The sequence below is a fragment of the Sorex araneus genome, chromosome 2, assembly GCF_027595985.1.
Source record: "Sorex araneus isolate mSorAra2 chromosome 2, mSorAra2.pri, whole genome shotgun sequence".
Taxonomy (NCBI): Eukaryota; Metazoa; Chordata; class Mammalia; order Eulipotyphla; family Soricidae; genus Sorex; species Sorex araneus.
The window spans coordinates 150,468,687-150,540,775 of NC_073303.1; the positions used below are offsets into that span (position 1 = coordinate 150,468,687).

At 38.8% G+C, this 72,089-nt stretch overlaps 1 protein-coding gene and 1 pseudogene across 1 annotated transcript; one reads left to right on the forward strand and one right to left on the reverse strand.

Annotated features, from left to right (window-relative positions):
* The first annotated feature begins 28,082 nt into the window (after nucleotides 1-28,082).
* LOC101545310 (fructose-bisphosphate aldolase B-like) lies at nucleotides 28,083-29,469 on the forward strand. The gene has a single exon (XM_055127841.1). The coding sequence runs from the start codon at nucleotides 28,122-28,124 to the stop codon at nucleotides 29,112-29,114; it is 993 nt and encodes a 330-aa protein (XP_054983816.1). The 5' UTR covers nucleotides 28,083-28,121; the 3' UTR covers nucleotides 29,115-29,469.
* A 6,044-nt stretch (nucleotides 29,470-35,513) lies between these two features.
* Nucleotides 35,514-53,160, reverse strand: LOC101549717 (60S ribosomal protein L38-like; annotated as a pseudogene).
* Between the last annotated feature and the right edge of the window lie 18,929 nt (nucleotides 53,161-72,089).

Sequence of the window (72,089 nt, forward strand, 5' to 3'; positions counted from 1 at the left end):
AAGCTAAAGGTATCTTTAAAGATGAAATACCACTGAGCAAGGAAGTAGAAGCAAATAAAAACAAATAAGACTACATTAAACTAAGAAGGATCTGCTGCACCTCAAAAGAAATTGTGACCAAGATACAATGACAGCAAAAGAATGGGAAAAATTATTTACTGAATACCCATCTGATAAGGGGTTAATATCAAGATATAGAAGGCACTGGTAGAACTTTACAAGAAAAATATCTCCGACTCCATAAAAAAATTGGGGGAGAAGAAATGAACAGAAATTTCCTCAAAGAAGACCTACAAATGACCAAAAACACATGAAAAATTGCTCTACACTGCTAATCATCAGAGATGCAAATAAAAACAACAATGAATGATGCTTGGAGGGCTCGCTTGGGATGGGAGATGTGTGGTGAAAGTAGACTATAGACCACACATGTTGGCCACTTACTACCTGCATTGCAAACCATAACACCCAAAAGGAGAGAGAAAGACAGAGAGAGAGAGAGAGAGAGAGAGAGTAAACGAGAATGTGCCTGCCACAGAAGCAGGTGGAGGGGATGGGGTAGGGGGGTGGCGGGAGGGATACTGGGAACATTGGTGGTGGAAAATATGCACTGGTGGAGGGATGGGTACTTGATCATTTTATGACTGAAACAAAATCACAGAAGTTTCTAAGTCTGTAACTGTACATCATGGTAATTCACTAAAAAATTGTTTAAAAATGAAAAATGAGATATATAATCTTACACCATAGAGACTGGCACACATCAAAAAGAATAAGAAAAGCCAGTGCTGGTGCAGATGAGGAGAGAAATTTACTCTCATTTATTGTTGGTGAGAATGCCAACTGGTTCAGTCTTTTGGAAAACTATGGGCATTCCTCAAAAAAACTAGAAATTGACCTTCCATATGATCCAGAAATACCACTTCTGGGAATATAATTTTATCCCAAGACGCAAAAAACACACAGTAGAAATGCCATCTGCACTTCTTTATTTTTTCCAGCACTGTTTAAAATAGCCAGAATCTGGAAACAAACTGAATGCCTGAGAATAGCACAGTGGTTAAAGAAACTATAGCATATCTACAAAATGGAATACCATACAGCCATTAGAAAGAAGTTAATGAATTCACTTACAAATGAACGAACATGGAAAGTAACACGTTGAGTGAAATAAGTCAGAATGACTGCACTTATTTGTGGAATATATTTTTTTAAACGTAGTATGAGACAAACACCCATGGACAGTAGAAATGAGGGTCAGGAAGAATGGTAGATGGTTGGCAGCTTCCCTCAATTGCTGGAGGAGAGGGCAGTTGGAATAGGGAAGGCACCACTATGACAATGATGATTAGAAGGGATCACTCTGAATGGCAGATGTGTGCTGAAAGTGGGTAAAGAACCAAACATGATGGCTTCTCAGTATTTGCATTGCAAACCATAATGTCCACAACAAGAGAGAGAAAAAGAGAGAGAGAGAAAGGAGACAAGAAAAGCGCCCTCCATAGAGGCAGGTTGGGGGGAGGGGCGGTGATAGGAGGGATACAGGAGATTTTGGTGGTGGGAAATGTGCACTGGTAAAGGGATGGGTGTTGGAACATTGTATGACTGAAACCCAATCACAAAAGCTTTGTAACTGTATTTCACGGTGATTCAATCAAAAAAGAAAATAAATAAATTTTCAAGGAAACTAAAAATGATACTACCAGAAGAATAACACTTTTTTTCAAGAATTAAAATTAAACATAGATTTTATTATTTTCTATGGGGTATACTGGTGCCCAGAGGTCTGTAATAAGCAGGTTTTTTAAATGTTCATAAGATACTTACTTCTGGAATATTCACCTTTGTATATCTCCCTTCTCTAGAACCTCACCAGAACCTATGACTATGGTGGTATATGACTCCTACTGAAAGAGGAAGCTTCAGTTTCTCCTTGTCAGCTGTGCAGAACGGTTCCATTTTAGGTGTCCCCTTATACATTTTAAACATTCTTTTAAAAATACATTTTAAAAATTCCTAAGCTCTCTCAAAGATGAAGAAGTTCACAGTTATCCAGGGCTACTGAATCTGGGCTCACAGAAGACAGCAATAACTGGGGAAATATATAACCTGAAAGTTCTTAAATTAGCAAACAGTTCCCACCTGCCTAAGTGAGAATGCAAGATGTTAAACTTTGCAACACAAATGGGTCCTAAATAATACAATATCTTTAGGAAATGAATGGAAATTCTCTGATATTTTCATAGAAACACAAAAACCCAGTTTTTCTATAAAACACAAAATGAATATCCTTAGTTTAATCGTGTACTAAACTCCTTCCTAGCTAGAGAATTTTCTACTCTTCTACTTTTCAATAAACTTTTCTGAGTACGAGCATCTTAATTTCCAAGTCTGAGTACAAGCATCTTAATTATTCTATATTTTTATTCTTGGATATCTTGAAGAATCTGGGAACTGTGGACCAGAGACCCAGGGCCATGGCTCCTGCATTGCTTTGATGGTGCTGCATTGTATGCAAACAAAAGATTTTGTAGGAATAGTTAAGATCTCTGATCAATTCATTTGAAATTAATCAAAGGGAAATTATTCTGAATGCAATTAAGTATCCCTAATTAATCATGTAAAGTAATTAGAAGTGAAAAGAATGCTTTTATGATAGGTAACCATCAATTTAAACCTGGTGGCATGTAACCCAATCAAAAAATGGGGTGATGAAATGAACAGAAACTTTCCCAAGGAAGAAATCCGAATGGCTGAGAGGCACATGAGAAAATGCTCTACATCACTAATCATCAGAGAGATGCAGATCAAAACAACAATGAGATACCACCTCACACCACAGAGACTGGCCCACATCCCCAAAAAAACCAAAAGCAACCGGCCTTGGCACGGATGAGGGGGGAAAGAGACTCTCCTTCACTGCTGGTGGGAATGCCAACTGGTTTAGCCCTTTTGGAAAACAATACGGACGATTCTCAAAAAATTAGAAATTGAGCTCCCATTTGATCCAGCAATACCACTCCTGGGAATATATCCCAGAGAGGCAAAAAGCTATAGTAGAAATGACATCTGCATTTGTATGTTCATTGCAGCACTATTTACAATAGCCAAAATCTGGAAAAAAAAAAAAACAGAGAGCCCCAAAACAGATGACTGGTTAAAAAAAAATTTGGTACATCTACACAATGGAATACTATGCAGCTGTTAGAAAAGATGAAGTCATGAAATTTGCATATAAGTGGATCAACATGGAAAGTATCATGTTGAGTGAAATGAGTCAGAAAGGAAGGGACAGATATAGAAAGATTGCACTTATATGTGGAATATAAATTATCACAATGGGTCACTAACACCCAAAAGTAGTAGATATAAGAACAAGGAGGTCTGACCCACATTTTGGAAACTGGCCTCACATGCTGGACGAAAAGGCAGCAGAGATAGAGAAGGGAACACCTAGTAGAGAATGTTGGGAGGACCCACTTGGGTTGAAAGCTGCATACCAAAAGTAGACTATAGACCAAACATGACGGCCGCTCAATACCTCTATTGCAAACTACAACATCCAACAGAAGAGAGAATAAGAGGGAATGCCCTGCCGCAGAGGCAGGGTGGGGTGGTGGGGGTTGGGATGAGGGTGGTGGGAGGGATACTGGGAACATTGGTGGAGGAGAATGGGCACTGGTGGAGGGATGTAAACCAAATGCAAACATAAAAGTTCATAAGTTTGTAACTGTACCTCATGGTGATTCACTAATTAAAATTTTAAAAAAACTAAAAGTAAATAAATAAATAAATAAACCTGGTGGCATGAATTGATTTGATGTGAAGCCACATGGTTGGCACCTAAAAGTGGATTCTATAAATGCAAAGCAACTCTAATCACAAGGAATTGCATTCTGTTAATGGCAAGGTGAGTTCAGAAGAGTACTGACAAGGTACAAACAAGACCACAACATCAGGCAACTTCGTCATGTCAGTAACATATGGCCATGAACAGAGAATCTAGTTTTATGGGTTTTCTAGTAATTTTCACAGAATTTATGAAGCAGCTTGGTGATCTTTTAGGTCTATAATAATTTGGTGGCCAGAAAAAAAAAGCATCCAAGATCACTTTGAATCACTTTGAATACGAAATTCTTTTATTTTCACTGTAAGGAACACAATATACAAAAGCACACATAGTGCATACTAATGATGACAATTTTAGTGTTAGAAACAGTCTTCTTTGAGTAATTTTTGCTTCCAACAGTGGCCAATACAATAATTTTAAGGTTTGAAATGGGTATTTCCTGACAACCTGCAACATGCCCCGCAGCTGTGTTCTAGGCAGACTACTTGGCAAAATAATCTGAGTCTTCAGCTCACTTGCTGAGTTAAAGAGGAAAAATATTGGCTGTTAATATTATAAATAGCTTTCTCTGTCACAGAGAACAATTTTCATTTCTTAAAATATATTAATTCCTTTTAAAACTATACCTTCTAAGCCTCTTGAATTTTTAATACTTAATAGAAATGGAGGAAATGCAAAAACTGTTTCAAAACTGTTTTCTTTTTTGGTTAAATCAATGTATAGGAGTTGTAGAATCTTTCCCAAATAATATATGTTTTAGAAAACTAGGAGCCAGAAAATGAGTTTTGTCCTCTGTGTCCTGGATATATGACCTTGGAAATGACCTTCTATATAAAGATTGAACAAGGAACTGGAAATATAGTACAATGGGTCTGGCTCTTGCCTTCCATGAGACTGAGACAGGTTTGATCCCAATACCTTGTGCATCACCCAAGCTCCACCAGGAGCAGTACCTGAACACAGAGCCAAAAAAACATAAGCCTTGAGCACTATCTGGTGTGTCCCCAATAAACAAATATTGAATAAATCCCAAATCATCATCATCATCATCATCCAGTTGGTTGTCGAATTTCTCGAACGGTCTCAGTAACGTCTCCATTCGTCCTAGCCCAGAGATTTTATTTTTTTATTTTTTTTTAAATTTTAAATTTTTTATTGAGTCACCATGTGGAAAGTTACAAAGTTTTCAGGTTTAAATCTCAGTTATACAATGCTCGAATACCCATCCCTTCACCAGTGCACATATTCCACCACCAAGAATCACAGTATAGCTCCACCCCGCACCCCCACACCCCTAACCCCCCACACCCCTAGCCCCCCCTTAGCCCCCCCCCCGCCTGTGTAACTAATAAATTTCACTTTACTTTCACTTTGATTGCATTCAATATTTCAACAAAACTCACTATTATTGTTTGGAGAGTCTCTCCCCTAAAGTCAAACCTGCTGAAAAGGAAGCATTAGATAATTTGTTTTCCATTGCTGAGGATGAAGAGGTATAAAGTCGAGTGACCACACTTAGCGGCCTCTCGGTTTTGGGTTTCCGTATTTTAGTATTTTAGTAACTAAGTCCAGAGAGATATCTGCCAGAAGTTGCATCATTGCCAACTTGTACTTCTCAGTTACATCATATTCCACATGTGAGTGCAATCTTTATATGTCTGTCTCTTTCTTTCTGACTCATTTCACTCAACATGATACTTTCCATGTTGATCCATTTATATGCAAATTTCATGACTTCATGTTTTCTGACGGCTACATAGTATTCCATTGTGTAGATGAACCAGAGTTTCTTTAACCAGTCATCTGTTTTGCTAGCCCAGAGATTTTAGAAGCCTCTCTTTACTCGTCATTCCCAACGATGCCGCATTGGAGGCTCTTTCAGAATCAGGGGCATGAGGACCAGCATTGTTACTGGTTTTGGCATATGAGTACACCATGGGGAGTTTTCCAGGCTCTCCCATGTGGGCAGGAAACTCTTGGTAGCTTGCCAGGTTCTCCCAGAGGGAGAACTAGGCTATAAGATGTCGTGCAGCTGCAAATTGATGATAGGTATTTTAAAAATTCTAAAATGCTACATATATTTAAAAGTAGCATAATGAAGCAGGAGGGATTGTATAGAGGGTAGGTGCTTGTCTTACATAAAGCCAACCTGGGTTTGATTCCTGGCGCCACATATTTCTAGGATCCTAGGCACCTCCAGGAGTGCGGAGTTAGGAGTAAGCTCTGAACACCGCTGGATGTGGTCCCAAAACAAACACCCCCTACCCACCCCCAACACTCAAATATGTAACACATTTTTTGTCATTTTCACAGCTTTCTCTGAAACAGTATATTTCAGACACAAATATTCAGAATGGAAGCCTTTTAGAAATGATGAAGGATTGGGCACAAATGATCTTTAGGTTGCCTTGTTAAGTATATTTTATTAGAATTTTGATACTAAAAAAACCAAATTACACTAATTAGCCTCTTAAATATAATTTAACCTCATAAATTGTAGTGCTTATATACTCTGCAAAATTTATGTATAGGGACACATTTAAATTGTTTAGTAAATTAAAGCAATTATTAAGTTAATTGTTATTGGCCTAAGAGTCTAGAGTTAATAGCGCAATTAAAGTTATTTGTGTGAGAATGAATCTTAGGAGAGAGGTATCTCCTTTTTCTTTCTTTTTGTTTTTTTAACTTCTTTTGACCAAAAGTTAATAAGAATCCAAAATTATTAGTATTCAGGCAGACATGGGGCCAGTGATTTTTGAGATGATTTCAGGCAGAGCTGTCATTCAAGCTCCTCACAGCTCTTTGGATATGAAAAGGTCATGAGAAGATAATTTTATCCTTGGGCTAATATCCTTGAGAAAGCTTATTGACAACTTTGTATTTGTTTTTAAAAAGTAGTGTAGCATGGGACTGGAGCAATAGCACAATAGGTAGGGCATTCGCCTTGAACTCGGCCAACCCTGCTTTGATTTCCAGCATCCCGTATGGTCCCCTGAGCAGCGCCATGAGTGATTCCTGAGTGCAAAGCCAGGAGTAACTCCTGAGTGTCTCCAGGTGTGACCCAAAAACACTGTAGCACTGTCCCTTTTTTTTTTTTTGCTCAAGTGGGCACCAGTAACATCTCCATTGTGAGACTTGTTGTTACTGTTTTTGGCATATCAAATACATCATGGGTTGCTTGCCAGACTCTGCTGAGCAGGCAGGATACTCTAGGTAGTTTGCTGGGCTCTCCGAGAGGGATGAATGAATCAAACCCGGGTCAGCTATGTGCAAGGCAAACGCCGTATCAGCTGTGCCATCGCTCCAGTCTGACCGCCCCCCCCCCCAAAAAAAAAGAAGTGTAGCATATATTTTAAATAATTTCTTTGTTACGTTATATACAATATTTTGTTCTAACTATTCTGCAAAGTGCAGTTTTAGCTACATGCTACTGGTTAGAAACCCAGAATGAGAATTCTCTGAACTCTTCTGGTACCTTGCCTTTGTTTTCCCAGTTTAATGAAAGCCATCTCTCCACTACCAATGACTCCTCTTAGTCTAAGGTGGGAAGTCTTGGTAGTTTTACTTAAATAATACAAAACCCTTCCCTTTGCAAGAGAAAAATATTTAGATCAGCTGTACAACTTCTACTGCAATATCTGCCTTGCTCTATTTTTAATAAAAGTCCTTACAACTAAAATATCCTTTAAACTAGGTCTATTTGACCAGACCAGAACAATTCAGTACCACTTCACCAAGAATAATATAAACATAAGAAGTAAATCAGGCTACTACTGACATTTCCCACAAAACAGACTTGGGAACAAGAGGAAAATGTACATCATCACTCTTTAAGTTCCTAGAATGACCTTGCCTTAATCCATTCACTCTCCATAGTATTTTGAAAGCCATGGTAGTGCCAGATGGCTGTCCTGATTAATAAGATGATGCAAAAATCCAATGTGTCAAGTTTAGGGCTATTTAACATTATTTAAATTAGCTATTTATAGCTTGACAACCCTTTCCAGGCGGGATTTGCAATGGGAAAAAACATTGGGAATCAAGACTCAGAGGCATACTTTCAGAATTCTATTAAAATTGACTTATTAGTTTATCTATACACCCTTGATCAAATCACTTCAGCAGTTTTAAAAAAATGTTTATCAGACTGGAAATATAGTGCAGTGATTAAAGTATTTGTCTTGGGGCCCGAGTGATAGCACAGCGGGTAGGGCGTTTGCCTTGCACGTGGCCGACCCGGGTTCGATCCCCGGCATCCCATATGGTCCCCCAAGCACCGCCAGGAGTAATTCCTGAGTGCAAAGCCAGGAGTAACCCCTGAGCATCGCTGGGTGTGACCCCCCCCAAAAAAAAGCAAAAAAAAAAAAAATAAAGTATTTGTCTTGCACACAGTCAACCCTAGTTTGATACCTGGCACTTCAATTATTACCCTGAACACCAATTGGTGTGACTCTCCCTAAAAAAAGAATATCATCACTAAATAATTAAATTGCTTAATAAAATAGAACAAGGTTATCACAAAATAATATTATCATTGCATTTTAATTTTATATTATTGCTTTATAACTGACTTCCAAGATAGTATCACTGTTATTATTAATCAATATCTATTGTGTAGATTTGGCAAGGTGTTAAGAACAGACACCCAGAGATTGTTCCTTCCTCTCCATGCCTATTGTTGATGTTGTTTTGATTCTGTGATAGATTGTTCCTTACTGTTCTACCTTATTGATAATGTTTTGAGTCTGGTGTATGGAAGATCCTGTGGAATGATGTTCAAGAAACCCCAAAATCAGTTTTAATAGCATTTTTCCATAAGCTGACCAGGGGAAAAAAAAAACAGCAACATTACTGCAGGCACCAGGTACTGATGCAATAATATTATATGAATTAATACACAAAGACCACATCCTAATGATATATTTTCTCTGACCCACTAATAGAATGAGATAGAGATCTGCTACTTTATTTATTCAACAAATTTAACTGCTATGCTAGCACACTGGTAAATCTTAAAAGAGATGCAACAGAAATTAACCTGTATATAGCTTACCAATGTAAACTTATTCATTGTCCTCTAGAAGCATATACGATTTTATGAAGATATAAAAAAGTGCTAATTGACTGTTTACAATAGCCAGAATCTGGAAAAAACCCGAATGCCCTAGAACAGATGACTGGTTGAGGAAACTTTGGTACATATATACAATGGAATACTATGCAGCTGTTAGAAAAAAGGGGGTCATGAATTTTGTATTTAAGTGGATCGGCATGAAAAGTTTCATGCTGAGTGAAATGAGTCAGAAAGAGAAAGACAGACATAAAAAGATTGCACTCATCTATGGTATATAGAATAATAGAGTGGGAGATTAACACCCAAGAATTGTAGAAATAAGTACCAGGAGGTTGACTCCATGGCTTGGAGGCTTGCCTCACATTCTGGGGAAAGGGCAACTCAGAGAAGGGATCACCAACTATAATGTAGTCGAAGGCCATGTGGGGGAAGGGAGTTGTGGGCTGAATGAGGGCTAGAGATTGAGAACAGTGGCCACTCAACACCTTTATTGCAAACCACAACAGCTAATTAGAGAGAGAGAACAGAAGGGAATGCCCTGCCACAGTGGCAGGGTGGGGTGGGGGGAGATGGGATTGGGGAGGGTGGGAGGGATGCTGGGTTTACTGGTGGTGGAGAATGGGCACTGGTGAAGGGATGGGTTCCCGAACTTTGTATGAGGGAAGCATAAGCACAAAAGTGTATAAATCTGTAACTGTACCCTCATGGTGATTCACTAATTAAAAATAAATAAATTTTTTAAAAAAGTGCTAATTGAAAGTAAAAAGTAGAATATTGAAGCAGTGTCACATAATAAAAAGAGTATAACAGGGTATACCGGGTAGGTGTTATCCCTGAGTACAGAGCCAGGAATAAGTCTAGTAGACATAACCATTTTGCCCCCCCCCACAAAAAAAAAGCAGCATAAAATTATAGAAATTATAAAATTTTATTAATATGGTGTGTGATGTATGTAAAACTAGGAAACTAAGCACTTGTGGTATATAACAGAGAAGAAAGTCACAAATATTATGCAAATGAAAACAAGAAGGGCGGCCTGTGGGAGTGGCTTCCAGAGCAATGACTAATTGCAGATTGGCAAGGACCCAAAGACCATCAGGGGAAGGTGGGCCCTAGGCTGGCGGTGGCACCAAACTAGGGCCACAAGCTGCAAGGACGGAGTACCTAAAATCACAGGTCAAAGGACCAGTGGGTGTGGCTTCCCAAGCAGCTGCTGCAAGATAATCTCTGCCATAAACTACAAATTAGACTCTTTTATGGAACTTTAACTAGGGCAGCCTGACCATCACAATCACAATAGGCCAAAAGTCCATTAACCCTTCTCCAACTAACATTACACCAAAACCACAAAAGCATTGTGAGCCCAAGAATCCAAACTACAAAGGTCACAATGATAAAGCAACAGAGAAACCCACCAGGCTTTGTGAGTGAAGATGCTAGCCCCGATGACCCAACCAATAATAATGACCTGTAAAACCTCTCTGATAAGGAATTTAGAATGGAGCTGTAAGACTGCATAAGGAGCTCAAAGAAACAATGGAATGCACCACCAATAAATGCAAGTGGGTTTGAAAAAAAAAATGAGGAAAATGCAAAGAGAAATGACCAATCTGAAAAATCTGGTAGCTGAAATGAAAAACTCACTGGAAGGCCTGGGCAGCAGAATAACAGCTGATAACATCTCCAGACAGCAGAAGATGGAAAAGAGCCTCAAAACAAACCAATGAATGACAAGAGAACATTTGGATGAGTTCAAAAACATAAGAATCACTGAAGGACAGAAAGAAAACCCTGATAGAGAAGCAACTGCCAAAGCCATCATTGCTGAGAAGTTCCCAGAGCTGAAAGATGCATGCACCCAGATCCAGGAGGCCCAAGGGGTACCAGCTAAAAGAAATTCAAATAAAAATACTCCAAGACACATCCTAATCAGAAAGACGTCCACAATAGAGATAGAATACTGAAAGCAATAAGATCAAAGAAGGAAATTGCTTCTAAAAGAGCATCAATAAGATTTACAGAAGGTTTATCTGACAAAACCCTCCAGGCCCAAAGACAGTGTGAGCATATACAGAAAAAAATCCATGAAATAATTGCCTCACCAAGAATGTTTTACCCAGCTAGACTCCATTCATACTTGAAGGAACAATACACAGCTTCACAGACAAACAGCAACTCGGAAACTTCATAAACTCAAAACCATGGTCATAAGAAAAACTAAGCAAACTCCTGCAGAAATATGGAAAAAAAACATAACAGTAATCTCTCTCAATGTCAATGGGATAATGTCAATGTCACATCAAATAAAACACGTAGAATGGGAGGATGGATCCAAAAATTAAACCCAACATTCTGCTGCCTGCAACAAACATATCTGAACAGTCAGGGTAAACACAGACTCACAATCAAAGACTGGTAAACAATTTTACAAGGAAACAACATCCCCTCCCCAGGCCCCACCCCCATTCTAAAAAGCCAGGATGCCATGCTAGTCTCAAACTACAACGACTTCAGACTAAAGAAAGTTATAAGAGACAATGGAGGTTATTTCTTAATGATCTAGGGATCCATACTTCAAGAAAGAACTCTCACTTTTAAGTGTATATGCATTTTAGGAATCAGTAAAATAGTTAAAACAATTGCTTAAAACAAAATACTTAAAACTTGAAGAAAGACATGGATAGCAACACAATAATAGTTGGACATTTCAGGACTCAGATTTTTCTTCTCTCTATAGATCAACCAGACTACAGCTAACAAGAATATCCTTTACTTGAGAGAAGAAAAGGAAGAGAGGGAGTTAGTAGATATATAGATATAGATAGATAGAAAGATAGATAGTTAGGTCTTTTCATCTCCCAAAAGTTGAATACTCATTTTTCTCTGGTGCAGAGGGACATTCTCCAAGACAGAAACATGCTGGGTCACAAAACAGGTCTCTAAAATTCAGAGGATAAAACTAGTATCAACTATATCTTAGAACTGATGCACTGCAAATCAAAGTGAAGCACACACAGAAACAGAATCAAATCAAGCACCTGGAAGTTAAACAGCTCACTACTGAACAAACAGTGGCTTTGAGAGGAAATCGAAAGGTTCCTGGAAACAAATGAGAATGAAGATGAGCTACCAGAACTAGTGCAGAACTAGTGGGATGCAGCAAAAGCAGTGTTAAGAGGAAAGTTTATAGCTCTGCAAGCATCATCAGGAAGGAAGAAAGAGCCCACATAAGTAATTTAACCTTAAAGATCTTGGAAAATGACCAATAAAAGAAGCCAAAACTAGGCAAGAGGAAGGAAGTTATAAAACTAGGAGCAGAAATTAACTGGAAGACCCCCCGCAAAACAAAAGTTAACAAAACCAAGAGCTGTTTTTTGAAAAAATAAACAAGATCAATAAACCACTAGCATGACTTACAAAGAAAGGGAGTAGAGAAGCCTCGTAATCAGAACAGACTTATCACTACTGAGGAAATTGAAATGGTAGTCAAAATTCTCCCCCCAAACAAAAGCCCTATTTGGAGAATTAACATTGTCCAAATGGCAATACTTCCCAAAGCATTATATAGGTTCACTGTGGTCCCTATAAGAATACCCACGGCATTTTTGAAAGAAATTGATCAAACACTCCTGAAATTCTTATGGAACAATGAATGAATAGCTAAACGTGGGAAATGTACACTGGTGGAGGTATGGGTATTGGGACATTGAATGACTGAAACCAAATCATGAAAACTTTGTGACTGTGTATCTCAAAGTGACTCAAATTTAAAAAAAAGAATGGGCTAGAGAACTAGTACAGTTGAAAAATTGCTTGCCTTAAACATGATTCAATTCCTAGCACTGAATATGGCCCACCGGGAAATCCTCATCTTTCATCTCAGCAAAGATCTGGGACTAAACCCTGAGCACTGCAAAGTGTTGCCCTAAGACAGAACTAACGTAGCACTGCAGCACTGTTGTCCCTTGTTCATTGATTTGCTCAAGCGGGCACCAGTAACAGGCACCAATAATGTCTCCATTGTGAGACTTCTTGTTACTGTTTTTAGCATATCAAATACTCTACGGGTAGCTTGCCAAACTCTGCTGTGTGGGCAGAATACTCTCGGTATCTTGCCAGGCTCTTCGAGAAGGACGGAGAATTGAACCCAGGTCAGCCACATGCAAGGCAAATGCCCTACATGTGATATCGCTCCAGTCCAGAAATTTTTTTGACAGAAATGATAATAATTAAATAAAACAACGGAAAAAATAAAACTTTCATCATCCCAGGTAAATGTTTGATAATACCAACTGTTGGCAAGAGTATTGAGGAAAGGACAGTTTTATAATACACAGGAGAAACTAGAACAGTCATCTAGAAAAACAATGTGACAGTTTCTAATAAAGAATAATAATACTCAAGCCCTGTAAACATTAATTCAGCTTTTAAGTATTTACCTTATCTATGGTTTTGGTAAAAGTTCCCTATCATTAAGTAACACTGATATTTTTTGTAACATCAGGATTTACCAAGTTATTCATCTTATTTTAGACATTAAATAAAAGTAACACGGATTTAATTATTTTTATCAATAAACAAGTAAAACATGAAATATTTATTCAATGTCTACATAAATGAAAGTTACCTAGAGTTTTTCGCATCTAATAAAATAAATTGTAATACTTTATATATTACGTTTTTACATGCCCTAATAAAACATAAAATGACTCATGTGTGGATAAACACCTATGTTAAGAAAGCTTTAGGGGGACCTGGAGTGATAGTACAGCAGGTAGGGCGTTTGCCTTGCACTCGGCCGACCCAGGTTCAAATCCCAGCATCCCTATGGTCCCCTGAGCACCGCCAGGAGTAATTCCTGAGTGCAGAGCCAGGAGTAAACCCTGTGCATTGCCGGCTGTGACCCAAAAGGAAAAAAAAAAAAGCTTTAAAGTAATGGGAGCCGGAAGAAGGGTACAGGGATCAGATACTTGCACTGCAAGTGGCTAACCCCAGTTCAATCCTCAACTCTAGATATGGTCTCCCCCAACAACACTATCAGGAATAGCTTCTGAGCACTGTGGGTCAGACCCAAAAGACAAACAACACCTCAACTGAAAGAATGTAAACCAAATTATTTATAGAGGTTGTCTCTAAGGAGGCAAAGAAGAAAGTAGACTTGTTAAAGAGAAACTTTTGTTTATGACTAATTATCTCGTTCTTATATGTTAAAAAATGATGAATAATATTTTTATGGTGACAGGTATACATATCATTGTTGATTCACTTGATTCTTCTTTCAACTCATTTGTCAGTTTGGTTTTAGTTACTGCAGATAGTTGTCAGATTCATATACATTCATAACGGTTTTAGCTCTTTGATGTCATAACTTTTTTAGCATTATGAAATGTTCTTTTGCCTTCAGTATTGTTCTTTATGTTGAATTTTATTTTATTCAATACTGACATAACCTTTTTAGTTCTCTTGATGTTTGTGAAGTATATATAAATAAGATTTTTGTATATTTTTAAACTAAAATGTATCTCTTACAAAAATAATATTATGTTTTTTCTTTTTATATAGTTTAGTAATCTCCATTTTCTAGCAGGAAGTTTAGTCCACTTATTTTTAGTTATAGATATGGTTAAATTTATATTTCTCATTTTGATTTTTTCCCCTATATAACTGCTTACTTTCTTGGTTTCTCTTAAACTTTGATCTTAATCCCTCAAACTAGAAAATACTGTGTTAATCCAAGTCTTAAAGATGTAGAAACAAAAATTAAATAAGCAAATATTTTATTAAGAGAAATCTTTGATAGAAATGAAGTTGAGAGAATAATATAGCTATCAGATAATAAAGGAATTTTAACCTAAATTAATGGTAAATAGTAGAGTGGCTAGTTTGTTCATTTTGAATCTTTCAAGTAAAGGTCTCCATAAGAGAAATCCTGTGTTTCTCAGAAATAGGCCTGAGTAGAATATTCTGATCTCTCAGTCGTAAATTAGGAAGGACTCCTGGGGAAAACGACCTTGGAGTAAACATAGCATTGGATTTCCGAATGCAGAAACTAGAGCTCTTCATCACTTATGCCTTGAAATTGGACATATGCAAGGTGAGTTTTCATGACTGCTTCATCATCGCTGCATTCTAGAAACGTTTTCATTGGTCTACATTAGTGTGCCCCCAAATAAGCATCATTTAGGCACTGTAATAATCGATGAGGCCCTCGTATCCTGAGGGAGTAAAGGGAAAACCCCTTTTAGGTCAAAGATATGGTTTTAGTGATAGTAAGTGGGTAGGGAGTTTGCCTTGTACGTGATTGTTCCGGGTTTGATCACTTGCATCCTGTATGGTCCCCCGAGCACCACCAGGATTAATTCCTAAATGCAGAGCCAGGGGTAAACCCTGAGCATCACCAGGTGTGACATAAAAAAAAAAAGAAATAAAGAAAGAAAATATATTTCCAGAGGTGCTAAGTGGCGTAGTAGGCTAAGCGTTATCGGGAGCCTCTGATGTACAAGGAGAAATTCCTCAAGACAGAGAGAAAAGGCATTACTTATACTATAATGCTATATTACTATTATTAAATTTTATTAATTTAATAGATTTATCCTTTCCTTTTGTTGTTATCACAGAATTTGGGATCACAGACTTTTTGTAGTGTTGGAGTTCACACACTGGATTGCAATGTTCACAGACTTGGATGCTGTACCCAGGAGTTGTATAATTGTTGCAGCTCCTTAATCACAGCTGTAGTGATGGAAAGTGTGCTGGTACATGTTTGCTGATGTCCTTTCTTTTGAAATTCATTTTTTAAATGCTCTTTATTCTTTGTTTTTCAAAAAATATAATCAGTTTTTGAAAACAAAATAAAATTTTGAAAATTCATTTTTGAAATTTTATTTTATTTTTATAGCACAGAGGGTAGGGCATTTGCCTTGCATGCGGCCAACCTGGGTTCAATTCCTCCTCCCCCTTCAGAGAGCCTGGCAAGCTACTGAGAGTATCTCGCCTGCACAGCAGAGCCTGGCAAGCTACCCATGGCATATTCAATATGCCAAAACAATAACAAGTCTCACAATGGAGACATTACTGGTGCCTGCTCGAGCAAATCGATGAACAACGGATGACAGTGACAGTGACAGTTCACAATAATTCATTACATTTAATATTCAAACACCAGTCCTACCACCATTGCATTTTCCCACTCATTTCAAATGTTTCTACCTTAGATCCCAAAACATGACCCCCAAAGCATAACCAAAACCATGAATTTCTGTATTGCTTACTATGAATAATCTGCTAAAAATGGTCCAATAAAGTTTCCTATGAGGAAAGTGTGTGAAGATTGTTGTATTTTGTCCTGGAGCCATTAAGCCCTTGTGCAAAAGATTACTAACATGTTTGTTAAACTGAACCAAATGTTGTGTGCTACACTTGGTAGAACAGTGGTGTAGAGTATGAGAGGTTGCTCCAGGAATTCTAAAATTTAGAATACAATTATACAGCAGATTCACTCTTAGGTGAGGCCTATATTGCTCTCCTCCAGGAACTTTATTTCTGAGTCTCTGGATCTTGGCTATTGATGAGATTATATGGCACCAGGGGCAGTTTGTGGGTGTGACTGCCAAGCTACTGGTAAACTTGGGAGATGGAGGGAGGAGGCCCATTTCTGCTCTGAGTGAGCGTGGCAATTTCAGTCACAGGTCCCACATGCCTGGTTTTTTCTGAAGAGTTTTTCCTGGGTTGAGGCTCATCAGAGCCCATGAAGAGCGGCCATGAGCACGGAGGCAATTGACCCTATTTTTGAAACTTAAACTTAATAAAAACAAAGTAAAACCACACTGTTTTCAAAGTTATTTTTCTTTTGTATACTGATTTCCATTGCTTGATATCATTCTGGGGCCTAGGTACATGACAGTAGTGAAGCACTGGCCTTGCATGCTATAGGCCTTGAGTCCCAACGCTGACACCATTCCACACAGCTGAGCACACCTACCAGCACTACAGCTGTGATTCACAGAGCCACGGCATTATACAACCCCTGGGTACTTCAACCAAGATTGTGAAAATTGTGAACTCCAGCACAGCAAAAAGTCTGTGATCACAGGTACTGTGAAAACAATGACAGAAGGAAAGGATAAATGCATTAAATAAATGCAATGTAATAATAGTAATACAACACTGTGGTATAGGTAATGCCTTTTCTCTCTATGGCTGAGAAAATTCTCTTTGTGGTTTTTGGAAAAATCACTCCACTATTCCATGTATCAATCCATTTTCTTCTTGTTTGCGTCTAACTTTCTGTATTTGTTATTTCTTTGATTATTTTCAGAAAACCATCACATATTATTTATTTGGCATTGTCTTCAACTTTAATTTCTCTCTTTTCCTCATGAGAAACATACTCATGTACATTCAGTCTTTTTCTTTCATATCTTTTTTTCCTTATCGTGTGTTTTATTGTGTCATTCCTTCAGATCTATTTTCCATTTTATTAATTTTAAATGTTCATGTGGGTCAGTTGTAATTCATTCTTTTTAGTTAATGTGACCATTAGAAATTATCATGTCGGGGCCGGAGCGATAGCACAGCGGGTAGGGCGTTTGCCTTGCATGCAGCCGACCCGGGTTCAATCCCCGGCATCCCATATGGTCCGCCAAGCACCGCCAGGAGTAATTCCTGAGTGCAAAGCCAGGAGTAACCCCTGAGCATTGCTGGGTGTGACCCAAAAAGCAAAAAAAAAAAAATTATCATGTCAAGAGGCCAGAGCGATAATACAGCAGGTCAGGTGCATGACTTGGGTTCAGTTCATGGTGCTCCATGCGATCCCCCAAACCCCTCCAGCAGAGATCTCTGGGTGCAGAGCTGGGAATCAGTCCTGAGCACAGCTGGGTATGACCCAAAAAAGCAAAAAAAACAAAATAACAAATTATCATTTCTAGTCAGGGTACAAAGTGGCCCAGTGGCTAAAGTGTCAGTCTTGCCAGTGTGATTGGGTTCAGGCCACCGTGCTGCCCAGATGCACCAAGTACAAACTTGCCAGCAGGCATGTTTGTGCCTAGCAGCCCTACAAGCTATGAACTCCAGTGTCACAAGCAATTTCAGACTATACCACAGCCATGTATGTACAAGCATCACAACTACTGTGCACAGTGAACAGCACACCTGAAATAAATGTGTGTGCCAGACTCCCAGTGAACACAGGTGCAAACACCCAAACTGAAGGAGTGTGATCCCAGGTAAGCACCAGGACTAAGTTATGAGCACCACAAGCTAAAGTACAGCTGGTGTGCACCCCAAACGAATGTGTGAGTACCACAATCAAGTGTGTTCGTGACTACCAGTCACAGACACATCAACCAATTAGAGACCACAAACATCAACAGGGTCACAGACTACATCATGAGAATCAAGAGTAAGATTTTGAGGAAAAAAAATGTTTTTTAAATCATCATTCTACAACTCTATGACATATTTTCAAGCTTGACGAACTTTTTTGTTTTGATCGTTTAGTATTTCACAGTAAGGTAAAAGTTACTCAGATTATCTAAATGTCTTTGTAACCAGAGGCAAATCACCTGTTTTCATAAAACTAAATAAATTGAATAATACTGAACTTAATTACATTAATTGTTAAGTTTCAAGAACATTAACATTTGTTAATCTTGTCAAATACTTGAAATGCTGATTATTATCACTTCTACTTTGTGATTATTATCACTTCTACATTGTCCTCACTATTTAGTTGTAATATGCCTTACTTGTTGATTTTCTTGCAGAAGTGCCTATATATTATCCAGTGTTGTACAATTTTACATCATATTTAGGGCCGTGTAGATGATGCAAAGGACTAAAACACACAGATTTTATGAAAGAATCTTAGAGTTTTATCACCCAGCATCCCATGATTCCCCAAACACCAGGGCCCAAACCATGCCACAACAAGCAATATCTTAAATATCCAACTGTATTTCATTTTTATCAATTAACAAAAGTATATTACTTTAAGTATTTTCAACAAAGTTTGGGGTAATTATTCTAAACGACTACTAAAATTGTGATTCAAAATAGCATCTACTCAATCTAGAAAAAAAAGCAATTTCACCTTTACAGTGCAATATAAATATTTATATATTATAAACTAAATGTTAAAGATGAAGTATTAGCATTGTGATGTTTCCAAATCTGTAATGAAGTCTTCTTTTTAGAATTGCCTTAATTCCATAGCTGGAAGCCTGTTTCATGAGTGGAGGGGAGAAAGCAGATGGGATAGAGAAGGGATCACTAAAAAAATGATGGCTGGAGGAAGCAGTCGGGATGGAAGATGTGTGCCGAAAGTAGATAATGGACCAAACATGATGACCTCTCAGTGTCTGTGTTGCAAGCCATAATGCCCAAAAGTAGAGAGAGAGTATGGGGAATATTGTCTGCCATGGAGGCAGGGGAAGGGTGGGAAAGGGGAGGGGATATACCAGGGATATTGGTCGTGGGGAATGTGCACTGGTGGAGGGATGGGTGTTTGATCTTTGTGTGATTGTAATCCAAACATGAAAGCTTGTAACTATCTCATAGTGATTCAATAAAGTATTTTTAATAAATGCCTTAATTTACATATAACACATTTCAATAAAAAGACATTCAACTTACAAATATTAAGCTGCATATTAATATATGTTTAAAGAACACAGAAAAACAAATTTATCCAGAACCTCAAATTATCATGTAACATGTCATATTTAAAGATATGAATGCGGTTTTATGAATATCTATAAAGATTCAGTTTTAGATTCTAATTAATGATTTGAAGATATATGTATATATATACATATATATATCATCTATATATCTATATATATATAGATATAAAGAGAGGGGACCAAAGAGATAAAATGTGAATTGAGGCACTTGCATTGCTTGCAGCCAATGTTGGTTCAATCCCTGGCACTACATATGGTCCTCTGAGCACTTCTAAGAGGCATCCCTGAACACAGAGATAAGAATAAGCCCCAAATACTACAAATGTGCCCCCAAAACAAAGACATAAAGTACACATAGATCCTCTAATGGTGTTAAAATGTAATTGAGTTTTATTTTATGTAAACCTAGTTTCAATAGTATATGTATTTTTAATACAAAATCACTACTAGATTGGTATCTTGACATGTTAAGTGTAGTAATTCTTATTGTAGCTCATCAATATATTTTCATGTAGATTAAAATTATGTTTTGAAGTGAAACAAATTTTAAAGTTAACATTTTTTTCACTTATTTCCACCTAAAAGTTTTAGAAACAATGACTTTTGTTTCTGTCTGAGGGAAATTTCTCAAACTTACAAGAGTCATTGATGGATCATGAGGAGAAGAATAATAGACTTCAGAGATCTATGCCTGAAGTCTACCATTAAGTCTGAAATATTTTAGAATAATTTAACTCAAGACTATTTGTAAACTAATACCTGTCTAGTACCACTTAGTGTAAGGTTAATTAAACATAGATATCTGTTATTTGCAGTTAATAGCTTTTCTAAGTAGTATATAACCGTGTATTTTTTCCTTGGAAAGTAAGAGTTTTTATATTCACACATCAACATGTTAAAAGAGCTAATACTAAAAATAGTTATTTGAAGACCAGTATGCAGAACATTTGCTTGCATGGGTGAAAGCCTGGGTTTGAGACCCAGCACTGCAAATATATAAATAGGGTTTGAAAAAACATAAAACATATTTGAAGAAAATACCTAGCCTACAATAAATAGAAAGAAACTTTTTTTCAGAGTATCTTCTAGAAGACCATAGGTATGGGGCATGGGGGAAGTCAGGCTCAAATTTCTTCAGGTGACAAAAATTCATTTTATTTATTTATTTATTTTTCATTTTTTAAATTTTTTTTACATTTATTCTTTTATTGAATCACCATGTGGAAAGTTACAAAGCTTTCAGGTTTAAGTCTCAGTTATACAATGCTCGAACATCCATCTTTTCACCAGTGCACATATTCCACCACCAAGAATCACAGTATATACCTCTCCCCCTCCCCTCACCTCCCCAGCCCCCCACCCCGCATGTGTAACTGGTAAATTTCACTTTAGTTTCACTTTACTTTGATTACATTCAATATTTCAACAAAAAGCTCATTATTATTGATTTGGAGTTTCTCCCCACTAAAGTCGACCTGCTGAAAAGAAACCATTTGATAATTTGTTTTCCATTGCTGAGAATGAAGAGATATGAGGTCGAGAGGACGCACTAGCTGCCGCACGGTTTTGGATTTCTGTATTTTAGTATTTTAGTAACTAAGTCCGGAGAAATATTTGCCAGAAATTGCATCATTGTAAGCTTGTACCTCTCAGCTACTTTATATTCCACATATGAGTGCAAGACAAAGATTCATTTTAAACACAGCACTCATGTCTTGATCAATATCACAGGACTAGAAAGTCAAAGAGAAGCAAAGAGAATATTAATTTTCCTTCTGTGCATTTATTTCACAATGATCACGATAATAGTTTTCTCTTTTATGTACTTATTTTTTATTTTATTAAATAGCAACATCATTGATAGCTGAGCTTGGGACATAGACATTCTAGCATCAATCCCTCCACCAGCATCAGTTTCCCTCCACCAGTGTTCCGAAGTTCCCTCCTACTCCCCCCAGCCTCACACCTTAAGGCACATTTTGAACTTAGATTGTAGTAGTTTGAATTCTTATGTTTTCAAACTCCGGTTTGGATATATAGTTGTACCACTTCCCAACATTGCTGAAGTACACAAAGTGCACAATAATATCTTTATCTCTGTTTCAGAAGACTTTTGTCTTCTTCGAGCTGGAAAACTAAATTGTTGGCTTTCAAGTCACACAAAACCTAAGACCTTTCACAGCTGTGACAAGTGTGAATGAATCAAAGATAACAGCAGGTTGGGAGAAAATGAGAAAGTATAAATCTGGAAAATTAAGTAGAATCTTGCAAGTCATGGTTGGGGTAATAATGTGAATATTTGGACAACCATCTGGCATAGGCATTAGATTGCCGAGTAAACTCAAGAGAATTAGAGGTGTTATTAACAAACCAATATCATTTTACTGCTTATTAGCTAAATATAGGTCTTAGCTATGGATATTTTATTTAATCTTAGGAAAAATATGAAGTTGGGGCCGGAGAGATAGAAACAGGCATTAAGGCACTGACCTTATATTCAGCCATCTCCTGTTTGATCTTGGCATCTCACGTGGTTCCCTGAGTACCACCAAGATTGAACCTGAGCACAGAGTCAGGAATAAGCACTGAGCACTGTCCAGTGAGGCTTATAAAAAAAAAGAAAATTAAATGCAAAGTCATCATAGGATATTTCCAGATAGTGTTACTTATGAATTTTTTAAGTTACTCTGATAAATGTAATTTGTGGTCATGGATAAAATTTAAAACTAGCAGGGGAACTATTGTATTACATATAAGTGAAAAATTGAGAAAAATTGTCATATTCTAAAAAGTAACCAATAAAACGATTAATTTCTGATTTTGATAACTATACAATAAATATCAAAAGTAATTTCTCATTTGAAAACTAAATGCTAAGATATTCAGGGATAAAGATATTAAAAATTTAGATTCAGTTCCCCTCAGCTGTGTAGTATAAAGAAAGGAGAAAGGAAGGAATATTTATGTTTAAAACTTTTTTAAATCTAAAATTATTTCAAAATCAGAATGTTGGAAAATATTACTTAGTCTGAAATATGGCAATTTTTTATAGTCACATAGTACTTAAAAAAACATGACTAAATAATAACAATCTCAATGTACATGTGAATCAATCATCATCTCTTGATTTATCTAACATTTATCTTCCCACCAGAAGACTCAATCTAGGGATCTATATTTAGTTGATCACTTATTATTAAAACTTTCATAATAATATTTAGTAATTTTATTCTTTTATCTAAGAGATAAAAGCTAAGAGATAAAAACTTCTCAGTTTACACTGAAGTATTGTCTTAGGCTTTCTATTTTTGAAAATGTAAGCCATTTTATCATTTAAAAATTTTTCAAGTGCTTCCTCAAAACCATGTTCTCTTCTTTCACGTTCATAATCTAACTTCATTTCTACACTTGGTGACAGTCTCCTCTACTTTTTGGTGCTTTGTAAAGCTCTTCAATTAACTAACTTGACATCTTGTTCCTTTGTCCAGCATAGCTCTATCTGTAAACTTAATAAGCAATCTATTTCTTCCATCACAGGGGAAGATACTAATTGTTAAATCATAAAGTATATGAAGAATACATCTTTCTATGACTGTCTAGTGAAGAGAGTGAGTGAGTGTGTGTATATGTGTGTGCAAGAGAGAAAAAGAAAGAAAGAGAAGATCAATACAAAGCATACAGGCTGATTCTAAATTATGAATAGATGGAGTCAGAAAGATTACACAGGTGGTAAAGTGCATATGACTAACACCAGTTCGAATTTCACTATCACAAATGGTCCTCTAAGAACAGCTAGGGGTCACAGAGCACAGAGCCAGGAATAGCCTCATAGCATCTCCAAGCTTGATTCCCAAACACCTAAAGTTCTGAATAGATGAGACAGGAGATAACAGTCAATTTGCTTCTGAATGCTTAATATTGTTCTGTTTGTAGTTATTCCACAGACTAAACAGCCTCAGCTCTCTATATTTAAGGGAATAGGAATGGAATCTCTTGAAGTTATGAGAGAATCTTAGTAGTAAGAGAAAAAAGAAACAGATGGTGGCATAGCTCAAATAGCATATATAGTGTGAGCGACTGGAATGTATGAGGTCTTGGGTTTGTCATCTCACATACAAACCCACCATCTGCAGCCTATTTGCAGTAGATTACACTGGGTTGAAGCTGACTGTGTAATTGTATCTGAGGCAGAAGAGTTGAATGGCCTCTTGGATCTCGGGAAGTGGCAAAAATGCTGAAGGATTCTAAGTCATTGGTACCTTTAATATAACCCAAGAAACTTTATTCTGGGTGGGCTTTCTCATAGAAAAGAGAAATATACACTTCTGTTATTCTCCAATGCGAAAGTGTTATTTAAAGAATATGAAACTGGGGCCGGAGCAATAGTATAGCAGGTAGGGCATTTGCCTTGCATGCGGGTGACCTGGGTTTGATCCCGGCATCCCATATGGTCCCCCAAGCACCACCAGGGGTAATTCCTGAGTGCAAAGCCAGGAGTAACCCCTGAGTAATTGCTGGATGTGACCCAAAAATAAAAAAAAAAAAGAATATGAAACTGAATTAGAAACAAAAAAGAAGGTCATTAAGTCCAGTGGCCTAAGACCCTGTTTTTTCTGCTATCCTTGAGAGTCACATATAGACTGACAGGATGTGCTCATCCTTGAATAGCCCAAGTAGATCAAGATGCTAAAAGAAAAAAAAAAGGGAAAAAAGTCAAAGCAGATAGGATTAGGCAAAGGCCAAATATATCTTTAGAAAGAAATCAGATAATAGTAGCATCTGCCATTTCAATCACAAATCAGACCATATTTTATTAGATGACATTAGGTGGCAGTTATCAGTGAAACAAATGTAGCACCATGGAATTTGCAGCTGAGGGTCAGAGGCAGGAAATGGCATACAACCAAGCTCAACAGAGCATAATTGCTACAAGTATTGCATTTGTCATTCATACAAGTCATTCAATAGACTGCACCAAGAGGCTTAAAGGAAGAAATTCTTTACTCTGTCCTTCAGCTCCACCATTTTTAGATCTTCACAAATAATTGGCTTCTCAGATTTTTGGTGATAAGCATCTAAAACTATAAATCACTGAAAACTATAAGAAAATTAAATTAAATTAGTTTTTAAAGAAATACATTTTTAAAAGGATTTCTGCAGTTAGTATAATGGCTGGGATATGGAAACAGCCCGGGTGTCCAATGACAGAAGAGTAGGTAATGAAATTAGAGTATATATACTCAGTGAAACACACTGAAGCCATACGAAATGACAAAATCATACAATTCACTGCAATTTGGGTGGATCTCAGGAATTACTTTAAGTGAAGTAAGTCACTAATACAAAGGCAAATACAGGATATTCTCACTAGTCTGTGATATATAGAATAACGTGTCAGGGGATGGAAGGCATTCAAAGGTGAGGTTACAGCAACAAAAATAACAAGGAAGGAGAGAAATGGATGAGGAAAGCTAAAAGAGGCAGTCTGGAAGTAAAACACAGGCAAAGCTCAGGGGCCCTGGTCTCATCTGTGGTGTACAGCTGATTTATCTGTGTCTATATATTCAAACCACTAGACCTAAGACGGCCATACGCATGAGACCCAAACTACGATAATTAAACTTAAACATGTGTCTGGAGGCCAGAGAGGTAGTACAGAGGATAGGGTATCTGTCTTACATTCAATTGACCTCAGTTTGGCTTCCGGTTCCCTGAGCAATGCCAGGAGCAATCCCTGAGCCAGGAGTAAGCCCTGAGCACAGATGAGTGTGACTCAAAAGCTTGAAAAAAATGTGTCAGGAAGAGAGGTTGGCGTCCTGCATGAAGGTATGCAGTCTTTAGTGGTGGAATGAGAGCTGGGAACATCATATGCCTAAAACTCTATTTGTAAAAACTTTGTAAAGCATAATGCCTAAATAATTCTTTTAAATAAAAAATAAAGAAGTCTGAGGAATGGAGAAATAGCACAGCAGATAGGGCGCTAGCCTTGCATGTGGTCAACCCTGCACCCCATATGGTCCCTAAGCCTGCCAGGAGTGATCCCTGAATGCAGAACCAGGAGTAAAATCTGAACACCTCCAGGTAGGGCTCCAAAACAAAACAACCTCCCCCCCCCAAAGAATTCTTAATTCCTTTTAAAATTTTGCATACTATAATCCATCTGTCTGACAACAAGTCCATACCTGAAGATAATACTTTATTTTTTAAAGGAAAATAAAAAGTCAATATAATAGCTAGTAAATGTACATTTACTTACAGTTAAGTAAAACCACTTCAATAGACTACTGTATTATTTGTAGAGGTAAAACTAGTACTATCTGATAGCTGTAGTTAGTAAAAATTAATAAGCAGAGATTTTCATTTGGTCTGGTTGGAACTAAAGAGAAAGTTTCTGGGCATTTTAAATCTCACTTAGTTTAGCTGAGTCTAACTAGATATTAGGGAGAAACTTTAAAACAGGAAGTGTCCTCATATAATCATGATTTCTGATACAATTTCAGAAATATAAAAATTATTGTATAAACCACCTGACTTTGAGATCTTATTAACAGATGAGGAAGTGATATTTTCTCCAAGCTTCCGAGTTTCCTTACTTTCATGTTAAATTATGGAAATCTTCTAACTCCCCAAAGAGCCACATTCTAGGGTTATTTCTCATGCCACCTCTAACACAGCAATATAATCCACCCTCTGATGTTCTTTTCTCACTGAATCGAGGGGAGATCTGGGTTCCAGGAATTGGCTGCCTTAATTTCTAAAAGGTAATCATTTCTTCTTTAAATTCATGGCTGGCACTAGTGGGCATATGGGCATAGGAAAGTCAAATTCATTCCCTTCTCTGAAGTCACTGCCAGCATGTCAGTGGGAAAATACATCTGTACAGAGCCCCACACAGCCAGCACAGGAAATAAGAATTTCCCATCATTATCTTCATTAACTAATCATGAAATATGTTTAAAGTTCTGAATATTATCTCTTTTTTTCCAGAAAGGACTATTCATCAAAGGAATTCTCTTCTTAGATCCCTTTTCATGTTGACCTTTGTTTTCATGCGCTTTCCTACATTTGCTACTTGAGTTTTTACATTTTCAGTCTTAAAATGTTGTCAACTATGCTGAGAAAACACGACTCATAAGCTTGTCTTTATTAGTGTCAAAATCATAGTCTCAAGGGCCTTTCCTAGTATCTATCTCCCCACTTGCAGGTTATTTTGCCACTAACCTGGATCAAGAGTTCTTTTGCCGAGGTAAAGAGTATCTAGGAGACTTGACAGTCTAGTGATAGACTTTTCAGCTGCATTTCACTAGCATTCTTTTAAATTAGGAATACTGAATCTCAGAGAAATTAAATACCTACCCCCAGGCTGCAGAGAGTCTCTTGCCCGCACGCCTGGCTGTCTTCCCCGGGGCCCTCGGAGGGGATGGGCTCCAGCTTCCCTCCCCACCCCGAGCAGAGCTCCCGGCGACCGAAAACCAATGGAACCTAGCTACAGCCATGCCGGATGCCCCTCTCCACACGTTCGAACAGGCCTCATGCATGAAGGTACCGGCAGAGGAACCCAGGTGTGTGTAATCCCATCAACGGCCAACATCCAGAGAGAGACTTAAAAGCAAGCTCTCAGCAAAGCGACCACGCCATATTTTTAGCCTGCTTCTCCCTCTGGGAGAAACTGGCAGTCTTCTGAGACTTTCCTGCTCACATGGGACAGCCTAGCAAGCTTCCCATGGTGTATTCATATGCAAAATCCAGTAACAAGCTGGATCTCATTCCCCTGACCCTGAAGAGCCCTCAGTGCAACATTGTTAGGAGGGCCGAGTCGAGAGAGACTTCTAAGATCTCAGGGAAAGGACAAAATGAGATGTTACTGAGCCCGCCCGAGAAATCGGTGATAACGGGATTTCATGATCGTGATCCCCAGGCTACATAGCTAGTTCAGAGAAAGGTCAGACGGTAACCAGGTGATAGAACATGTGTATTACATGTGTGAAGTGAGACCCTGGTTTTGATTCCCAGCACTGCATAGTTCCCCATGTACTGCCAGGAGTGACCTCTACCATCGTCCAGCTTAAAACAGCTCCCAGACCCCCAGCACCACTCCCACTGGAAAGAGATAGAGAGGGTGGGAGGGAGAGAGAGTGAGAGAGAGAGAGAGAGAGAGAGAGATCAAATTTCCAGATGCCAAAGTTTTTACTTCCCTCCTCATTAGGTTTTCAGCTTTCTTCATAGGATTGAGATCATTTTCTCCTCTCCATAAATCAAAAACTTTTCTCTGAAATACTTTTCTCATTAACTAAGAACCATCAACAATACTACTGTGTCTCATTTCTAGATCAGTTCACTCTCCACTCTAGAAGAGTTAGTATTAATGAATAGATCCTTCTCAAAATACTGTAAACCTCTTGAGAATAAAGATCTTATTTAAAATTATTTAAAAGGAGATGATACAGATATTCAGCAGCTGCTGCCTCATCTCTAATCCTGATATCTAGGATTCTTCCCTAAACTACCTGTCACCATGGCTCACAGATTTCCAACCCTCACCCCGGAACAGAAGAAGGAGCTTTCAGATATTGCCCAGCGCATTGTTGCCAATGGGAAGGGGATTCTGGCTGCAGATGAGTCTGTAGGCACCATGGGAAACCGCCTGCAGAGGATCAAGGTGGAGAATACAGAAGAGAACCGCCGGCAGTTCCGAGAAATCCTCTTCACATCGGAAAATTCCATGAACCAGAGCATCGGAGGTGTGATCCTGTTCCAGGAGACTCTCTACCAGAAGGATAGCCAGGGAAAACTTTTCAGAAACATCCTCAAGGAAAAGGGGATTGTGGTGGGAATCAAGTTAGACCAAGGAGCTGCTCCCCTTGCAGGAACCAACAAAGAAACCACCATTCAAGGGCTCGATGGCCTTTCTGAGTGCTGTGCTCAGTATAAGAAAGATGGTGCTGACTTTGGCAAGTGGCGTGCTGTGCTAAGGATTGCTGACCAGTGTCCATCCAGCCTTGCTATTCAGGAGAATGCCAACGCCCTGGCCCGCTACGCCAGCATCTGCCAGCAGAATGGGCTGGTACCTATTGTTGAACCGGAGGTAATTCCTGATGGAGACCACGATTTAGAACACTGCCTTTATGTGACAGAGAAAGTCCTGGCTACTGTCTACAAGGCTCTCAGTGACCATCATGTTTACCTGGAGGGCACCCTGCTGAAGCCTAACATGGTGACTGCCGGACATGCCTGCACCAAGAAGTATACTCCAGAACAAGTAGCGATGGCCACCGTCACGGCTCTCCACCGGACTGTCCCTGCTGCTGTTCCTGGCATCTGCTTTTTGTCCGGCGGCATGAGCGAAGAGGATGCTACACTCAATCTCAATGCCATCAACTTGTGCCCTCTACCAAGGCCTTGGAAACTGAGTTTCTCTTACGGACGGACCCTGCAGGCCAGTGCATTGGCTGCCTGGGGTGGCAAGGCTGCAAACAAGAAGGCAACCCAGGAGGCTTTTATGAAGTGAGCTGTGGCAAATTCCCAGGCAGCCAAAGGACAGTATGTTCACTCGGGCTCTTCTGGTGCTGCTTCCACCCAGTCCCTCTTCGTAACATCCTATACCTACTAGAAGGATGGCCAACCTGACTCGAGCTCTTCTGGGTGACTTAGAAGGAGGCCTTAAAAGGAACCAGCTTTCAACTGACCTTGGAAATTAGACAAAATTATATCAGAACCACTGAGAAGCCAATAAAACTCAAATTCTTAGACAAAGGTGGAAAAAATCAGTTATTGAACAAAAGTCTGACTATCAAGGATCTGGCAAACTTCGCCTGATGGTTTCCTTGGAATACTTCCAGTTCCCTACACCTCAAACAGTCAGGCTCCAGCATCCCCACACATACACCAAATAAAAAAAAAAATAAAAAATAAAGGAGATGATACAAAGGTTAGGTACTCACCTTGCATGTGGCTAACCCAGTTAGATTCCCTGAATCACATGGGGTTCTTGTTCTCAGGGCCTGAAAACTATAAAACTATAATAACTTCTGTAACTTTTTTTTTTCCTTTTTGGGTCATACCTGGCAATGCTCAAGGGTTTCTCCTAGGTCATGCACTCAGGAATTACTCCTGGCAGTGCTTAGGAGACCATATGGGTTGCTGGGAATTGAACCTGGGTCGGCCTACCCGCTGTGCTATCATTCCAGCCCCCTTCTGTGACTTTTTAATCACTTAGCCCCCTCAAAATAGTGATTTAGTAATGTCAAGAATGTCATGTTCTCAAGCTGATTTGTGTGCTATAAGTTGTTATAATCATGTTTTCATGTTGATTTCCGCAATAATTTCATTAAACTTGCTCATTTTTAATCATTCTATAATTGGCCATGGATTCCTAATTCTTTAGTTTTTTTTATGCCCTGTTTACTTTGACAAATAGTCAATGATCTGTAAAACAAGCAGATGTACTTTTTTAGAGCTGGCTTTTGCAAACAACCCTTTGGCAATCCACTCAGTAAACTAAAGATCACTTTTGAAAAAGAAATCTTCAATTTATTTTTTGTGTGTAGATTTCTTATATCAGTTTTCATAAACCAGGCACTCCTGAGGTCTAGATAAAATTCAGTTCCCAGAAAGTATCACTTATCTTTTGAGCACAGAACTCAGTGGAAAATAAAAGAAAATGCAAATCTGAATTTCTACACAGTCTAAGAACAAGCACTTCAGAAAATTAAATTCTGTTTACCATGCGTTTCCACTCAAATAGCAGGTTGAGCAGCTAGAAAAGCAACATCACAAACTTAAATCTACTTGATACAGTTGGTTTAGAACAAAGCAAGTTAAAATATTGCTATTGTCAGCTATGACACACTGACAATAGCAAAGGATGTTTCATACATTCCTGAGAAGTAGAAGAAAAATATTATTATGATGGAAAGCAATAATCAGAAAAGTACTTTGCTTCATTTTAAGCTGTCAGAGTGGATGAAATGGGAAGAGATTTGGAGTTTGATCTTTTTCTCTTCATAAATGAAAAACCAAACCTGTTATAGTAAAAGCCTAATTTACTGGAGTATGTTTTACTCTGATGCAACTTCCAGAAAATTGAAAACGCATTTGTCACCCCAGTTTCCTGCAGGGTACATTATTGAAGTGTTCTTCTCTCTTTTGCTCTGCTGTAGCAAAAAATATTTAAGATTGACATTTGCATTCTGATTGTAAATCTGACAGGCAGCTTCATACTGATAGCTCAACTTGGGTTTTTTTTCCCCAAAAAACTTCTAGCATTATTAAACTTTGTGACTGTTCTTATTATTAAACACGACTTCCCCAGTGGCTCACAGAAGCCTACCCCCAGCCCCAGCCTGATCCTCTGTGATTCACAGTATTACTGAGATTGAACTCAAGGTCCTGATAAATTAATACTGCTCAGACCCTATGAGCAGCTGCCAGGGTCTGCCAGAAGCCCCAGTTGGTGCTACTAGAAATGTAAAAGGGACCATGTGCTGTCAGGGTCCTGGACAGTCGACCCCGGCACACTGGAGTGTGATTCCCCCAAGCCACCGGACTTACTCCTTATAGGAGAAGGAGTGGAAAAAGGGGAGAAGCCTCTGCCCCGCCCCTCTGCGCACCGCAGACTCCCCACCCCCACCGAGAAAGAACCACGCAGAGGGGTAAAAGCTGGAGGTCAAGCAGTTCTCACTTTTTATACATGATCTTCAGGGCAGCCTACACGCATATCGCGCACACACCTCGGTTATCACGTTCACCATGTATGTCACGTTCACCTCGGCGAGCTCATTACAGATGTTAGCTAATGATTTATACTTCCCGCTCTCAAGGCCGGGTGTGTTAGCTCAGGCAAGTGTTAACTGTCAGGACCTTCATCCCGTTATCTCCTTAACCAGAGTGCCTTTCTGGGTGGAGTGCGGGCACCAGGGCCCTGGGCCCCTGTGAATAGAGCCTGCTCCTGTTTCTAGGAGCAGGGGCTTTGGCCAGGATCTCAGGCTGGCTGCCAATATCCCAACAATGTGGTACAGGGAATTAAGCATGCAAAACATTCGCCTTAATCCCTAGACTATCTAGCCCCTATAGCTAATGTTTTTGAATTTTTCTGTAAGTGAAATTAAGATGGGAGGAGGGAGGCAGAGAGAGACATAATCCATGAAAATACTTGAAGTAGAAGAGATAGTAAAGGTAAGGATTTTGTCTTACTTGCACTCAACCCTGTTTGATCCCTGGAATTACCTTTAATCCCCCAAGTACTGTCAGGAGTGATGGCTAAGCACAGAGCCTGAAGTACCCCCTGAACACCGCCAGCTCTGGCCCAACTTCTATCCCCCCAAAGAAAATACTTGGGAAAGATCTTAGCATTACTTGCTTCACAATGAAAGACATCTATTATTACTGTCAATTTTACTTTTTAGGGCAATGAGATCTTATCTGTGAAGCCAGCAAGGGAGCTGATTAAGATTGTTATATGGGTTTGCATAGAAAGGGAAAGAAAGGAGCACTTTTGCTAGCAGCAGTTGACTTGAGTTTTATAGAAAGGACCATCCGTATCTGTCTCTGTCTTTTTTGATTTCACTACTAATTCTAAATGCATGGCAAAAATTGCGAGCAGCATTTTCCCAGTTATCAAAAGAACTTGCTTTTCAATAAATTCTTATTCATGTTTGTCGTATGTTATTCTTATTGCATTTCTCTCGTTAGCGGGTATGAGAGGAGGTTGGGAGGTTGAAGTAGAGGCTGTGCATCTGACGTGATGCTTGTCTGAGAACACACTCTGCCAATGTGCCTTTGGCATCGCCTGAACGGCAGAGTGATTGCAAGAAGGCATGAATGGCCTCATGCCTGCCTGGTAGGGATGCGAACCCTGAGCTATTCCTGCTATCTTGCTTTCAAGGCTTAAATGTTGCCCTCATAACAAAAGTAATGGTTGGAATTTTTAAAATCTAGACGTTAATTTTATATAGTAAAGCTACTTAGGGATAGAGCAATAGCATAGCCGGGAGGGTGTTTGCCTTGCGCGTGGTCGACCCAGGTTTGATTCCTCCGTCCCTCTCAGAGAGACTGGGAAGCTACCTAGAGTATCTGGCCCAAACAGCAGAGCCTGGCAAGCTACCTGTGGCATACTGGATATGCCAAAAACAGTAACAAGTTTCACAGTGGAGACATTACTGGTGCCTGCTCTAGCAAATCTATGAGCAACTGGATGACAGTTGATACAGTGATACAGTGATACTTATTGTATTGCCTTAGTAGATATCTGACACTATGAAATCACTGCTTGTTTTTATTTTTATTTTTAATTGAATCACCCTGAGATAGACAGTTTTAAGGCTGTTTCTGACCGGGTTTCAATTATACAATGCTTTAACACCCATCCCTTCACCAGTTTGCACTTCCCACCACCAATGTCTACCTTTTCCTTCCAGCCCCCTCCCCACCAAAAAACTGTCTCTATGGCAGGCACCTTCCTTCTTTGTATCTCCTTTTGGACATTATGGTTTGCAATACAGGTAATGAGAGGTTACCTACCCTTCAGCATGCAGTTCTTATCCAGAGTGATCAGTTCCAACTATCTTTGTTATAGTGGTCCCTTCCCTATCCCAACTGCCTTTTCTCCAACTGTTTATCTCAACAGCATACACAAATTTAAATGTGTGATACACTATTTCTTATTTCTTCTTTTTTTTTTACTAACACCCTGAAAAACAATTTTTGACTTTTGCCATTGAATTTTTAGCACTTTATCATAAGTGTTAAAAGAATAATTGCTGTTTCCTTTATTTTTTTAATTGTTATGGGGGCTATTCTCTCTAGTGTTGGGTGGGGGGAATGGATTAGAGGAGACCAAATCTAGAACATATCATGTACAAGACTTGTCCCATAAACTGCAGCCACACTTTATGATCCCCTTTCTGTTCCACTCCTCACTAAAGCTGATGTTTTTAACAAGTAGATAGTCTAAAGCTTCGATTGGAATTATTGAGGTGAACTTATTATTACACAATCTTGATTTTGTGTGATATGCAAGTGAAACATGCACTGTTGTGCAATAGTCTTTCAATAAAATTTTAATTAAAAAATGTAATGCAAAGCAAACCTCTGAGCCAGGGATGTAGGTCAGTGGTAAAGTTCATGTTTTACTATGTATGAGGTCTCAACTTTGATCTTGACAGCCAAAAAAGGAGGAAAACATAACCAAAAATCTCTTCAGGGAGATTTACTATAATCCTTAAGAGTTTTGAAATTGGAAATACCTAGTCTGCAAATGAAAAAATTATTTTAAGCATTTTTTTGAAAATTGATCACAAATGCACATATTTTCCTATGACAAAAAAATAATATTAAAAGCTATTAAATTCCCTTAAAATTTACTAACTGCATGATAAAATTTGGGCTTTCTCAGTGCAAATATGTGACAGTCTCAACTCCCAAAGTATTTAGAATCTGATAACACATTTAGCATTAAAAAATTATGCTTTTACATAGTTATGTGATGGTTTATAAATCAATTTTTGAAAATTTTGTTATTTGGTTGTAAATATTTCTATCTTTCCTGAGTGAAAAACTGTTGATTTGGGTTGTTGGAATGGCACTCCTGGGCAGTGCTCAGAGGGGTTGGGGGCTTCTCCTCACCCCCTCTTCTGCTAGTTGGGCCAGATAAGGCAATCTGAGAGTAGAAGGTTGCAGATCTACTTGTGCCCTGTGGTATCAGGTTCCACCAGGGCCTCACTGGAGTTCCAGAGAACACCTAGATCATTCCATAGTGATAGAGAAGCTGCAGGGCCATACTGGTGGCACTGAGAAGGGCCATACGTGGTGCCAGGGTTCATGAAGACATGAGTCCTGTTGCCTGCAAAACAGCTGCCCTGATTGCAGGCTCTAAAGTACTGAATTGTTTAATGGACATCCATCTTAGAGTCTCACATTTGTCTACAATGTTCGAAGTACAACTTTTGCTTTTAAATGAATTAAGCATATATATTATATTTATGTTTTAAATATATATTTTTTAATTTTTATTTTATTGAATCACCATGAAAAAAGTTACAAAGCTTTCAGGTTTAAGTCTGAGTCATATAATGATCAAACCCCCATCCCTTCACCAGTGCACATGTTCCACCACCAAGAACTCCAAATATACCCCCTTCCCACACACACCCCCACCTGAGTGGCTAATGATCTTCACTTTATTCTCTCAATACTTTGAATACATTCAATATTTCAACAGAGAACTCACTATTATTATTTGGAATTTTCCCCCAGCAATCAAACCTGCTGAAAAGGCATCATTTGATAATTTGTTTTCCATTGCTGAGAATGAAGATTATAATGAGTTTTGGATTTCTGATATTTTAGCTCAGTTCACAGTCTAGATGCATTTCTATAAGAAGCTGCTGGGTGCCAAAATGGGTTAGTAGACCTCCTGGATCATAGTCTTTAAAGAGCAGAGGGGACCATTTCGTGTGTGGCTACTCCGGATCTCATCTCTATAGTTTAAATATATTATAGTTAAAGTGAATAGCATGCACTATTTAATAAAAGAACAAATAGAATGAAACCATTTATCAACAATAGTAAATATATAACATAGTCTAGAAACAGTCATGAGTGTAAGTTGTAAGCAATTTTTTCTCATCCATTAAAGATAGTCAACTCATAGAAGCCACATAAAGTAATTATACCTACCAAAAAATATAAAAATACATTCATTACATCAATTATTATACTACTATCATCAATTATTATACTACATTATACTACTATCCTCACATCAATTATTATACTACATTATACTACTATCCTCACAGAAAAATACAGTTTGTAGTTTCTTTAGAATTCAGTTCTCATAATTTGACTCTTCAGAGTTTTGTTTTTATTTAATTTTCCATCTTTAATACAGTTCACCGGCACGTCTGCTTCATTTCAACTCCTTCACCGCCAAACCTGGGGGCAACGATTGCTTCAGCTTCTCAGCCTGCTCCTTGTCGGTGATGACCAACGTGGACAGGTACTTGCTGCAGCGCAACCTTGAACTTCACATTGTCCTTATTTTTTTTTAAATTTATTTATTTTTAATTAGTGAATCACCATGAGGGTACAGTTACAGATTTATACACTTTTGTGCTCATGCTTCCCTCATACAAAGTTCGGGAACCCATCCCTTCACCAGTGCCCATTCTCCACCACCAGTAAACCCAGTATCCCTCCCACCCTCCCCAATCCCATCTCCCCCCACCCCACCCTGCACTGTGGCAGGGCATTCCCTTCTGTTCTCTCTCTCTAATTAGTTGTTGTGGTTTGCAATAAAGATGTTGAGTGGCCACTGTGCTCAGTCTCTAGCCCTCATTCAGCCCACAACACCCTTCCCCCTCATGGCCTTCGACTACATTATAGTTGGTGATCCCTTCTCTGAGTTGCCCTTTCCCCTGAATGTGAGGTCAGCCTCCAAACCATGGAGTCAACCTCTTGGTACTTATTTCTTCTATTCTTGGGTGTTAGTCTCCCACTCTGTTATTCTATATACCACAGATGAGTGCAATCTTTCTATGTCTGTCTCTCTCTTTCTGACTCATTTCACTCAGCATGAAACTTTCCATGCCGATCCACTTATATGCAAAATTCACGATTTCCTTTTTCTAACAGCTGCATAGTATTCCATTGTATAGATGTACCAAAGTTTCCTCCACCAGTCATCCGTTCTAGGGCATTCAGGTTTTGTCCAGATTCTGGATATTGTAAACAGTGCTGCGATGAACATACATGTGCAGATGTCATTTCGACTATACTTTTTTGCCTCTCTGGGATATATTCCCAGCAGTGGTATTGCTGGGTCAAATGGGAGCTCAATATCTAACTTTTTGAGAATCGTCCATATTGTTTTCCAGAAGGACTGAACCAGTCGGCATTCCCACTAGCAGTGTAGAAGGGTCCCTTTCTCCCCACATCCTCTCCAACAGCGGTTGCTTTTGTTCTTTTGGATGTGTGCTAGTCTCTGTGGTGTGAGGTGGTATCTCATGGTTGTTTTGATCTGCATCTCTCTGATGATTAGTGATGTAGAGCACTTTTTCGTGTGTCTTTTGGCCATTCGTATCTCTTCCTTGGTAAAGTTTCTGTTCATTTCTTCGCCCCATTTTTTGATGGGGTTGGATGTTTTCTTCTTGTAGAGTTCAACCAGTGCTTTATATACCATTGATATCAACCCCTTATCTGATGGGTATTGTGTAAATATCCTTTCCCATTCTGTGGATAGTCTTTGTATTCTGGTCACTGTATCTCTTGCGGTGCAGAAGCTTTTTAGTTTAATGTAGTCCCATTTGTTGATCTCTGTTTTTACTAGATTGCTTAGTTCCGTGTCACCTTTGAAGATACCTTTATCTTCAATATCGTGGAGGGTTTTGCCGACCTTGTCTTCAATGTACCTTATGGTTTGTGGTCTAATGTTGAGGTCTTTAATCCATTTTGATCTGACTTTTGTGCATGGTGTCAGATCAAGTTCTAAGCCCATTTTTTTGCATGTGGTTGTCCAGTTGTGCCAGCACCATTTGTTTAAGAGGCTTTCCTTGCTCCACTTCACATCTCTTGCTCCCTTATCAAAGATTAGATGATCATACATTTGGGGTTGTGTGTAGGGATATCCCACCCTGTTCCATTGGTCTATGGCTCTGCCTTTGTACCATGCTGTTTTAATTGTTACTGCTTTGTAGTAAAGTTTGAGGTTGGGGAGGGTGATGCCTCCCATTGTCTTTTTCCCAAGAATTGTTTTAGCTATCCGTGGACGTTTGTTGTTCCATATGAATTTTAGGATTGCTTGGTCAATTTCTTTGAAGAATGTCATGGGTATCCTTATAGGGATCGCGCTGAATCTGTATAATGCTTTGGGGAGTATTGCCATTTTGACAACATTGATTCTCCCTATCCACGAGCAGGGTATATGTTTCTATTTCCTCATGTCCTTTTTGATTTCATGGAGTAGCGTTTTGTAGTTTTCTTTTGCAGAGAAAGCATTTGACAAGATTCAACATCCTTTCATGATGAAAACCCTCGCCAAAATGGGGTTTGGAGGAACTTTCCTCAAGATAGTCGAAGCCATCTATCACAAGCCTACAGCAAGCATTATCCTCAACGGGGAAAAACTAAGAGCCTTTCCTCTAAGATCAGGCACAAGGAATCCCACTCTCACCACTCCTCTTCAATATAGTACTGGAAGTACTTGCGATAGCTATTTGACAAGAAAAAGAGATTAAGGGCATCCAGGTAGGAAAGGAAGAAATCAAACTCTCACTATTTGCAGACGATATGATATTATATCTAGAGAAGCCTAAAGCCTCTACTAAGAAACTCTTAGAAACAATAGACTTATACAGTAAAGTTCCAGGCTACAAAATCAATACCCAAAAATCTATGGCCTTCATATATGCAAACAATGAGGCAGAGGAAAGGGACATGAAAAAAGCAATCCCATTCACAATCGTGCCCCAGAAAATCAAGTACCTCGGAATAGCTTAACCAAGGAAGTAAAATACATCTACAAAGAAAACTACAAAATGTCCTTATTTTTCTTGATCTTGACGGACTTGGCATCCTTCTACTGCGCCATGAGCAGAAAGGTCTTGATTTCCTCGATTTTGCGCGGTATGGTTGTGAGGCATGCATGAACGTGCAAGCCAGCACCGTGAACCGAGAACGGAAACTCCTCTGAGTTTTCAGACTTGGGTCTTATATTACATTACAAGTTAGAGAAAAGTTAAACACCAAAACCAGAAAGAGAAGTGGTCAGAGAGATAGCTCCAATGGCTTGGCATGTGGGACCCCAGGTATCAAACCTGCCACTTCATGGACCACCTGAACACCATTGGAAGTACCATCACTTCCCATGCCAACCCTCCATCAAAAAAACAAACATGAAAAAGAAATTGGAAGAGGAGGCAGGGTAGATGGACTCGGAAAGACAGCAGCATGTCAGATAACGATTCATCAGTCATCATCCTCATATTAACAGTTTAGCTCAACTTGTGTGATTTTGATCTACAAAGTAGAAAGCAAAATATAGTTTATATGGAAAACTAGTTGATGGATAATTTGTTTTAATATATGGCTTCCAAGTGGGATTCATTAACTGCCAGCATAAATATTCAATAATTTCCAAGCTGCTGCTGTTACACTTAGTAAGGACTCTAATGATACTGAGTATATTGCAGAGTAAGAGTATAGTAATTAGTAAACTGCAGTGGGATTCATGTGAAAATATTTATTTTCTCTCAATAAATACATTAGAATTGTCTCGCCATATCGAAAAATTCCTCCCAATTCTAATTAAGGCATATTAGGCATGCATGAATTAATGTTAGTTTGATAAATGCCAAATAAATTAATAACTATTGGCCACTAATTATGTGACAAGACAGCAGGGAAATTGAAAAAGATTAAAATATAGTTTGGGAAGAGGAAGGTCCTACCTTGCTTGTTTAACTGTGGAAAACTGGGTTGTTATCTTTTTCTCATATATTTTAGACTCACAAAAATTTAATAAAGCAAATGTTCAATAGCCCACTATAGCTAAGTAGCTTTTTGTTTCTTCTATAACTTATTTTCTTTAACCTTTTTAAAATTGAAGCTTGTGACACACCAAAGTCTGGATACAACCCATTGATAAGAATTTTAAATTACTCTATTCTTATCACCTAACTAACCTCCAAATATGTAGTTGTTTACCACTAATAAAGAATATTTGCCACCAGTGTCATTAAAAACAAACAAAAATCTCAGAGAGAGGTTATTTTGTTATTAGAAACAGTCCATGGGTGAGTGAAACACAGTAAGCATCATTAAACTACTAAGCAGTTTTCATGAAAGGTAATATAACATTCTAAAAATTTTCAGTTGTTTCAAGGCAATAAATATTGCACTTCATATTCCCTACTTGTGTTTTAAAGACCATTTTGTTTTTAGTTCAACACAATTTTCACATACACAAAGTTCATTCAATAGTCCAAAAAAATCAATCCAAATATAATGACTTATACTTGTTTGAAAATAAACTCATTTTTATTTTTGTTCTGCTTGGGGCTTACAGCCAGTGATGCTGAAGGCATTACTCCTTGCACTGTACTCAGGATATACTACTAGCAGTGCTTAGGGGATCATATGGAATGCAAATGTATTTGCAAATGCCCTGCCTGTTGTATTTTCACTTAAGCCCTAATTTTTTTGTTGTTTGTTTTTGTGCCCCCTCCGGGCCTCTCAGAGAGCCCAACAAGCTACCGAGAGTATCCCGCCTACAAGGCAGAGCCTGGCAAGCTGCCCCTGGCATATTTGATATGCCAAAAACAGTAACAAAAAGTCTCATAATGGAGACATTACTGGTGCCTGCTCAAGCAAATTAATGAACAATGGGATGACAGTGCTACAGTGCTACTTGTTTTTGTGTCACATCTTGCTGTCCTCAGGGTTTGCTTCTGGCTCTGTGCTCAGGGATCACTCCTGGCGAACTCAGGGAACCATATGGGATGCCAGAGATGAAACCCACACCAGCCATGTGCAAGGTAAATGCCCTACCCGCTGTGCTATCACTCCTGCCCCCTTGAATTTATTTTCAAATCTACCATCTTAATGGGGGGGGGGGGTCAGTGAGGAGGGCACACTAGGTGATGCTCAGTGTTTACTCCTGCCTCTGTAGTGAGGAATCACTCTTGACAGATCTTGAGGACCATATGATAGGAAGAGAATTGAAATCAGGTCTGTCCCGTGCTAGGCAAGTACCCTACGAGCTATGCTATCTCTTGGCCCACTAATAGAAAAATCTTACCAATTGAAAATAAATATAAATGTGTTTAAGCATACATAATGATTTTTGCTTATAGTTGGAATTAGCTTAATTCTAAAACTCTTTTAAGAGAAGCCTTTAAGGGGCTGGAGTGATAGCACAGCAGGAAGGATGTTTGACCTGGGTTTGATTCCCAGCATCCCATATGGTCCCCCGTGCACCACCAGGAGTAATTCCTGAGTGCATGAGCCAGGAATAACCCCTGTGCATCGCCAGGTGTGACCCAAAAAGCAAAAAAAAAAAAAAAAAAGTTTTTAAGTTTTACTCTCCTTCATTCTTTGATTTGTAATAAAGGTGTTATAATTTTTAAGTAGAAATTATTGCTATAGTATATATTAATAACAATTGAGGTACAGTACAGGGGTTTAGTGCATTACCTTGAAAACAGCCAACTAAATTTTGATCCCTGACCCAGCATATGATCATTTGAGCACTGCCAGGAATAACTCTTGAGCATTGTTGGATGTGGTCAGATTCCCACAAAATATATGTATTATTTGATTGGTCTTGATAATTAAGAAACAATAAAACACCTAGAGGACATTTACAGAACTGACTGGTTTAGAGAATGTTTTAAGTAGTTTAAACACTGGGCTAATAAAAGAAAATGTCAACTGTAGAAATATGTGCTTCAAAAACAGATTCACTAGGGGTCAGAGAGATAGAACAGGGGCGAAGAATGCACTGACCCTACATTTAGAGGACTGAATTATATATGGTCCTTCAAACAATGCCAGGAGTGATCCCTAAGCACAGAGCCAAGAGTAAGCCCTGAGAATAGCTATTTGTGATCTAAACACATGCATACCCCAAAAGTAAACCCACTCTAGGGAATTTTCAAAAATTGCCTAGAATTACTAAAAGTAGTGTGATAAATCCAATATTTTGGTGCTATTAATGATTTTTGGTTGTTGTATATTGCAAGGTGAATATAATCATTTTTTTCTTCTCAGAAGCATGCTTATGAATCTAGAATAGTAATCTGAGGTAGTCACACACAAATGTCTCTGACTACTACCAAGTTTGGAATATAAAAGTAGATTTCAAAAAATGTTTGTTCTTGGGTCAGATTCAGTATGACATTCAAATTGTGAATTTCTGCCTACTATACATGACACAGTTGACTCATAGTTAATGTTAAATTTTGGTGGAAATTCTAAAAATTATTCTTACAATAAAGATGTATAGCTGCTCCAAATTGCTTACAATTTTTATTTTTATTCCTTAACTTCTTGCCACTTTTAGTGTCATATTTTTATACTAACATAAAGTGTTTCCTTATGATCGAGATGTGTGCCTGATTGCACAGTGAAACTAGCCCATAGAGATGACAGGGCAGCTTGATACTACCTTTCTTTTGAAATAAACAGAAAAAAAGCCTTTGGAGGTGGGAGCTCTGGGTGATCACAGAACACAAACATGCACAATCCTTTCTGAACAATTTGGATAGAAAACCCCTAGCAAAAGGAAAACAATATAGAGCTAAATTCAATGCTTCTTTACATGCAATGCAATAGATTGGATTTTCAGCCAATTGAATTTTAAGTCAAATTAATGAGGCTTTTTATCTTACACCAACTGACAAGTTATAATCCCTAGATTATTTTCACTTAATACAACATATATATACATATATATTGCTTTTTGGGTCACACCCGGCAATGCACAGGGCTTACTCCTGGCTCTGCACTCAGGAATTACTCCTGACCGTGCTTGGGGAACCATATGGGATGCTGGGGATTGAACCTGGGTCAGCCGCGTGCAAGGCAAACGCTGTGCTATTGCTTCAGCCCCATATACATTTACATATGAAATGGGGCAGGACTGAGCAGTTTGACTCCATGGAACCCAGTGCCCCAGGAACAGCTTTAGCTGCAGGCTTTTCCGAGAGTGGAAGCAGATTGGGGTTATGCTGAGTAACCAGGCTTTCAGAACAGCCAGGCCTCTTTACATACTCACTGAAGGGAAATCAAGTGACTAGAACTGGAAGCTTGAGGGAGGGCCAGCTCTAGCTCAATGGTTGCTTTTTCGGCTTACAATACGGCTAGACTCCTGAGTTTATCCTCACCTACTGTAGGTCAGTAGCAAAACAAGCAAACAAGGGGGGAGAGAGATAGCACAGCAGGTAGGGCATTTGCCTCACACACAGCCAACCCAAGTTCGATCCCCAGAATCCCATATGGCTCCCCAAGCATCGCCAGAAGTAATTACAGAGTGCAGAACCAGGAGTAACCCCTGAACATCGCTGGGTGTGCCCCAAAAAACAAAACAATACAAAGGCTGGAGTGATCGCACAGCGAGTAGGGCGTTCGCTTTGCACATGGCCGACCCGAGTTCAAATCCCAGCATCCCATATGGTCCCCTGAACACCGTCAGGGGTAATTTCTGAGTGCATAGCCAGAAGTAACCACTGAGCATCACCGGATGTGACCCAAAAAGCAAAAAAAAAAACAAAAACAAAAAACTGAAACAAGCAAACAAACTCGCTGCTGGCTGACACTGTTACTTAATTAAGTCAACACACTCACTTCTGCCCAGCCCACTAACAGAGAAGAGCAAGGCTTTTTTTGAAGTTTTTCTGACTAGCAAGGGATCCTAACTTCCTATGTGGACTTCTCAACTCTAGAAGCAAATGTGGAGATAGAGGCACCAGTGACCTATTAAGCCTGGTTATCACACATAGCACAGCGGGTAGGGCATTTGCCTTGCACGCGGCTGACCGAGGTTCTATTCCTCCATCCCTCTCAGAGAGTCTGGCAAGTTACCGAGAGTATCCTGCCCACTTGGCAGAGCCTGGCAAGCTACCCATGGCATATTCGATATGCCAAAAACAGTAACAAGTCTCACAATTGAGATGTTACTGGTGCCCGCTCGAGCAAATTGATGAACAATGAGAAGACAATGTTACAGTGCTACTATCATACAGTCCACCATGCACCACAGACCTGTGTGATTACATACCAGGAATTCAGGTTCTGATTTCAGAGTCCCAAGTTGCCACATAAATTCTCCCAATGTGTTTAGGCACTGTGAGCATTTGTGTATCATAAGCCTGGCCCGCAAGGTTAAAAAAGTCTGGCTCACAGATATACATGATTATGCACAAGTCCAAATTTCTTGGTCATCTCTGTGCAGGTGCTTCAAAATTGGCAAAAGGCTACCCCTGCATCCCAGTAGGCCTAGTATGTTAAGAATCCCAGTAAATGTCAACTTGGTACAGACCTACCACAGGGTAACAGTGATTGCACTCCTTATCATCTTTTGAACCTATCAAACACAGCGCTCATGAATATTCATACTTGCATGAGTAAAGTTCTCTAATGCAGCAAAGGTCCACTCAAATTCCACCGAAGAAACAGGTAGCCAATCAGAGTGTAAAATGGGATGGCTATGGGTGGGATTTGGCAGCAGATAAAAGAAAGTCCTTAATCCCAGTGCTCTAGATCTCTCCCTCTCTCTGTCCCTCTCTGTCTGTCTTTGTCCCTGTGTGTCTCTCTCCATCTCTGTCTGTCTCTGTCTCTCTGTCTCTATTTCTGTCTCTGTCTGTCTGTCTGTCTGTCTGTCTGTCTGTCTCTCTCTCACTCTCTCTCTCTCTCTCTCTCTTTCTCTCTCGTAGGGCTGTTCACCCCAGAAACATCACTCAGTACAGGCAGGTTGCAGAGGCCCTAATAGAGGCAAGACATAAGCAGAACATAAGGCATAGGGGTCTGGCATACGTGGCCCTAGCTTGCACGGGATAGCGAGAGCACAGCAGGGACAAGACTTGGAAGTTGTTCCCAGGACAGGGCATCGCGGGACAGACTTGGTCTTCGTTCACGGGAGGCAAGTAGACTGCACAGGACAGCACAAAGAAGTCTTTCACTGGACTTGGCAGCATCAGGGACAAACTGCATGGGTCAAGAAGAGGCTTGGACATTTGAAGAGAAACCCAGATCTATTAAGTTTACCTGTATAATAAACCCCAAGTTTTCAGTTACTGAGTTTTGTATGCAAATATTTCATACAACTTTCAAGAACCCAACAATGCAGGAAAATCTATTTTCATGCGAATGATAGTTAAACCTTGACTGGACAATTATAGGCATGGGCTATAAAATACAAGCCCTCAAGAGCTAAGAAGATCACCTTACATTTTTTATTTATTACACATGAACACTCTACCTACTAGCTATGTATATAGATCAAATTTTTACTTTATATCCACTGCCAAACACTAGAAACTTTGAATCCTAAGTTAAAAGCCAAGTTTGCTGGCTCTCAGTATTGCAGCTGCTACAAATTTCCAAGATATCCATGTCCACACAAATTCAGAGACATGAGTTCTGCAAACATACTCACTCGTCATTGAGCATCCAGATCACGCTTGAATCACATTTAACTCTCACCTACCACTAAGCATAAAAAAGAAACATAGACATTAATTCACCTCTGGCCAGGAAGGTCTTCAAAAACTACAAAACTTTCTAAACTCCCTAAGAAAGTATTTCAAGGAACAATCAGTTCAATCAAATAAGTGGAAGAGAGGATCAACAAGATCAAAGAAAGTGTGGGGGAAAATTATGGAAAATACTTCACACAGAAAGGAAAGCACTTATAAACACAGTAGTTAAAAAACCAGTAGTAGGACTCAGCATCAGAATAGGAGAAACCCAAAGTTGAACCAGTGATCTTGGGACAATGTAGATGAAACCGTTTTAAAAAAGGATAAAACTATCAGATAAGGGATTAATATCCAGAATATATATGACACCTATAGAACTTTACAAGAAAAATACCTCCAACCCCATCAAAAAATGGGGAGAAGAAATGAACAGAAACGTACTCAGAAAAGAAATGGTCAAAAGACACATAAAAAATACATAGAAAATAATTAGGGATATGCAAATTAAAACAACAAGGAGATATCATCTCATTCCACAGAGATTGTCACACATCAAAAAGAACAAGAACAAACAGTGATAGCATGGATGTGGTGAGATAGGAACTCTCCTTAATTGTTGGTGGGAATGCCCTGACTGGTCCAGTTTTTTTTGAAAACAATATGAGTATTCCTCAAAAAACTAGAAATTGAGCTTCCATATGACCCAAGAAAATCATTTCTGGAAATATATCCAGGGAGTGCAAAAACACTGTAGAAATTACATCTGTACTTGTATATTCATTGAAGCATTGTTCATTGAAGCCAGAAACTGGAAACAACCCGAGTGACCAAGATCAGACAACTGGTTAAAGAAACTCTGGTATATCTACACAATGGAATACTATGCAGCTGTTTTAAAAGATGAAGTCATGAAATTTGCTTAAAAGTGGATGGACATGGAGAGTATCATGCTAAGTGAAATGTGTCAGAAAGAGAGAGACAGATATAGAATAACTGAATAATTTGTAGAATATAAAAATCACATAGTATGAGACTAACACGCAAGTACAGTAGAGATTAGGGTCAGGTGGATTAGTCCACGGTTGGAAGCCTGCATCATGTACTGGAGAAAAAGGCAGCTGGGATAAAGAAGGAATCATTCAGTCAATGATGGTTGGATGGATGGTTCAGGATGGGAGATGTGTGCTGAAAGTAGACAATGGACCAAACATTAGGGCCTCTTAGTATCTGTATTGCAAACCATAATGCACAAAAGTAAGGAAAGAGTAAGGAAAAGAGCTTCTGCTTTTGAGGCAGGGGGTGAGGTGCAGTGGGGGTGGGACAGAAGAAATACTAGTGACATTGGTGGTGAGAAATGTACATTGGTGAAGGAATGGGTATATGATCATTGTATGACTGAAACTCAATCATGAAAGCTTTGTATCTGTATCTCACAGTGATTCGATTTTAAAAAGGGAAAAATTAATAAAGAAGAAAACAAGAAATTTTGAGGGCTGTATTAAGGAAAACAATATAGGAGATCCGGAGCAGCCGTGCGCGAAAACGGCCCCTCTGCTCCTTAAAGACTATGACCCGGGAGGTCTACTAACCCGTTTTGGCACAGAGCCGCTTCTTACAGAAATGCATCTAGATTGTGAACTGAGCTAAAATATCAGAAATCCAAAACCGTGTGGCTGCAAGCTCATATAATCTTCATTCTCAGCAATGGAAAACAAATTATCAAATGATGCCTTGTCAGCAGGTTTGATTGTTGGGGAGGTATAATTCCAAATAATAATAGTGAGTTCTCTGTTGAAATATTGAAAGTATTCAAAGTATAGGGAGAATAAAGTGAAGATCATTAGCCACTCAGGTGGGGGGTCGGTGTGGGAGGGGGAGTATAATGGGGTTCTTGGTGGTGGAACATGTGCACTGGTGAAGGGATGAGGATTTGATCATTATATCACTAGGACTTAAACCTAAAAGTTTTGTAACTTTTTTCACGGTGATTCAATTAAATAAAACTTTTTTAAAAAAAGAAAAACATATAAATAAATGTCATCGTGGTTCCAGAAGGAGAAGAAAGAAAAGGGGGAAGACTTGATGATGCAAGAGGGAGACAGATACACTAATCCAGAGAGCCTGAAAACTTTTCAACCAAATAAACTCAAACAGAAGGAAATAAACAGTGTTGTTGTGGATGTAGTGAAAAAATAACTCTCATTCACTGTTGGTTGTATGAGTAACTGGTTCAGCCTCTATAGAGAAGAGTAAAAAGACTCCTCCCCAAAAAATGTGAAAACAGAAGACTCCTGTGACCCACAGTTTTTATTCTCAAGAGTTTGTTCAAAGAACACAAAAATATTAATTTGAAAAAAATGCATGCACTCCAATGTTCATTGCAGCACTATTAATTATCAAGATTTTAGAAAAACAGCCCATTTGTCCAGCAGCATTTAGTAGACAAAGATATATGTGCACAATATATGTAAGTTAAGATTAAGTTGTGTCTTTTTGCTGTAATTTGGAATGAACAATAGTGTGTCATGTTTGGCAAAATAAGTCAAAAGAAGGACAAATGTCAGATGATCTCACATATGTGTTATATATAAATAAAAGCAAGGGAATGGATAGTGGAATCCCACAGTAGAACAGAAGTTATGTATTTGAGACGAAAGGGAGAAAAGGGGAGAGGCACACTGGGTTGATTAGAAGGTACCTATGACAATAATAAGTTATTTCACTCTGGTGCTGTTGCAGTAACTTTTTACACATAAAGCATAAACAGTACTAAAATTATATCAATGCATGTTTAAAACTGTATATAAACATCATTTGGAATAATCACTTTGAACTTTTAAAACTTCCTTTTAAGTCATCAAAAAGAACAAGAACAACCAGTGCTGGCGTGGATGTGGGGAGAAAGGGACTCCTTCATTGTTGATGGGAATGCCTTAACTGGTCCAGCCTTTTTGGAAAACAATATGGGCATTCCTCAAAACACTAGAAATTGAACTTCCATATGATCCAGTAATACCACTTCTGGGACTACATATGAGGGGTGCACAAAAGCTAAGTAGAAATGATATCTGCATCTGTATGTTCATTGCAGTACTATTAACAATAGTACACAGCCAGAATTTGGAAGTGCTCGAGAACAGACGACTGGTTAAAGAAACTTTGGTACATCTACACAATGCAATACTATGCAGCTGTTAGAAAATTTGAAGTCATTAAATTTGCCTACATGTGGATGGCCATGGAGAGTATCATGCTAAGTGAAATGAGTCAGAAAGAGAGGTTCAGATATAGAATGACTGCACTCATTTGCGGGATATAAAATAACATGGTATGAGACTGACACCCAAGAACTGTAGAGACAAGGGCCAGGTGGATTAGTTCATGGTTGGAAACCTGCCTTATGTGCCGGGGCAGAAGGCAGCTGGGATAGAGAAGGGACCACTAAGTCAATGATGGTTGGAGGGATTGCTCAGGAAGGGAGATGTGTGCTGAAAGTAGATAAAGGACCAAACATGATGTCTTTTTCAAGCCATAATTGCAAACCATAATGCTCAAAAGTAGAGATGGAGTAAGGAAATTTTCTGCCATAGAGACAGGTGATAGGGTCGGGTTGGGGGATGTGGCAGGAGGGATACTGGGGACATTGGTGGCCGTACAATGTACACTGGGGGATGGGTGTTCAGTCATTTTATAACTAAAACTCAGTCATGAAAGCTTTGTAACTGTATCTCATGATGATTCCATAAAAAGAAAAAAAACCTTCCTTGTAAGTCAGTTCACTTTAAAAAAAAAAAAAAGAGATCTTTTAAAGGCCTGAGAGAAAATTCAATGAGCTAAGCACATACTGTGCATTCCAGGAGCACCAGGTTTGATTTCCAGTACTGCACAGTACCCTGAGCACTGATGGGGAAAAAAAAAGAAAAGAAAAGAAAAATAATTCTTTTAAATTCTTTTTGAAATTCTATTTATTTCCTCTTCTTCATTCAAATGTATAATTCCCCCATGCTTAAGAACTTGTATAGAAATATTTCAGTCTTCTGACCTGATCTTACATGTTGATCTTTCTACTCTGGCCTGAATATCTCTTTAAATTGTTATTATTTTCTCTTAAAAATCTCTTCAGACCTCTGACCTTCAACCCCCATGGCTGCATAATGGTTGCAGGCTTACTTAAGTATAGGTCTGTTCTCCTTGACGAAGCAGCACTGTATTGCTGAACTATATTTCCCAATCATTAACATGCAACCCCTAACACTCAGTCTTTCGATAATACCAACAAAGAAAAAAATCATTATGCTGAAGAAATTGTAATATTGGGCTTCTTACCTTTCTCTAGCTCATAAGTGAGTTATTCATTTCCTTGACATTCATTGTGGTATTGTTAATTCAAGTGTTCTAAAAGTAGTTTAATTAAAATTGTGTGAACCTATATGATATGATGAACGGACTAATGAATTATTAATTAGTACGCAGTAAATAAGTCTCTGAATTCCAGTATGTTTTGCTCTTCATATCACTGTATAAGGAAACACCAAAAAATATAAAACATAATTTTTGACCTATGAAGTATAAGGAATTTACACTTTTCTTGAACAGTTTCTGTATGTTCTATATGCTTCACATTTATTGAAAATCAAATATTCCTTGTTTCTCTTCTAAAATAGCTTACCTTGTGTTAAAATTTCAATTATTTTGTACTGCAGTCATTATGTGGTTTTATAAATTGAGCTTTTGATCTATATTCCAACTCTAAAGCTTAAGCTTAAGCTATAGTAAAGAAATACTTTCCCTACTATACACAACAATCTTTTCTATTATATGCCAGTGGCACACAGATCTCTGACTTCCTCCCTAAAGATAATTTATAATATCCTAAAAATCACTCCTTCTAAGATAAACACAATAAACACTTTGCTATATCACCTAATCCTTTACATAAGCCCTGAAAAGTCTTAGCAAACATGCTTTCTGTAACAGATGACAGATTTAGAGAGGAGCAGAAATTGCCCAATTCTGTCTTTCTTTATTAACAGAAGATTTTAAATTTTGGAATTTTGTTCATTATGTGTGTTTTCATATACCATTTATTAGGTTTCTTTTTTATTCTAATTTTAAATATAATTTTCTAACCTCAAATTCTAATAAAAAACAAATTTTGATATTAATTTAATTATAAACCCTCACTCTTTTTTTCTTTTTTTCTTTTTTTGCTTTTTGGGTCACACCCGGCGATGCACAGGGGTCACTCCTGGCTCATGCACTCAGGAATCACCCCTGGTGGTGCTCAGGGGACCATATGGGATGCTGGGATTTGAACCCGGGTCGGCCGCGTGCAAGGCAAACGCCCTACCCGCTGTGCTATCTCTCCAGCCCCACCCTCACTCTTTTTTTCATTTTCTGCCAAAATGAAACATGTTACGACAGTTAATATTTGATTAAAAATTACTTTGGACCAAATTTCATGCTTTTAAACTGGTTTCTGCCTTTTTGCCGCTGCGCGAGCTCGACCCCGGAGGCAACTGAACTACTTTGGACACGAGCAGCGCCCCCAAAATGCCTCCAAACTGTGTGATCAGAGCTACTGGCCCATGCACCGTCAGCAGGGCACGGTTCTTCTCTCCAGGTCCTCCATCATGTGAGCACCACGAAAGGGAAGTAAAAGATTGCAGTGATGCAATTACCAAAAGAATTTTCCCTGGACTTCATATAGAAATCCAAAACCACATGGCTGCCATAGCAGCCACGCGACCTAATATCTCTTGATTGTCAGCAACGTGAAAAGGTTCCTTTTTAGCAGGTCTAACTGTGGTGGGAAACTCCAAACAATAGTACTGAGTTTTTTGTTGAAATATTGAAGGTAATCAAAGTAGCAGCTATTTCTTTAGACTGTGAACTAAGCCAAAGCCCCACACCGGCCGAGGTGAGGAAATATCCTCTTTCTCGGTTCTTTTCCCTTTTCTGGGAGAAACGTGGTGTGGTGTCCACCATATAATGAAGTCTATTAAGCAGGCACGAACTTAGAGGTGCAGGAATGGGAGGGGAAAAAAAAAAAACTATATACTTGGAACAGCAGGACACTTGGGAAGTCTCGGACCGATACCAGCGCATGCTCTGCCGAGACTCGACCCGGGTGGCCACACTTTTGTGTGGCCGCGATGCTGCTGATCAACCAGAATCCGGAGCCTAACTAGACTACTTCCAGTTCCAGAAACTACTTGCAACCATGTCTCTAGACTGAACTAAGCCATAGCCCCACGCCAGCCAAGGACTGGAAATATCCTTTTTTCTCATCGGGCGGCATGGTGTCAGCCATAATATGAGGACTATTCATTAAGCAGGCATGAACTTGGTGGCGCGGGAAGGAGGGGGGAAAAATTCTATGTACTTGAAACAATGGGACTTCATATCTTTGCAGTCTCAGCAATAGAAAACTAATTATCAAATGCTGCATTGGCAGTAGGGCTGCCTTTCTTGGGGGAAAACTCCAACAATACTGAACGTTGTGTTTAAATATGGAATGTAATCAAGGTAAAGTGAAAATGAAGTGAGATTTATAAACTAAGCAGGCAGGGATGGGGGTGGGGGACGGGGGGTGGGAGGTATACTGGGGTCTTTGGTGGTGGAATATGGGCACGGGTGAAGGGATGGTTGTACAATACTCAAAGAGTATTGTATAACTGAGACATAAACCTGAGAACGTTGTGACTTTCCACATGGTGATTCAATAAAAAAATTAATTTTTTTAAAAAAATAAATAAATTCAAAAAAATAAAAAATTTAAAATTAAAATTAAAATAAATAAACAAACAAATAAAACCTTGGTAGCAAAAAATATAAATAAATAAACTGGTTTCCCTCATTATTTCTTAGATAACAAAACATCCTGCTTAAACTTCGTGATTCTCATTGTATCACTGTATCACTGTCACTGTCATTCCGTTGCTCATGGATTTTTCGAGCGGGCACCAGTAACATCTCCATTCTGAGACTTGTTTTTGGAATATCGAATATGCTACAGGTAGTTTGCTCTGCCACGTGGGCGAGATACTCGCTTGCCGGGATCTCCAAAAGGAGCTGAGGACTCGAACCCTGGTCAGCCACGTGCAAGGCAAATGCCCTGCCCACTGTGCTATCGATCCAGCCCTCATGATTCTCAACTCATAAAAATAAAATATTAAAGATATATTTTAAATGTTGTAAAGCAATGTTTCCTCAATTGAAACAAACCTGAATTTTTTTCAATTACTTAAATATTTTGAATATTCTTGAATATTTAAATAACTGAAATTGAATATTTAAATAATTGAAATCATGATCACAAATCACGAAAACCCTGTTAATCGTCGATTTCTCTAGCTGGCTCAGTAACCTCTCCATTTGTCCTTTCCCTGAGATCTTAGAAGTCTCTCTTGGCTCAGCCCTCTCAACGATGTCACACTGGAGGCTCTTTCAGGGTCAGGGAAATGAAATCCAACTTGTTACTGGATTTAGCATATGAATACACTATGGGAAGCTTGCAAGGCTGTCCCATGTGGGCAGGAAACTCTCAGAAGCTTGCCAGTTACTCTCAGAGGGAGAAGTAGGCTACAAGAAATCTTCTGGGAGTTTGCTTTTAAGTCTCTGGGTGCTGACCGTTGATGGAATTACACACACCTGGGTTCCTCTGCTGGTACCTTCATGCGTGAGGCCTGTCCGAACATGTGGAGAGGGGCCTCAAGCATGGCTGTAGCTAGGTTCCAGTGGTCTTCGGCCACCCGGAGCTCTGCTCGGGGTGGGGAGGGAAGCTGGAGCCCATCCCCTCCGAGGGGCCCCGGGGAAGACAGCCAAGTGTGTGGGCAAGAGACTCTCTTGAAATAATTGAAAAAATTTAATATTTCACCACTCACTCATTTATTGTATATTCATTTTGCTCAGTAAATATTCTGAATAATTATTACATGCAATGCACTATGCTAAAAAATCTTATTTTGTTTTCTATAAATTATATAAGCATAGTAACTTCCAGTAACTTCCTCTGAGTTTATAAACTAATATAAACTGGAGAAAAATCAGAATAACTAATAAATATAAAATTTCAAATAGTAAAAAATCTTGGGGAAAGTCACAAGGCGTGAAAAAGAACAGTAGTGTTCTGAGTAGATCAGAGTATTAAAAAATATGTTAATGAGACATAACTGGAATAAGAAAAACAAGGAGAAACTCCTTAAAAATAAGTAAAGGAACCCCAGAAAAGTAAGGAAATCAGCAAACAAATACCACCAAATCTTGGGCTTAGCTGGGCATTACTTAAATATTGTCTCAGGTTCACAAAGTTCCTACTTACCTCTTCAACATAATCTCTTTGACGGAGAAAGAGATCATGTTGTAGAGGCAAGTTGGAACTTTGTCATTAAGGATAAAGTATTTAGATTATTTTTCTAAGATCAAGGTATATCTTAGGAAAATGTTTTATTTTGGATGATGGCACAACCATATCCATGTATATAATATATATACATATACATATATATATATCCTACCTGACGAGGATAGGATAAGCTACCTGTGGCGTACTCTATATGCCAAAAACAGTAACAATAACGGTCCTCATTCCCCTGACCCTGAAAGAGCCCCCAATATGCCATCAGGCTACGCTAACACATGACAGGGACTAATGGAGACGTTACCGGTGCCCGCTCAAGCAAATCGATGAACAACAGGATGACAGTGATGACAGTGACTGTGATACAGTGATACATACATACATACATACATACATACATACATACATACATATGTATATGTATGGCTATATATAAACATCCTAATATATAAGGTTGCTATAAGTAATTTTTTTAGAGGGTGAGGGATATTGGGCCACATATGACTGTGTTCAGGGCTTACTTCTGATTCCATGATAGGGAATGATTCCTGGTAGTGCTTGGGCAACCATATGTGGTGCCAGTGATCAAACTGGTGTCAGCCACAAGAAAAACTGTGTGTTAACCTTTATACTATCTCTCTGGCCTGTAAGCTTCCATCTTCTTACATTTGGAAGAAAAAACTTTTTTCTATTGGATATGGACAATGATGCAGAGACATCCTTTGAGAGACTAGTGTGTGTCAGATATCACAATGAATTGGTTGAGTATGGTGGTGATGGAGATGAAAGAGGTAGACTAGTTGAATAGCTATTTCAGAAGCAAAAATCATAGGAATTCTGAAACATTAGATGTGAAGGATAAAAGAGAGAGAAGAAACAGAGCATTTCATCTTCCATTCTTTTTAACAGGAAGAGATTGACTCAGAACTGGAATTTAAATATTAAGATAGATAGAGAAGTCAGGATTTCAGAATGAGAAATGTCGCTTGGTGTAAGAAACTTCCTCCTAGTATCAACTTTCTCCCAACATTTAAATTAATACAAGGTGAAAATCAGCAGCAGTAGTTCCTGAGTTTGAATTTGCATATTTAACAGCCAGTATTTCACTTCCTTTTCAATCTCCTGCCCCCATCCCAGGCTTTCTTCTCTGGGCCCTCAAGCCGAGCCCCAGCAACCAAAAACCTCCAGAACCCAGCTGCAGCCATACTCAAGACCACTCTCCACATGCCCAGATGAGTCTCATGCACGAAGGAACCGGCAGAGGAACCCAAACATGGGGGACCCAAGACAGACATCTCCAAGCCTGCTTGCATCGGGACTGGGCCTCCTCCACTAGATCCCTCATTTTCCACTAGCTTAACAGTCACACCCACATCCACACAATGGAATATTACTCAGCTGGTATGAAAAATGAAGTCATGAAATTTGCCTATAAATGAATGGATTTGGAGAGTATCATGCTGAGTGAAATGAGTCAGAAAGAAATGGACAGATATAGAATGACTGTATTCATTTGTGGTATCACTGTATCACTGTCATCCCATTGTTCATCAAATTGCTTGGGTGGGCATCACTAACATCTCCATTCGTTCTAGTTCTGAGACTTTAGCAGCCTCTTCTTACTTGTATTTCCCAATGATTGGAGACTCTTTCAGGGTCAAGGGAATGAAACCTGTTATTGTTACTGTATTTGGCATGTTGAATACGCTACTGGGAGCTTACCAGGCTCTCCCATGTGGGTGGGATACTCTTGGTAGCTTGCTGGGCTCTCTGAGAGGGGTGAAGAATGTATATCAATTGAAAAAAGCACATATGTTAAAACCAAACACCTGTGTGCTGCTTTAGGGACATCAATGGGCTAGACTATAAGAGATTGCTCGGCTGCGCACTTCCAGGAGCTTTTTTTATATATTCTCTGGATCTTGGCCACTGATGGGATTACATGGTATCAGGGACAGTTTCTGGGTGTGACTGACAAGCTACTGGAAAATGGGGGTTCTGGGTGGAGGAGGCACAGAGAGAGAGAGAGAGAGAGAGAGAGAGAGAGAGAGAGAGAGGAAAAAGTATGTGCCATACATAGAGGCAGGCTAGAGAGGGGTGGGGGTGGGCAGTGGTGGAAGGGAAACTGGGGACATTGGTGCTGGGAAATGTACACTGGTGGAAGGATGTGTGTTGGAACACTGAATGAGTGAAACCTAATTATGAACAGCTTTGTAATGATAAAAAAGAGAGAATATATTATAGCAACTAAAAACATTAAAAAGAAATCCTTGGTGTCCTTATTTGCCCCGCATAAATCTGACGGTTTTCCTGGAGCCTGGCTCTTTGGTGTCTGACATCCTTGATTCAACCATCATATCACCACCAGGTGTGGGTAAGTACCACAAAAAGGAGCCCAGGCCTAGTAAGCACCACAGGTACAACTATGTATGAGTATCTTGGTCAGAAAGTGTGATCTCTGGCACATATATGCATGAAAGTCACAGGTACCTCCAGCAAGAAACACAACCATCGCTTTCAGTTCTCCTAAAAGTGTGCGCCCCAGAGAGTATGTGTGTGAGTATTGCCATTAAAGAAGTGCAATTCTCAGTGAGTTCCAAAGTGAGATGTGTAAACAGCACAACCTGACGTATGATCCCAGCTAACATCACCCCAACAAGAGGATGAGTGATTGTGCAGCTTCTAGTTATTGCAATTTCAACAACAGCAGAAATTCCAAGAGTAGTTTGAAGTGGGGGAGGGGGTTAATATTTTTTTTTAATAAAAGCCTGAATCTAGTATCAGGTTGATTAGCCAAATCCTAACTGATATTCATTTTACAAAATAACTTGTCTAGAAGGAAAGTGCTTCCATGAAGGAAGGCTGGGGGTGGGAGGTGGGGTTTTGGGGGACAGTGGTAGGGAAACAGGGGACATTGGTGGAGGGAAATGTACACTGGCAAAGGGATGGGTGCTGAATCATTGTATGACTAAAATCCAATTATGAACAGCTTTGTAATGGTCTATCTCACCGATATTCAAATAAATAAATATGGAGTTTATGTCCAATTCAATCAGCTTAATCAATGGCTGAATAAACAGCAGTACTCCTACATTAAAAAAAAAACCTACAACTTGCCCATAAGAAAGGGGATGATATCCTATCATAGACCCCCAAATATATGGACACTTAATCTTTGAAAAGGAGCAAGAAATGTAAAGTGGAACAAGGAAAGCCTCTTCAACAAATTGTGCTGGGAAAACTAGATAGCTACCTGCAAAACAATGAACTCTGATCTTGGTCTAATGCCTGGCACAAAAGTCAGATCAAAGTGGATTAAAGACCACAATATCAGACATGAATCTATAAGGTACATAGAAGAAAATGTAGGCAGAACTCTCCATGACACTGAAGCTAAAAGCATCTTTAAGGATGAAATAGCATTGACCATGCAAGTGGAAGCAAACATAAACAAATGGGACTACATCAAACTAAGAAGCTTCTGCACTTCAAAAGAGACAGTGACCAAAACACAGAAAGAGCCCACAGAATGACAAAGAATATTTACCCAATATCCATCTGATAAGGGATTAATATCCAGGATATACAAGACACTAGTAGAATTGTATAAGAAAAAAACCTCCAACCCCATCAAAAAATGGGGAGAAGAAATAAACAGAAATTTTCTCAAAAAAGAAATACAAATTGCCAAAAGGCACATGAAAAAATGCTCCACATCACTAGTCATCAGAGATGCAAATCAAAACAACAATGAGATATCATCTCACACCACAGAGACTGGCACACATTCAAAAGAACAAAAGCAACCAGTGTTGGCATGGATGTGGGAAAAATGGATTCTCTTTCACTGTTGGTGGGAATGTCGATTGGTCCAGCCAATGTTCTGGAATATTTCCAGAACACCAATGTTCTGGAAAACAATATGGACACTCATTCAAGAACTAGAAATTGAGCTTCCATATGACCCTGCAATACCACTTCTGGGAATATATCCCAAGGATGAAAAAAGCACAGTAAAAATGAAATCTGTACCTATATATTCATTGCAGCATTGTTCACAATAGCCAAAATCTGGAAACAACCCAATTGCCCTAAAACAGATGACAGATTAAAGAAACTTTGGTACATCCACATAATGGAATACTATGCAGCTGTTAGGAGAGATGAAGTCATGAAATTTGCTTACAAATGGATAGACATGGAGAGTATCGTGCTAAGTAAAATGAGTCAGAAGGAGAGGGACAGACATAGAAGGACTGCATTAATTTGTGGAGTATAAAATAACATCATATAAGGCTGACTCCCAAGGAATGTAGATACAAGAGACAGGAGGATTGCCCCATAGCTGGAAGACTGCTTCATGAGTTGAGGGGAGAAGGCAGATGGAATGGAGAGGGATCACTAAGAAAATGATGGCTGCAGGAACCAGCTGGGATGGGAGATGCATGCCGAAAATAGATAATGGAACAAACATGATAAGCTCTCAGTGTCTGTGTTGCAAGCTATAATGCCCAAAAGTAGAGAGAGATTATGGGGAATATTGTCTGCCATGGAGGCAGGGGGAGAGTGGGAAAGGGGGGTATACCCGGAATATTGATGTGGGGAATGTGACCTGGTGGAGGAGTGGGTGTTTGATCATTGTGAAATTGTAACCCAAATATGAAAGCTTGTAACTATCTCACAGTGATTCAATAAAATAAAATTTTTAAAAAGGATAGGGGATGATAGATTTTTTTTTTTTTTTTTGCTTTTTGGGTCACACCTGGCAATACACAGGGGTTAATCCTGGCTCTGCACTCAGGAATTACCCCTGGCGGTGCTCAGGGGACCATATGGGATGCTGGGAATCGAACCCGGGTAGGCCGCGTGCAAGGCAAATGCCGTACCCGCTGTGCTGTCGCTCCAGCCCTAAGGGGATGACAGAATACTATGCTCAATTCTGAGGGATTGGTTATAATTATTTGAGTATACATCGTTTTTTTTATCAAGTCTGAAATTATTTCTTTTTTGCTTGTTTGTTTTCTTTATTTTTTACTTGACGGACCTTGGTAGGCTTTGGGGTATTAAGCTATACTCAATGGTGATCAGGGTCTGTTCCGGGCTGTGTGCTCAGGAGTGACTCCTGACAGTTCTGGGAATTTGAACAACAGTGTATGACAGCAGCTACATGCAAGGCAAGTGCTTTATCTCCTGTACTAGCCCTCAAAACAAAAATTTTAATAAAGGTATCTTCAAAGATGACATGCAACTGATCAACCAAATGGAAACAGAGATAAACAAATGGGACTATATTAAACTAAGAAGCTTCTGCACCACAAAAGATACAGTGACCATGGAACAAAGACAATCTACAGAATGGGAAAGGATATTCACCCAATATCCATCCAGTAAGGGGTTGATATCAAGGGTATATAAGGCACTGATTGAATTCTACAAGAAGAAAACATCCAACCCCATCAGAAAATGGGGTGAATAAATGAACAGAAACTTTCCCAAGGAAGAGATACAAATGGTCAAAAGGCACATGAAAAAAAGCTCTGCATCACTAATCATCAGGGAGATGCAGATCAAAACAACCATGAGATACCACCTCACACCACAGAGACTGGCACACATCCAAAAGAACAAAAGCAAATGCTGTTGGAGAAGATGTGGGGAGAAAGGGACCCTTCTACATTACTGGTGTGAATGCCGACTGGTTCAGCCCTTTTGGAAAACAATATGGACACTTCTCAAAAAATTAGAAATTAAGAAATCTCACAACCCCATCAACAAATGGGGGATGTAAATGAACAGAAATTTTTTTTCTCAAGGAAGAAATATGAATGGCAAAAAGGCACATGAAAAAATGCTCTTCATCACTAATCATCAGAGAGATGCAGATCAAAACAAACATGAGATACCACCTCATACCACAGAGACTGGCACACATCCAAAAGAAAAAAAGCAACTGCTGTTGGAGAGGATGTGGGGAGAAAGGGACCCTTCTACACTGCTGGTTGGAATGCCGACTGGTTCAGCCCTTTTGGAAAACAATATGGACGCTTCTCAAAAAATTAGAAATTGAGCTCCCATTTGACCCAGCAATACCACTGCTGGGAATATATCCTGGAAGGGCAAAAATGTACAGTCTAAATGACATCTACACCCGAATGTTCATCGCAGCACTGTTTATAATAGCCAGAATCTGGAAAAAACCCGAGTGCCCAAGAACAGATGACTGGTTAAAGAAACTTAGGTACATCTACACAATGGAATACTATGGTGCTGTCAGAAAATATGAAGTCATGAAATTTTCATATAAGTAGATTAACATGGAAAGTATCATGCTAAGTAAAATTAGTCAAAAAGAGAGAGACAGACATAGAAAGATTGTACTCATCTGTGGAATATAAAATAAAATAATAGAATAGGAGACTAACACCCAAGAATAGTAGAGATAAGTACCAGAAGGTTGCCTCCAAGTCTTGGATGCTGGCCCCACACTCTGGAGGAAGGGGCAGCTGGCATAGAGAAGGGAACACCAGGTAACGTGTGGTTTGAGGACCCGCATGGGATGGGAGATGCGCGCTTAAAATAGAATACAGACTAAACACGATGGCCACACAGTGCCTCTGTTGCAAACCACAACACCCAAAAGGAGAGAACAAAAGGGAATGCCCTGCCACAGAGGTGGAGTGGGGTGGGAGGTGGGGTGGGAGGTGGGGAGGGTGGGGGGGATGTGGTAGGAGGGTGGGAGGGATACTGGGAACATTGAGGGAGGGGACTGGGCACTGATGGAGGAATATAAACAAAATGCAAACATGAAAGTTCATAAGTTTGTAACTGTAACTCATGGTGATTCACTCATTAAAAAAAAGAAATTATAAGGCATTTTTACTTAAATGTACTTTGAGAAATATTGGTTCTACAAAATGCACGCCCCTGCTCAAGAGTGAGGGGTTCTTGGTTTGTATACTTTATATTTACAAAGTAAATTATTAAAGATTAAAAAAATTAGAAACTAAGCTCTCATTTGACCCAGCAATACCACTGCTGGGAATATATCCTGGAGAAGCAAAAAAGTATAGTCGAAATGACATCTGCACTTATATGTTCATCACAGCACTGTTTACAATAGCCAGAATCTGGAAAAAACCCGAGTGCCCTAGAACAGATGACTGGTTGAAGAAACTTTGGTACATCTATACAATGGAATACTATGCACCTGTTAGAAAAGATGAAGTCATGAAATTTGCATATAAGTGGATCAACATGGAAAGTATCATGCTAGATGAAATGAGTTAGAAAGAGATAGACAGACATAGAAAGATTTCACTCAGCTGTGGAATATAAAATAACAGAGTAGGAGACTAACACCCAGGAATAGTAGAAATAAGTACCAGGAGGTTGGATCCATGGCTTGGAAGCTGGCCTCACTGCTGGAGGGAAAGGTAGCTCAGATAGAGAAGGGAACACCAAGTAAAATGTGGATGGAGAGTCCTCTCGGGAAAGGAGATGGTGCTGAAAGTAGACTAGAGACTGAACATGATGGCCACTCAATACCCCTATTGCAAACCACAACACCCAAAAGAAGACAGAGAACAAAATAGAATACCCTGCCACAGAGCGGGGTGGGGTGGAGTGGGTGGGATCTGGAGGGTGGGAGGGACTCTGGGTTCATTGGTGGTGGAGAATGGACACTGGTGGGGGATGGGTTCTCGAACCTTGTATGAGGGAGAAACAAGCATGAGAATGTGTAAATCTGTAACTGTGCCCTCACAGTGATTCACTAATTAAAAATAAATAAATAAATAAATAAAAATAAAATAAAAAAAAATTAATAAAGGTTTTAAGGTTATTATATGTAACAGACTTATAGCTTTTACAAACAAAAAACACAAAAATACAAATAAATCATATTCAACCAAATAAAACAACATTGAATGCAATAATAAATGTGATGTTTTATTATAATTTTGTAATTGGTAGTATGGGGGAAGATAATTTAAGATCATCAATATTCTATCTCATTTAACTTTCACTTATGAATTTGAGTTTTAAGAACATAAATTTGGTTTAACATATATATAAACCAGTGTAATATACCCTCTCAATAAAAGAGATCTTTAAAAACATGTTCTTCTTGAGTCCAGGAGTAGATAACAAAGAAAACCTTAATGTTCTTCCCTAAAATCAGAAAGAATGCCTGCACTTTCTTTTATCAACTTTTATCAACCATATGTTGACTATTCTAGTCAAAACAATTAGGAATAAAAAAAATATTGGGAACATGTACTAAACTATTTCTTTGTAAACTGAATGATTTTGTATAGAGAAAATACTAAATAATCTGCTATGAAAGTATTAGAGCTAATAATTCAGCATACGTGCACAAAATGTGAAATCAATTGATATTTCAATCTACAAGCAATAAACTGAAATGAAATTAAGCAACAAGCCCATTTATAATAGTAGCAAATAAAGCATCTAGAAATAAAAAATTAACAGAAGTGCTAGGCTTGACAATAAAAACCGAGACATGATTTTCAAGGAAATTAAAGAGCAAATAAACTGAAAGATATTTCATGCTTATGAGTCAGAAAATTAACAGTATTAGCACTGCAATACTCCCAATCTATTGCACAAATTTAACAAAATCATTATCAAAATTTCAGCTGTTTTTCACAGAACATAACAGGCTTATATAAAATTTTATATGGAAGTCAGTGGTCAGTGGTCAAGTAGCCAAAATAATCTTACAAAGACCAAAGTTAAAAGACTCACAAGTCCTGATTTAAAAATCATCTGCTAAGAAATTAATTGGGCCAAGAGAGACAGAATAAGGGAGACCGTGCAAGTCATATACTCAACCCAGTTGAGTCCTCGGTACCCCCAAAGGTTTATTGGGTGCAGTGTTGGAGAACCCCAAGCAGATCCTAGTGTGGCCCTGGTGTCCTCCACACAATGGTAAGGTGGCAGTGGTGGTTCCCTGGAGCAGTGTTTCCAAATTGCCCTTTATCTGCAGCCCTTACATTGTACTGCTAGTTCAGTTGGCCAAGAATAGCCGGATTGGTCCCTGGGTTCCCTTAGTCCACTTAGGATGCACTGCCAAAAAAAGCATGGCTATCACGACTGTAATACAAACCATTCATAATGGAATAGAATTGACACTCCAGATAAAACGTTCACATTTTAGTCAATTGATTTTTTTTTATTGGGTTAGCAATGCACAGGTGTTACTCCTGGCTCTGCACTCAGGAATTACTCCTGGCAGTGCCCCGGGGAACCATATAGATTGCTGGGAATCGAACCCGGGTCGGCCGCATGCAAGGCAACTGCCCTACCCACTGGACTATCACTCCAGCCCATTCAATTAATTTTTTTTTATTTATTTTTTTTATTAGTGAATCACTATGAGTTACAGTTACAAACTTGTGAACTTTCATGTTTGCATTTTGTTTATATCCCTCCACCAGTGCCCAGTCCCCTCCCCCAATGTTCCCAGTATCCCTCCTACCCTCCCACCACATCCCCCCCCCACCCCACCTCACCTTGGTGGCAGGGCATTCCCCCTTGTTCTCTCTCTCTCCTTTTGGGTGTTGTGGTTTGCGACAAAGGCACTGTGTGGCCATCGTGTTTGGTCTATATTCTATTCTATTTTCAGAGTGCATCTCCCATCCCGTGCGGGTCCTCAAACCACATGTTACCTGGTGTTCCCTTCTCTATGTGAGCTTCCCCTTCCTCCAGCATGTGGGGCCAGCATCCAAGCCTTGGAGCCAACCTCCTGGTACTTTTCTCTACTATTCTTGGCTGTTAGTCTCCTATTCTGTTAACAGTATGGTCGCTTCTCAAAAAATTAGAAATTGAGCTCCCATTTGACCTAACAATAACACTGCTGGGAATATATCTCAGAGAGGCAAAAAAGTACAGTTGAAATGACATCTGCACTCGAATGTTCATTGCAGCACTGTTTACAATAGCCAGAATCTGGAAAAAACCCGAGTGCCTGAGAACGGATGACTGGTTAAAAAAACTTTGATATATCTACATACACAATGGAACACTATGCTGCTGTTAGAAAAGATGAAGTCATGAAATATGCATGTAAGTGGATCAACATGGAAAGTATCATGCTAAGTGAAATGAATCAGAAAGAGAGAGACAGATATAGAAAGATTGCACTCATCTGTGGAATATAAAATAAAATACCAGTCAATTGATTTTTAACATAGATGCCAAAACAAGTGATGAGGAAAAAAAATAATAATTTCAACAAAAAATGCTGCAGCAACTGGATCTCCACATACAACTGGGTAAAATTTTAGACTCCTAGGTAACAATATATATAAATGCCAACTTTAATTGATGTCAGATAAATATAAGCACTAAAATTTTAAGTGACTAGAGGAAAATGTTGGACTAAATCTTCAGAACTTTAAATTAGGCATTAACTGACTTCTTAGATATAGAATGTAAAGCATAAGAAAAAGAAAAAAAGAAACAAGGGTCTTCATTAACATTAAAAGTTCAGGTCTAGTGGGGCTGGAACGATAGTATGTAGGGCATTTTCCTTGCACGAGGCCGACCTGGGTTCATTTCCGAGCATCCCATATGATCCCCCTGAGCACTACCAGGAGTGATTCCTGAGTGCAAAGCCAGGAGTAATCCCTGTGCATTGCCGGGTGTGCTCAAAAAAAAAAAAAAACAAAAAAAAATGTTTAGGTCCAGAAAGATAGTGGAATAGGCCAAACACATTTTTTGTATGCAGGGGTTGCGTTATACTTTAAATCTTTGTTTATCATTGGTGATCAATTGTGTTTTCTGCGAGCAGCAGGTTGAGATTTGTTTCCTGATTCATCTGGCTACTCTGTGCCTTAGGAATGGTGAGCTCAGTCCATTGACATTTAGACTATTGACAGAAGGAAACTTTCTGCCATTTTTCTACATAGATTTTAAGGTATCTTCTACCACTGCATGTTGTTGTTTGTTATCTGCTTTTTTATTCTTTTGGAGGGGAAGGTAGACTTTCCAGTAGCAATCTGGAAACCTGTTAGGCAATTTCTAAATGAGCTGTAACACTGTTATCTGCTTTTTATGTAGCAATTAGGTGATGGTTTTTGTTTTGTTTTGGTTTTGGTTTTTGCCTCTATTTTTTTCTATGCATTTTGTTTTGAGATCACCTTGGGGTTTACTTCTAGAGTGAGTCCAGTTTGTCTTCAAAAGGTAAAGCAATTCAAGCTCAGCATTACAGCTATTCATATATCAGGCAAAATAAATTTCAAACTGAGAAAGGTAGTATAAGATAGAGATGGAGAATAGATCATGATTTAACATAAGATAGCATAAGAATTCTACATTTACTGACAAATCTGTACCCAAAAGAAGGGGTATCAAAAGTAACATTAAGCAACTACTAACAAGCCTGGAGAGAATCATTAACAGTAATCACTTGTCGTCCCTTTGCTCATCAATTTGCTCGAGCGGGTGCCAGTAACATATCCATTCATCCCTGTCACGTGGGAGTGTGGCCCAATGGCTTCTGCTCACCCCAGGAACATGAAGAGCCGAAAACCATTCATTCAGGGTCTTGACAAAAAAGTCTGACTCATCTCATAGGTGGACGGCCAGGCATTCTTTTGATGTCCTGTGGAGTCCAGTCAGTAACAGCTCTAGTCCAGCAGTCGTCCCCAAATCGCATTACGTGTCCGGCGCATCTGATTTCGATGCCTTGGCAAATGAGACAGTGTTCCTGATTCTCGATTGTTGACAGAGGTTGGAACTCTTGATTCCTTCTCTCACTTGAGTGAAATGTGATATTCCAATTATAGCTCTTTTGATTCCTCTGTGAGACTCGAATAGCATTCACATCCTGTTTTTGTAGGACCGAAGTCTCTGACTTGATCTCAGCATTCCATCTTGTCCCCTGAATCACACCAGGGTTGATCCCTTAGATGAGAGACAGAACTAGGCTCTGAACACAGCAAGTGGGGATCAAAACCCAAAAAATAAAGAAAAAAATTAAGAAAAGGATTGCTTCTTTCCACAGCATTTAAATCTCTTATCCAAAATTACAAATATAAATTAACTCAAGCTTCTCTGTTGGACTTATTTTCTTTCTTTTCTACATAATATAATTCTTCAGACTGATCTTTCATTTATTTATTCATCCACCCATTTAGCTATTATTTATTGAATGCCATTTGCCAGTAAGTAGCACAGTTTACATTTTAATGGAAAATATATCAACTAAATAAATTATTCATAGGAGCATATAAAATGTCACATAGGCAAATTAAAAATATTGAATACTGTTAACTTTAAATATTTTGATTTTATATAGCAGGTGGTAAACAGATGAGAAAGACAATTAGAGATAGAAGAAGGTTATACGAGTAATTTTTATTTTGTTTGTGCATGTGACCATCTGATTGTGAGTGTGTATGTGTGTATGTTTGTGTGTGTGCATGTGCGTTTGTGTGTGTGTGTGTGTGTGTGTGTGTGTGTGTGTGTGGTGCAGAGATCAAAATCAGGCTCACAAGCTTGTAAGGTATGCTGGACTACTGAGCTATATCGCTAGCAAATCAAGAAGTTTTTTAATAAGATAATCCTGTACAGATTCAGTGAAAGTGAGTCAAAGAAAAAAAAAACACATTCAGACAAGTATTTTAAGGAAAAGAACTAGAGACAGGGTTGAATCAGTGCAAAGAATCTAAGGAAGACATAGACGATGGCCTAAAAAAAAAATTTAATAGTGACTGAAGGTAAATGAGCAGCAAATAAGGTCAGAAAGACAAAAGCAGTCAGATAAATCAGGTCCTTATAAATCATTGTAATTGCTTTCTATTTTACTCAGTAAGAGGTAAGGAAGTCATAAATACTTTTGAGAAAAGCTGTGACATGATTCAACTCTGTAAAGATCACTCTGACTTTTTTTTTGAAAACAAATTTGTTGGGATGACATAAATATGTCAATTCCTTCATTACTTACTGTGATAATGGTGGTTTGAACCAGGACGTAAGAACAAAAATTAAATAAATAAATAAATAAATAAAAGTTTCTAACATATTGAAGAGGTAGAAAGTTCAGAATTTCCCAATAGAAAAAATGTTTTTAATTGAGTCACCATGAATGAAAAGGGTACAAAATTATTCATGATTGAGTTTCTAGCATACAATATTTCAACGTGAACCCTTTTACCAGTGTCCTTTTCCTTCCAACCAAATGACTGGATTTTCCCTTCTGCCCACCGGCCTGCCTTTATGCAAGGGACTTTATACATCTTTTAGTTTCTGTATAGTCTTCAGTGACCACTTGCCTCCACCAATAACGTATTTTACCCTTCCATAATGTGTTCCCAACACCATCCCCACTGAGGCAATCTTCTCACTGGAAATCAGTTATCTTGTTCATTGTTTCTACTGCCTTTGTTATATATAACATTTGTTATTCCCCTACTACATTTCTTTATATCCACATATGAGGAAGATTTCTGTCTGTCCCTCTCCCTCTGACAACTTTATCAGCATGATACTCTCCAAATTCATTCATGTAGTAGAAAATTGCATGCCTTCATCTTTCTTACAGCCAACTAGTATATATAACTGTACATATGTACCATAGATTCTTTATCTATCTGTTCTTAGGCCATTGGATTGTTTCCAGATTTGGGCTATTATGAATAGTGCTGTAATAAACACAATAATTCAGATGTCTCATCTGCATTATGGCTTTTTGGGCCCTTGGGTTATATCCCAAGGAGTAGAATTGCTAGAATCAGTTCTATGGAAACTCAAGGTTTTTTCCATACACGTTTTTTGAGGAGTGTGTACCTTATTTTCAAGTTTTCTGAGGACAGTCCATGTTGTATTCAAAAAAAGCTGAACCAGTTGACTTTTCCACCCACAGTGAATGAGGGTCCCTTTTCACTCATACCCATATGACACTGAGTGCTGCTGTCCTTTTTGATGGGTGCCAGTCTCTCTGGAGTGAGGTGATATCTCATTTGTTGTTTTAATTCATGTTTCCCTGATGATTAGTGATAGAGAGCATTTTTATGTGCCTTTTGGCCATTCGTATTTCTTTGAAGAAGTTTCTGTTCATCTCTATTCCATTTTCTAAAAGGGTTGGATGTTTTTTCTTCTATAAACACCTAAATATAATTAAAAGAGCTTTATATACCTGAATATTAAGCCTTCATCAGATAAATTGTGGGGAAATAGTTTCCGCCAGTCTGTGTGTTGTTTTTGTATTCTGATTATTGTCTCATTTGAGGGGCAAACGCTTCTTAATTTAATGCAGTCTCATTTGTATAACTTCGCTTCCAATTGCTGCAAAGTCTTAAAGATGTGTCTAGCTTCAATGTCATGAAGAGTTCTGTCTGTTATCCTCAATGTATCTTATAGATTCCATCTGATATTGAGGTTTTTAAACCATTTTGATTTGACTTGTGTGCAACGGTATTAGAAAGGGGTCTGAGTTCATTTTTTGTATGCGACAACAAGTTTTCCCAGTACCATTTCTTGAAGAGGCTTTCCTTGTTCTGTTTCATATTTTGGCTCCTTTATCAAAAATTAGCTGTCCACATACCTGAGGGGCATTCTCTGGATTTTCAGCTCTATTCCATTGACCTGTAAGTGTGTCATTTTTCCAGTACCATGCTTTCTAATTACGACAGTTTGAGAATACAGTTTGAAGTTGAAGAAAGCAGTACAGCTTATCTTTTTTTCCCTGAAGAATTTTTTTGGTTATGGGGTTAGAGGGCTGTTGGGGAAGAGGGTGGTTGTTATTGCTCCTTCAGATTAAAATCTAGAGAAGATCATTATTACAATCATTGAAGAAAAGTTAATAGTAATAATTAAAATGACACTATATTGATTAAATTATGTGACCAATTAAGAACATATTGACCCAATACAAGAATGAGAGCAAAAGGAACAAAATTGGTTGCCACAGATAAAAATAAGTGTATCTAACATATTCTTTTGGGGCTGGAGCAATAGCACAGCAGGTAGGGCATTTGCCTTGCATGTGGCCAACCCAGTTTGATTCCTCCATCCCTCTTGGAGAGCCTGGCAAGAAGCTACTGAGAGTATCCGGCCCACACGACAGAGCCTGGCAAGCTACCTGTGGCATATTTGATATGCCAAAAACAGTAACAAGCTTCACAATGAAGACATTACTGGTGCCCGCTCGAGCAAATCAATGAGCAACGGAGTGACAGTGACAGACATTGAATATATTCTCTTAAGGTGAAATTTTTTTTTGATTTTTTTAAAATTTATTTATTTATTTTTAGTGAATCACCGTGAGGGCACATTTACAGATTTATACACTTTTGTGCTTATGCTTCCCTCATACAAAGTTCGGGAACCCATCCCTTCACCAGTGCCCATTCTCCACCACCAGTAAACCCAGCATCCCTCCCACCCTCCCCAATCCCATCTCCCCCCCACCCCACCCTGCCACTGTGGCAGGGCATTCCCTTCTGTTCTCTCTCTCTAATTAACTGTTGTGGTTTGCAATAAAGGTGTTGAGTGGCCACTGTGCTCAGTCTCTAGCCCTCATTCAGCCCGCAACTCCCTTCCCCCACATGGCATTCGACTACATTATAGTTGGTGATCCCTTCTCTGAGTTGCTCTTTCCCCTGAATGTGAGGCCAGCCTCCAAGCCATGGAGTCAACCTCCTGGTACTTATTTCTACAATTTTGGGTGTTAGTCTCCCACTCTGTTATTCTATATACCATAGATGAGTGCAATCTTTCTATATCTGTCTCTCTCTTTCTGACTCATTTCACTCAGCATGAAACTTTTCATGCCGATCCACTTAAATACAAAATTCATGACCTCCTTTTTTCTGACAGCTGCATAGTATTCCATTGTATAGATGTACCAAAGTTTCCTCAACCAGTCATCCATTCTAGGGCATTCAGGTTTTGTCCAGATTCTGGCTATTGTAAACAGTGCTGCGATGAACATACATGTGCAGATGTCGTTTCGATTATACTTTTTTGCCTCTCTGGGATATATTCCCAGCAGTGGTATTGCTGGGTCAAATGGGAGCTCAATATCTAATTTTTTGAGAATCGTCCATCTTGTTTTCCAGAAGGGCTGAACCAGTCAGCATTCCCACCAGCAGTGTAGAAGGGTCCCTTTCTCCCCACATCCTCTCCAACAGCAGTTGCTTTTGTTCTTTTGGATGTGTGCTAGTCTCTGTGGTGTGAGGTGGTACCTCATGGTTGTTTTGATCTGCATCTCTCTGATGATTAGTGATGTAGAGCACTTTTTCATGTGCCTTTTGGCCATTCGTATTTCTTCCTTGGTAAAGTTTCTGTTCATTTCTTCGCCCCATTTTTTGATGGGGTTGGATGTTTTCTTCTTGTAGAGTTCAAACAGTGCTTTATAGACCATTGATATCAACCCCTTATCTGATGGGTATTGTGTAAATATCCTTTCCCATTCTGTGGATAGTCTTTGTATTCTGGTCACTGTATCTTTTGCGTTGCAGAAGCTTTTTAGTTTAATGTAGTCCCATTTGTTGATCTCTGTTTTTACTAGATTGCTTAGTTCTGTGTCACTTAAGGTGAAATTATTTTTAAAAAAAGAACTGAGCAGTTATCAAAGTTTTCCTAGTTATAACTAGAGTAAAGTAAAATTTGAACACAATTTGGAACCTTTAAAATAATTATTAAAAAATAAGTGGAAGTATGATAGGAAACTTATCTATAAAGGAAACAACTATCACTGTGGGAATATCAATGAAGTGCTAAGGTGAGACAACCAAATAATGCATAGTCCCTAGCATGAAACACACAAAGCATCTAATCCCACTTATGAAGTTTCTGGTCTAAAACTGCTTCGACCACATCTTCTAACTTTTTCTGATAACTCCCACCTTATCACAAATGCTAGGAACACAGAAATAATACAGCATATCTAGAATGTAGGACATTCAAAAATACAGGACCAATGTCCTCTACAAGATAAAAGAAATATTGATTATTGGATAATGCTAAGAAGATATGCAAAATTTGTAAAATAAGATCATTAATAATATTGTCATTATGTTTTAAAACCCATGTGTTTGGCAATATATACTGAATTATGTGGCACAAATAACTTATCTGATATTTTCTATAAAATACTAGCAAAACTTTGGGGACTGGAGCGATAGCACAGCGGGTAGGCCGTTTACCTTGCACTTGGCCAACCTGGGTTTGATTCCCAGCATCCCATTTGGTCCCCTGAGCACCGTCAGGAGTAATTCCTGAGTGCAGAGCCAGGAGTAAGCCCTGTGCATCGCCAGGTGTGACCCAAAAGATGCAAAAAAAATAAATAAATAAACACTAGCAAAACTGGGGGAGGAAAATGAAAGTAGAATAAGAAAATATAGCAAATTATATATAATGGCATATCCTTGGGGTTTTAAAAAACAGACATTTATTATATTATTCTCTCTATTTGTTTGTGCTTTAGAAGTCTTTTATAATAAACAATTGTTCTCAGCACAATCTCATCTCTCGTCCCTGATTGTCATTTGTTCAAATCTTCCAAGCTCACAGAGCAGTTCACTCTTCCCTGCTTTGTGATACCATGCGAATCTACATGGTATTCTTGCTCTAATACTTTATACAACCACCTCAAAGATACCTAAATATAATTAAAAGTCCAGGTGAACCTTGCCAAGTGACTCTTATGTTGGATTTTTTAAAATCCTGTATCATTTGTCTAGTATACTTATTTTAAAACTTCACTAATACTTTTCATGCCTAAAATAATTTATGTGTCTTGATAATGCAGATTGATAGTGGATAAGCATCTTTCATCCAGGGAATCATTAATTTTATGGTAATTTATAGTGGGTCAAACTGCTCTGAGTTCTTCCTGAGGGTGCAGATCAACGTTGAAAACCTGGTGATAAACAGATAATTTCCCTGGGCTTTGGAAGTGTCCTGTGGTTTGTAAACCTTTCAAGAAATACAGACTCCTATTTATGGAGGGTAAGTGATAAGTAAGTATTAGTGTTTTTGGTCCAGTAGCCATCTTTCTGTCTTCTGGTAACAGCAGCTTGATTTTTCTTTGGAAGACTACCCATTTTTCACAATTAAATCCATGTTTGAGTAAAAATAAACTTGATCCTCTGAAGTTGAGGCTGCCCAAGATTAATAGTTAGAGTCAGAGACACTGATTGTGGATTGACTGTGGGAGAAACATGAAGTGTAGACACTGTCAGACATACATTCCCAGGACTATTAAAAAAAAGACACTGATAGAATTTTATCTTACATTAGTGGTAACATTTTTCACTTAGTAGGAAATGTATCTATTAATCTGTCATTGGACGTTTGGGTTATTTAGCTATTGTACTCAACACTGCAATGAACACAGATGAGTATTTATCCCTTTAAACCACTGCTCCATGTTTCTTGGGAAAGATACTTAGAGGTAGGATCAGTGGGTCAAATAGAAGTTCTATCTTTAGTGTTTAAGAAGCCTATATACTATTTATCATATCTAAGGTAGAGGACATTCCCACTAACTATAAAAGAGCTTTCCTTTCTCACCACTTCCCTTCTAAAACTGGTTGTTTCATCTGTTCAGTAAATGTCATTATCATTGGGGTCTGGAGTGATAGCACAGCGGGCAGAGCATTTGCCTTGCAGGCAGCCAACCAGGGTTCAATTCCCAGCATCCCATATGGTCCCCTGAGCACCGCCAGGGGTAATTACTGAGTGCAGAGCCAGGAGTAACCTCTGTGCATCTCTGGGTGTGACCCAAAAGGAAAAAATTACGGTCATTCTCATTGATTTGAAAATATATCTCACTGTTGTTTTCATGTGCATTTTCCTGGTAACAAGTGACAATCAAGTTTTACATAGTTCTACTGTCTGACTATATGTCCTCTTTAAGGAAGTTGTTCACCTTCATAATCAGTTTTTGATAGGGTTA

Coding starts and splice junctions, on each gene's coding strand:
- LOC101545310 (XM_055127841.1), top strand. CDS start 28,122: ATGGCTCACAGATTTCCAACCCTCACCCCGGAACAGAAGAAGGAGCTT.